This window comes from Macaca fascicularis, chromosome 14 (genome assembly GCF_037993035.2).
Source record: "Macaca fascicularis isolate 582-1 chromosome 14, T2T-MFA8v1.1".
Lineage (NCBI taxonomy): Eukaryota > Metazoa > Chordata > Mammalia > Primates > Cercopithecidae > Macaca > Macaca fascicularis.
The window spans coordinates 97,454,464-97,526,552 of NC_088388.1; positions in this window are offsets into that span (position 1 = coordinate 97,454,464).

The window sequence follows — 72,089 nt, forward strand, 5'->3', positions numbered from 1 at the left end:
TCAAAGGCCAAGTCAGGCAGATCACCTGAGGTCAGGAATTCGAGACCAGCCTGACCAACGTGGAGTACCCCATCTCTACTAAAAATACAAAATTAGCCAGGTGTGGTGACACATGCCTGTAATCCCACCTACTCGGGAGGCTGAAGCAGGAGAATTGCTTGAACCCATGAGGCAGAGTGTGAAGTTAGCCAAGATTGTGCCACTGCACTGCAGCCTGGGTGACAGAGCTAGACTCTGTCTCAGAAAAAAAGAAAATTCAACCTGGATTTTTATGGAAATAACATTGCATTGGCTGGTTAATTGCAGCAAAATTTACAATATAATAGTACTGAAAGATTAACAGAATTGAGTGGATCCATGGGCAAGCTGTAAATGTACCTGAGGAAATTTATTACGTCTTTCAGTATATTTTTACAACTTCTTCAAAGGGATTAAGTTAATTCATAGTTTCTTCAGGTTTTGGTTGTTATTGTAAATTGACTATTCTTTCCTATTATATATTTCTTGATTGTTTAAATTTTTTTAGCAGAAGCAAAGATTTCCCCCCAGCTTTATTGAGCTATAATTGAAAATTTTAAAATATACATAGTTTAGGTGTACATCTTACTGTCTTGATATACTTAAACATTGAAATATAATTACCACAATCAAGCTAAGAAACATATCCATTAACTTATTTAGTTACATTTTTTTGTTGTGAGTATGCTTAAGATTTGCTCTCAGGGCTGGGCACAGTGGCTCAATCCTATAATCCCAGCACTTTGGGAGGCCAAAGCAAGCAGATCACCTGAGGTCAGGAGTTTGAGACCATCCTGACCAACATGGAAAAACCCTGTCTCTACTAAAAAGACAAAATTAGCCAAATGTGGTGGCACATGCCTGTAATCCCAGCTACTCAGGCAGGAGGCTGAAGCAGGAGAATCGCTTGAACCCAGGAGGCAGAGTTTGCGGTGAGCCATGATTGCACCTCTGAACTCCAGCCTGGGCAACAAGAGTGAAACTCCATCTCAAAAGAAAACAAACAAACAAAAACAAAAACAAAGCAAAACAAAAACAACGATTTGCTCTCATCAAATTAAAAGTATAAAACACATTATTTTTAACTATAGTCACCATGCTATAAATTAGCTCTCCAGAACTTACTCATTTTAGAAATGGTAGTCTACAACTGTTTACCAACATCTGCTCATTTACCTCAACCCATGACTTCTGGTAAGCACCTTATACTCTCTGTTTCTGTGGGTTTGAGGTTTTCTTTTCTTTTCTTTTTTTTAGATTCCACATACAAGTGAGATAATGTAATATTTGTCTTTCCGTATCTTGCTAATTTCACTTAGCTTAACATTCTCCTGGCTTGTCTGTGTTGTTGCAACTGGCAGAATTTTCTCACCTTTTTGTAGCTGTATAATATGCTATGTATGCATGATACATATTTTTTACATTTTCTCTATTCATTTATCTGCCAGTGGACAAAAGTTGACTTCATATCTAGGCTATTATGAATAATACTGCAATAAAGAAGAGAATGAAGATTTCTCTTCGACATACTTATTTCATTTCCTTTTGATATGTACCCAGTAGTAGGAGCACTGGGTCATATGGTAGTTTTTAATTTTTTGAGGAAACTCTATATTGTTCTTCCATAATGGATGTACCAATAGCTACTCCCAATCCACAGTATAGGAGGATTTCCTTTTCTCCACATCCTTGACAACACTTGTTATCTTTTGACTTTCTGATAGTAACCATCATAACAGCTCCACAGTGATGTCTCATTGTGAGTTATGTTGTCATTTTCCTGATGATTAGTGATGTCGACCACCTGTTTATTGCCCTGTTGACTATTCATATGCTGTCTTTGAAAAAAGTCTCTTCACGTCCTTTGCACATTTTTAATTAGGTCATAGGGTTTTGTTTTGTTTTGTTTCTTTTTTTTTATCTATTGAGATTTTTGGCTATGTATTTTGGATATTAACTCCTTATCAGGTATATAATTTGCAAATATTTTCTCTATTCCATAGGTTGCCTTTTCATTTTTTAAAATTATTTGCTCTGCAAAATCATTTTAATTTCATATAGTACTACTGTTTATTGTAGCTTTTGCTGCCTATGCTTTTGATGTCATATTCAAAAAGTCACTGCCAAGAACAATTTTATGTAGTATTTCCTCTATGTTTCCTTCTAAGAGTTTGAAAGTTTCAGGTCTTGTTCTTATCTCATACCACTTACAAAAATTAACTCAAAATGGATTAAAGACTTAAGGGTAAGATTTGAAACTGTAAAATTACTAGAACAAAACATAGGGGCAAAGCTCCATCAGATAAATCTGGGAAAAATTTTTCATGTGAATCTCAAAGCACAGGGAACAAAAGTGAAAACAAACAAAGGGGTTACATCACACTAAAAGGTCTCTGCACAGCAAAGAAAACAATCACCAGAGTTAAGAAGCAAGTTACAGAATAGAAAAAAATGTTTGCAAGCCATACATGTGATGAAGAGTTAATATCCAAAATATATAAGAAACGCAGACAAGTCAATAATAAGAAAACAACCTAATTAAAAGAAATGGGCAAAGTACCTAATAGATATTTCTCTAAAGAAAACACAAAAGGCCAACTGGTATATGAAAAAATGCTCAACATCACTAATTATCAGGGAAATGCAAATGAAAACCACAATGAGATACACTTTGCACCTGCTGAAACTGCGATTATCAAACAGATAAAAGGTAACACGTGTTGTTGAGGATGTGGAGAAATGTAAATCCTTTCACACTGTTCTTGAGAATGAAAATTGATACAGCTATCATGGAAAATGGTATGAGGTTTTTGAAAAAAAAAATTAAAAATAACACCACCACAAGATCTGGAAATCCCACTAATATATTAACCTAGAAGAGCTTAAATTACTATGTTAGAGGGTTTTGCATTCTTATGTTCATTGCAGCCAAAAGTTAAGTAATCAACCCAAGTATTCATTAGTGAATAAATGAAGAAAATGTGGTACATATACACAATAGAAAAATTATAGCCTTAAAAAAGAAGGAAATTATGTCATTTACAATATGTATGAGCCTGTAGGACATTATTTTAATTGAAATGATTCAGGCACAGAAAGACAAATATGGTATGATCTCACTTACATGTGGAACCTAAAAACTTAAACTGGGAAACAGAGTATAATGATTGTTCCCAGGTGTAGACTGTGGTGTTAGGGAGATTAGTGAGAAAACCCAGAAAATTTTAGTTAGATAGGAGGAATAAATTTAAAAGATATGTAATGCTGTTACTATTTTTTAATCTTATCAATTTTATTTCAACATGGCAACTATATTTAATAACAATGTATTCTTGAAAGTCACAAATAGAGTATATTTTAAATGATCTTACTGAAACAATAAATATGTGAGGTGATATCTATGTTAATTAACTCAATCTAGCCATTCCACAATGTACACATATTTCAAAACATAATGTTGTCCACAATAAATATATAAATTTTTTACTAAATATAATTTTCAATTCTTATATTCAATTCTTCAATCCTTTTGTAGTTAATTTTTTATGGTGCAAGATAAGGATCTAATTATATATTTTTTGGCATTTGGATATCCAGTTTTCCTAAAACCATTTATTGAAGAAATTATTATTTCTCCATTATATATTTGTGGCAACTTTATCAAAGATTACTTTCCCAATATGGGTGGGCTTATTTCTTGGCTTTCTACTGTGTTCCGTTGGTCTATGTGTCCATTTTTATGCCAATACCATACTGATTTGATTATTATAGCTTTGTAATGTAGTTTGAAATCAGAAAGCAATATTTCTCCAACTTGGTTCTTCTTGATCAAGACTGCTTTAGTTATTTAGGTCTTCAGGTATTTAGTTATTCTGATTCCATAAAAATTTTAGGATTGATTTTTCTATTTTTTAGAAAACTATCATTGGAATTTTGATAGGAATTGCATTCAGTATGTAGATTGCTTTAGGTAATATGACTGCCTTGATAATATTAATTCTTTTAATCCATGAACACAGAATATATTTCCACTTATTTAAGCCATCTTCAATTTCTAAAATTAATGTTTTACAGTTTTCCGTTTATAAATCTTTCACCTCCTTGTATAAATATATTTTCAAATATTTTATTTTATTTTTTCATAGCTGTTGTAAATGGAATTGCTTACTTAGTTTCTTTTTTTTTATGGTTCATTAATAGCATATAGATATATAACTGATTTTTACGTGTTCATTTTGTGTTCTGTTCCCTTAATGAGTTAGTTAATTAGTTCCAAGATATTTTTTGGTGGAGTTTTTGGGATTTCAATATAGCAGATCATGTAATCTGCAAACAGAGACATTTTAAGTTTTCCTTTCAGATATGAATGCCTTTTATTTATTTATCTTGCCTAATTGCTCTAACTAGCACTACAAGTCATATGTCAAATAGAAGTGCCAAGAGTTGCCCTCCTTACCTTGTTCCCAATCACTGCTGAGTACTTTAGCTATAGGTTTGACTCATATAACTTTTATTGGGTTGGGATACATTTCTTTTATACGTAATTTTTTAAAGTTTTTTCTTTTATGAAAGAATGTTGATTTTTTCAAATGCTTTTTCTGATCTAAAGAGATGACTATATGATATTTCTTCTTCATTTTTGTTTGTTTTTTGAGACAGGGTCTCACTTTGTTGCCCAGGCTACAGTGCAGTGTCCTTCCACTTCAGTCTCCTGAGTAGCTGGGATTACAGATATAAGCCACTGTGCTCAGGCTATTATTTCTGTTTATGTGGTATAACACATTTATTGATTTATGTTGAACCATCCTTGCATTTCAGAGATAAATCACACTTAACTGTGGTAAATGATCCTTTTTCACATGCTTTGAATTTGGTTTGCTAGTATTTTGTTGGTGATTTTTGCCTTTATGTTGATCTGGGATATTGACTCATAGCACTTTTTTTTTTCTTATAGTGTCTTCATCTGGCTTTAGAATTAGGGTAATGCTGGCTTTATAAAATGAGTGTGAAAGTATTTTTTCCTCAAGTTTTTGGAAGACTTTCAAAAAGATTTGTGTTAATTTTTAAAATTTTCATTAGAAAAATAAAATTTTTATTTTTAAATGTTTGGTCTGAGCTCTTCTTTGTTGGGAGGGTTTTGATTAGTGGTTCAATATCCTTAATCATTATTTGTCTGTTCAGATGATCAATTTCTTCATATTTCAGTCTTGGTAAGTTGTTTGTTTCTAGAAGTTTATTTCTTTTAGGTTATACAATTTTTTGGTGTATAATTATTTATAATCATTTCTTATGATCCTTTGTAGTTCTGTGGTACTGTGGCAATATCTGCTCCTTCATTTCTGATTTTATTTATTTGAATCTTCTCTATTTTTTCTTAACTGATCCATTTGATTTCAAAAAATACTTAATTTTATCTCTTTTATTGTTTTCCTAGTCTCTACTTCATTTACTTCTGCTTTAACTTTTGTTGTTTCCTTTTTTCTGCTAACACTAAGCTTTTTTTTTTTTTCCTTTTCTAGTTCCTTGAGTTATGAATATAGGTTGTTTATTTCAGGGGTCCTGAACACCTGGGCCACGGACCAGCATTAGATTCTCATAGGAGGGCAAACTCTGTTGTGAACTGTGCATGCAAGGGATCTAGGTTGCATACTCCTATGAGAATCTAATGCCTGAAGTGGAACAGTTTCATCCCAAAACCATCCCCGCAGATTGTGGAAACACTGTCTTCCATGAAACTGGTCCCTGGTGCTAAAAGAGTTGGAGACTGCTGGTTTATTTGAGATCTTATTTTTCTTAATGTAGGTGTTTATTGCTATGAACTTTCCTCCTATAATTACTTTTGCTGCATCCCATAAGGTTAGGTATTATGTGTTTACATTTTCATTTGCCTCAGCATGTTCTGTAATTTCCCTTTTGATTTTCTTCTTGGCCTAATGATTGTTTAGAGATATGTTGCTTAATTTTCATATATTTATGATTTGTTTAACTTTCTTCCTGTTACTGATTTTTACTTTTATTTGTTGTGATTGGAAAAAATATCTGATATGTTTTCAATATTCTTAAATTTGCTGAGACTACTTTTGTGGCCTAACATAAAACCCATCCATGAGAATATTCCATGTGTGCTTGAGAAGAATCTATATTCTGCTGCTGTTGGGTGGATTGTTCTATGTATGTTTTTTAGGTCCATTTGATTTAAAGTGTTGTTTAAGCCCAATGTTTTCTTACTGACTTTTGTTTTTAATGAAACTACCAAATTAGCTAGTAGCTACTGTTCCCAGCAGCTGTCAGAGGCCTGGATAAAAGAGCATCACTTGAGAACCTACCTGCATGAGTCCCTTCAAATATTCTAAATTTAATTATATATTTACCTTTATCAGTGAGTTTTTTCTCACTTTATCAGCGAGTCTCTCTCTCTCTCTCTTTCTCTCTCTCTTTTTTGAGACAGAGTTTCACTCTTGTTGCTCAGGCTGGAGTGCAATGGCATGATCACAGCTCACTGCAACCTCTGCTTCCTGGGTTCAAGCAATTCTCCTGCCTCAGCCTCCTGAGTAGCTGGGATTACAAGTGTGTGCCACTATGCCTGGCTAAGTTTTGTATTTTTTGTGGAGACTGGGTTTTACCATGTTGGCCAGGCTAGTCTCAAACTCCTGATCTCAGGTGATCCACCCACCTTGGCTTCCCAAAGTGCTGGGATTACAGGCATGAGCCACCATGCCCGGCTTATCATATATCTTTATTTATAATCAGTGTCCTTTGGTTTCTACTTGAAGAATTGTCTTCCTTATTTCTTGTAAGGTAGATCTAGTAGTGATAAATTGCCTCATCTTTTGTTTGCCTTGGAATATTTTTTTCTTTCATTTCTGAAAAACAGCTCTGCTGGGTATAGTGTTCTTGTTTGACAGTTTTGTTTTTTGTATTCTTGGTTTTACAGAACTTTGAATGAAGCATTTCATTTTCTCCTGGCCTGCAAAGTTTTTGTTGCATGGGTTTACCTTTTTTTTTTTTTTTTTTTTTTTTTTTTTTTTGTGAGCGACAGAGTCTTGCTCTGTAGCCCAGGCTGGGGAACAGTGGAGTGCAGTGGCATGATCTCACTCACTGCTACATCAATCTCCCAGATCCCAGTTCAAGCAAATCTCCTGCCTCAGCCTCCTGAGTAGCTGGGATTACAGGCATGTACCACCATGCCCAGCTATTTTTTGTATTTTTAGTAAAGATGGAGTTTCACCATGTTGGCCAGGCTGGTGTTGAACTCCTGACCTCGTGATACACCCCTCGGCCTCCCGAAATGCTGGGATTACAGGCATGAGCCACCGCACCTGGCCACATGGGTTCACTTTTATATGATGATCACTGTTCAATTGCCGCTCTCAAAATTCTCTTTGACTTTGATAATTTGATTATAATGTGTCTTAGTGAAAGCCACTTTTAGTTTGACCATTTGAAACTTACAAGCTTTATGTAACTATATATTCATATCTTTTCTCATATTTGGAAAGTTTTCTGCCTTATATATTTCTTTACATAAGCGTTCTTGCCCTTTGACTGTCTCTGTTCCTTCTGAGATTCACATAATGCACATATGGGCTTGCTTGATGATATCTCATCATTCCTGCATGTTTGCTTCACTGTTTTTAGTCTCTTTTGGTTCCTCTCACTGGTTTATTTCACACAGTCTGTCTCTGATGTTTTACTTTTGCTTGGTCAAATCTAATGTTGAAGCTCTCTGTTAAATTTTCTGTTGAAACATTATATTCCTTATCTATAGAATAAATGTTTCATTTTTTCCTTATGGTTTCTATCTCTTCATTGAGCATCTCTTTTTATCTCCTTTTATTTCTGATATATTCAGTTGTCTATACGAGTTTCCTTAAGACTACTATTTTAAATTTGTGTTCAGGAAATTTGTAGACTCCCACCTATTTGAAACCAACCACTGGAGCTTTATCTTGTTTATTTGTGGGTGTAATATTTTCTTGATACTTCATGTTCCTTTTATTTCTGTCTTTGTATTTGAAAAAGCAGTCACATCCTCCATTTTTTACTGACTGGCTTTGAGAGAGAAAAGTCTTCACTAGTGATCCCAGCAAGAGATTCTTAAGGTCTTTTAGATATTTTCTATGGTTGCACCCACTCTACTCTTCTTGTTTTCTTCTAGGGTTCTAGGGGAAAGTTTTAGGATTGTGTGGCTCTCTAGAACACAAAATTAGGCCCAGTGCTGTCAGTCTTCCATTTATTTCTCCTGAGTCAGTGCCCTGAAATGTTTATGGTGGTGAATCTTCTCCTTTCTGCTCCTGATATTTATGTGTTATCTGTGGAACTTCATATAGGTTGGACATAGGAATATGTGGAGAACAGTCCACTGTAGGTGACACCTCTTGGTGTCTGTGACCCAGTTAGCAGAATCTGTGGCCTGCTGTTTACAACTGCACACTGCCTGCTGTGTACTCGCACCCATTCTGTCTCTTCCTAACCTCAGGAAATTGCCATCCCTTAGACATTCAACTTTGCTGATTCTCTCAGTGTTCCATGTGGGGACGAGACAGAAGTGGGCCTCCTGGACGGTTTCCCAAAAGACTGGGTGAGCTGGGTGCTCATTTTGCACTCACCTTTCCCTGTGGGAGAAATTGGAGGCCAAAGGAGTCTCTCTCAGTATCAAACTCTACCACATTGAGGGAGGAGTAATGTGAGTAAAATGAAACTGCTCTGTTAATTAGTACCTTTGTTATGTATTTACTCAGATTTTTGATTCCAATGTGGTGCTTAAAACCTCTAAGCTAGAACCCAGAGTCCACAAAGTTATTCTTCTCAATGGCTGGTTGTCAAAATTGATGTTTCCTTTGCAATATGAGGCTAAAACCTCCTATTCAACCATACTGCCCATTTCCCATAAACTGGACATTTTAGATAATCCATTAAAGCAACTCCATATTTTAAATTGTTTTTTCAGTTATTTTTATTTCTTAAGTAATTTGCCTGGACTTAAACTGCAAAATCTTCCTCCTCTCCAAAAAAAATAGCCCCTGCTATTTATTATTATTATTACTTTTTATTTTTATCTCTTAGGCCAACTTGTGAAGCAGCACCCAATATATCACATTACTTAGTTGTCAGCTAATGCTTTGAGCTGAAGTTTTGTTCAAGCTCATCAAAGCTGAGAGGCTTCTATCCAATGCTGATTGATATATATGTGGGTTGAGAAACATTCAAAATTCATCCAGTTCTTTAAAACTTATTTGACTTCAGTGTTCACTGTTCTCTTTAGTGTCTTCCTTTTGTAGCAGTATAGTTTTCAAAAAACCAAAGATGTCTTAGAGCTTATTTAATTCAGTATATATTAGTTTTTTAGGGCTACCATAGAGAAATAACACACCGAGTGGCTTAAAGATCAGACATTTATTTTCTCACAGTTCTGGGGGCTAGAAGTCCAAAGTCAAAGTATTGTTATGTTTGTTTGTTTATTGCCTCCTGAGGCCTTTCTCCTTGGCTTGCAGGTGGCTGCCTTCTTGCTGTGTGCTCACCTGGCCCTTTCTCTGTGTGAACACATCCTCTATGTCTCTCTCTCCTTTATATGGACATTAATCTTATTGGATCACAGCCCACCTATATGACCTTATTTTTTTTTTATTTTTATTTTTTTTTTTTTTTTGAGACGGAGTCTCGCTCTGTCGCCCAGGCTGGAGTGCAGTGGCCGGATCTCAGCTCACTGCAAGCTCCGCCTCCTGGGTTTACGCCATTCTCCTGCCTCAGCCTCCCGAATAGCTGGGACTACAGGCACCCGCCACCTCGCCCGGCTAGTTTTTTTGTATTTTTTTTAGTAGAGACGGGGTTTCACCGTGTTAGCCAGGATGGTCTCGATCTCCTGACCTCGTGATCCGCCCGCCTCGGCCTCCCAGAGTGCTGGGATTACAGGCTTGAGCCACCGCGCCCGGCCTATATGACCTTATTTAACAGTGATCATCTCTTTAAAGACTGTATATTCAAATACATCACATTCTGAGATGTATTAAAAGTCAGGACTTTAAAATATAAATTTTGGGAGGATACAATTCAATCTGATACACTATGGCTCTTTCTTTTTTCCAAGATCTCTGTCTATTCCGGGTTGTTCCACTATTTATCCTAATCAAGGTCATAACTCTGGATACTAGAAGCAAGGTGTTTTCCCCATATATTTTCTACCACTTTTAGTTGACTAAACCTTGGGCTTTTGCCTACAACCCTCATGCCAAATTGAATCTGCACACTCTGGCGGCACAGCTGCCTGCTTTTGCAGCCAAATCTGCTCTGGTAAAACTGTAGTTCTTCACAATTTGGTGTAAAGATCAAGAATAGTAACAAGCCCAAGCAATGAATGAGCTGATTCCCATTTTCTCTTACCCTAAGAATTACCAGTTTATTTAAAAATACTTCTAAGTTTATTGTATGCCTTTCATTAATTTCTAGAAACTTGAAATTGTTATCAGAAATTCTGTTCCATTTTACACTTCTGTTTTCTTTTGTGTGTATGTTTTTCTCTCCTTCCCCACCCCCTTTTTTGTGTGTGATAGGATTGCCGACTTCTTTATTCCTTCACATATGGAAATTTAACCTCTTCTGAGTTTTGCTTTTACTCTAACAAATTCCTTTTGGGTTTAATTTTGTCTTTACAAGAATACATTTTTTATTTATGATCTAGGAGGCTTCTGTTAACAAATTTTCTGAGTTCTTGTAGATCTTAAAATGTCTTCATTCAATAAATTTTGACTGGATACAGAATTTAAAACTAAACATTTTTCCTCTAGATACGAAAACTATTTTTAACAATATTTGTAGATAAAGACTCATTATATTTATTCCCACACCTAACTTTTAATTCACTAAAATATTTAGAAATTATACTTACTCAAAATTATTTAAGATACTGTCATATATGTGTGTATACAAATATAAATAAATAAATAAATAAATATATATATATATATATATATATATATATATATTATTTTTTGAGATGGAATTTTTCTCTTGTTGCCCAGCTGGAGCGTAATGGTGCAATCTTGGCTCACTGCAACCTCCACTTTCCAGGTTCAAGCTATTCTCCTGCCTCAGCCTCCCAAATAGCAGGGATTAAAGGCATGCGCCACCACACCCAGCTAATTTTGCACTTTTAGTAGAGATGGGGTTTCTCCATGTTTGACAGGCTGGTCTGTCAAACCAGCCTGTCAGGTGATCCGCCTGCCTCAGCCTCCCACAGCGCTGGGATTACAGGCATGAGCCACTGCTCCCGACTGTCCTATATATTTTTAAATATTTTTAAGTTTCGATAAAAAACATGTACGTATGTGCTATTTTTGATGCATACAAACCTAAAGGATATTTCACTCTTCCTGTAGAATCTCTTGACTGAGCCCAGTTATTTCCTATGAAGCACTTACACATAGCAGATATTCAGTGGAGAAAACTGCTCATGCTAATGATTTCTATTTTCCCTTTCTAGACCAAATTCTCCCAAGCCTGCAGAGACAAAAGACAGTGTCTGTAAGGAAAAGTGGCTTGCACTAAAAAGCTTATCTCAGAACAGTCATTTTTTTTCATTAAATTTACTTCTTTTCCTCATTTTTTTTCACAGCTCTCTAATGTCTTTAAAGATAATTTTTTTTTTTTTTTTTTTTTTTTTTAGATAGCCTGCTAGGATTTGCTGTATCTTTCTCAGAAATGGAACTTATCTACCACTTTTTATTTACTATTATTATTTGAGTATTAATGTTTTATTATACCTACATATATTAGCAATTATGTGATCATAGTATCATGAAAGATGACTTAATCAATGTTAAATATTTTTGCTCTATCTGTTTTCAAAAAGTTCTCTAAACTACCTATTCAACCCATTTTAGCCTTTCACATTACCATTTGTTGAAGTATTTTCCAACCAATAATGTTCTCTGAACCAAATAATAATCTGGTTATTTGGTTTTTTGGTTCTTTTTTTATGGGTACATAGTAGGCATATATATTTATGGGGTACATGAGATACTTTAATACAGGCATCAATATATAATAATTATATCAGGGTAAATGGTGTATCCATCACCTCAAGCAACTTTCATTTCTTTGTGTTATGAACATTTCAATTATACTTTTAATTATTTTTAACCCTGTAATAAATCATTGTTGACTGTGGTCACCTTGTTGTGCTATCAAGTACTAGATCTTATTCATTCTATCTAATTATATTCTTGTACACATTAATCATCACCACCTCCTGCTCCCTTCCCACTAGCCTTCTCACTATCCTTTTTTAATTCTCTATGGCCTTGAATTCAACTGTTTTAATTTTTAGTTCCTGCACATGACTGAGAACATGTAAAGTTTGTGTTTCAGTGCCTGACTTATTTCACTTAAGATAGGGTGCTCCATATCTATGTTGTAAATGACAGGATCTCCTTTTTATTTTTGGGGGGCTGCATAGAACTCTGCTGTGTATACATGCCATATTTTCGTAATATGTGCATCAGTTGATGGACACTTAGGTTTATTCCAAATATTGGCTTCCATGAATAGTTCTGCAATAAACATGGGAGTACAGCAAAGGATATACTGAATTTCTTTATTCTGGGTATATAACTAGCAGTGGGCTACTGGACTGTATCTTAGTTTTATTTTTAGTTTTTTGAGAAACTTCCACAATGTTCTCCATAGTGGCTGTAGTAATTTACATTCCCACCAATAGTGTATGAGGGTTCCCTTTTCTCCACACTCTTACCAATATTCATTATTGCCTATCTTAGGATAAGATCCATTTTAACTGGAGTGAGATGATATTTCATTGTAATTTTGATTTGCATTTCTCTGAGGATGAGTAATACTGGCCACCTTTTCGTATGTCTGGTTGCTGTTTTTATGTCTTCTTTTCAGAAATGCCTATTCAGGATGCTTATAAATTTGCTTTTTTTTTTTTTTCTTTTAGACAGAGTCTCTCTCTGTCACCAGGTTGGAGTCAGTGGCGTGATCTCGGCTCATTGCAACCTCTACCTCCCGAGTTCAAGTGATTCTCCTGCCTCAGTCTCCCGAGTAGCTGGGACTACAGGTGTGCACCACTATGCCCAGCTAATTTTTATACTTTTACTACAAACATGGTTTCACCATGTTGGCCAGGATGGTCTCGATCTCCTGACCTCATGATCTGCTCTCCTCGGCCTAACAAAATGCTGGGATTACAGGCATGAGCCACTGAGCCCAGCCTCATTTGCCTATTTTTTATTCAGATTATTAGATATTTCCCTATTGAGTTGAGTTCCTTATATATTATGCTTGTTAATCCCTTAGATAGATAGCTTGCAAATATTTTCTTCCATTCCGTGTATTGTCTCTTCACTTTGTTAATTGCTTCCTTTTCTGTGCAGAGCTTTTTAATTTTATGTGATCTCATTTGTCCATTTTCATTTGGTTGCCTCTGCTTTTGAGGTATTGCTCAAAAAATCTGATCCCAGACCAATACCCTGAAGAGTCCTTGATGTTTACTTGTAGTAGTTTCATAGTTTGAGGTCTTAGTCTTCAATCCATTTTGATTCGATTTGTGAATGTGGTGAGAGATAAGGGCCTAGTTTTATTCTTCCACATATGTATACCCAATTTCCCCAGCACCATTTATTGAAGAGACTGTTTGCCAATGTATACTTTTGGCACCTTTGTTGAAAATGAGTTCACTGTAGGTGCATGGATTTATTGCTGAGTTCACTATTCTATTGTATGTATCAGTTTCTATGCCAGGACAATGCTGTTTTGTTTACTATAGCTGTGTAATATAATTTAAAGGCAAGAAATGTAATTGTTCCAGTTTTGTTCATTTTGTTCAGAATAGCTTCAGCTATTCCAAGCCTTTTTCATTTCCATATAAATTTTAGGAGTTTTTTTTTCCTATTTCTTTGAAGAATGTCATTAGTATTTTTGAAGAGAGTGCATTGAATCTGTCAATTGCTTTCAGTAGTATGGGCATTTTAACAATATTGAGTTTTCCAATTCATGAACTTGAAATATTTTTCCACTTTTTGTATCTTTTTCAATTTTTTGAATTTATGTTTTTTAGTTTTTATTGTAGGGCTCTTTCACTTCATTGATTAAGTTTATTCCTTGGCCTTTTATTTTAACTGCAGCTATTGTAAATGGGATTACTTTCTTGATTTTTTTAAGATTGTTTGCTGTTGGCATATAGAAACACTACTGATTTTTGTATATTGATTTTTTATTCCACTTTACTAAATTTGTTTATCAGTTCTAATAGTTTTTTAGTGGAGTCATTAGATTTTTCCAAATTTAAAATTTTATTATCTGCAAATAGGATAATTTGGTTTCCTTTCCACTTTGGATGCTGTTTATTTATTTCTCTTGTCTCATTGCTTTACCTAGGACTTCCAGCGCTAAGTTGAATAATGGAAAAGTGGGCATCCTTTTTTGTTCTAGATCTTGGAAAAAAGGCTTTCATTAGTTTTTCCCCATTCAGTATGATACTAGTTCTGAGTCTGTCATATATGGCTTTTATTTTGTTGAGGTATGTTCCTTCTATACCCAGTTTTTTTTTTTTTTGAGGGTTTGTATTATGAAGGAATGTTTAATTTTATCAAATGCTTCTTCAGCATCAATCGAAATGATCATATAATTTTTGTCCTTCATTCTTTCGATATGATGTATCACATTGATTGATCTGCAGAAACATCCTTGCATCCCTGTGATGAATACTATTTAGTCATGATTAATGATTTTTTCAATGTGTTGATGAATTCAGTTTGCTAGTTTTTTGTTGAAAATTTTTACCACAATCTTCCTCAGAAATATTGGTCTGTAGTTTTGTTTTTTTGGTATGTCTTTTTCTGGTTTTGGTATCAGGGTAATACTGGCCTCATAGAATGATTTTGGAAATATTCCCTCCTCCTCTGTGTGTTGGAATAGTTTGAATAGGATGGATATATATTTCTGTTCGTGTTTGGTAGCCTGGAAGTCATCAAATTCTGGCTGTTTTTGTTGGGAGCCTTTTTATTATAATCTTCAATCGCTTTGCTTGGTCCATTCAGGTTTTAGATTTCTTAATGGTTCAATATTGGTAGGTTGTATATACCATGGAATTCATTCATTTCTTATAGGTTTTTCAATTTAGTGGCATATAATTGCTCATAGTAGTCTCTAATATTCCTTTGAATTTATGTAGTATCAATTGTCATGTATCTTTTTTCACTTCTGATTGTATGTATTTGGGTCTTCTTTCTTTTCTCAGTTAGCTAAAATTTTGTTCATTATATTTATCTTTTCAAATAAATGAACTTTTCATCTGTTGATCTTTTATACATATATTAATTTTATTTATTTTTCTCTGATCTTTATTACTTTCTTTTCTTCTACTAATTTTTTGTTTCATTTGCTCTTGCTTTTTTAGTTGTTAAAAATGCATAATTAAGTTGTTTATTTAAAGTTTTTCTACTTTGTTGTAAGTGCTTATTGCCATAAACTTTCCTCTTGGTACTGCTTTTGCTGTATCACTTAGGCTTTGGTATGCTGTGTTGCCATTTTTATATGTTTCAAAAAACGATTTCCTTTTCTTCTTATTTCCTTTATCCATTGCTGATTCCGGAGCAGATTGTTTAATTGCCATGAATCTGTATAGTTTTAAAATTCTTTGTTTTGAGTTCTAGCTATCTTACATTATGGTTAGAGGAGATATGTGACATGTTTTCAAATTTTTTGAATTTTTAAAAACTTTTATGTGGCATAACATAAGGTCTTTCCTTAAGAATAATCCATGTACTGAGGAGAAGGGTACACATTCAGCAGCCATTGGATAAGATCTTCTGTAAATAGCTTAGGTCCTTTTGATCTATATTGCAGATTAAGCTCAATATTTCTTTGTTAATTTTCTATCTGGATGATCTTTCCAATGCTGAAAATGTGGCATTGGAAACTCTGGCTATGATTGTATGCGAGTCTCTCTCTCTCTTTAGCTCTAATAATATTTGCTTTATGTATACATGGGTACTACATTGTTGGGTGCATATATATTTTCAATTGTTATATGCTCTTGTTGAATTGACTCCTTTATCATTATATAATGACCCTCCTTGTCTCTTTTTATAGTTTTCTTCTTGAAATCTATTTTATTTGATACACACACATACACACACACACACACACATACATACTCCTTCCTTTTGTAGTTTCCATTTGCATGGAACATATTTTCCATCCTTTTATGTTCAGTCTGTGTGTGTCTTTATTCGTGAAGTGTGCTTCTTGAAGGGAGCAGATGGGTCTTGCTTTTTTATTCATCCAGCCACTCTGTATATTTTGATTAAAGAGTTCAGCACATTTTCCTTCAATGATATTATTGATAATAAGGACTTACTCCTGCTGTTGTGTTACTTGTTTTCTGGTTGTTTTGTGATCTTTTCTTTCTTCCTTCTTTCCTATATTCCTTTTTAGGAAAGTGATTTTCTCTGATGGTATTATCGGATTTCTTGCTTTTTAGCTTTTGTGTATCTGTTGTAGGTTTTTATTTTTTTTAATTTGAAGTTACCACAAGGCTTGCAAATACCATTTATAATCCATTATTTTAAACTGATAACAAACTCTGATGCAAAAATTAACAAACAAACAAGAAGGAAAAACTAATAGAAACTACATTTTAACTTCATCTGCCTCCGCTTTTAAACTGTCTTTGTTTCTATTTAAATGTTATTATACTGTCTGTGTCTTAAAAGTTGTCATAGGTATTAATTTTGATAGGTTTCTCTTTTTGTTATCCTACTCAAGATATTAGTAGTTTACACACTACAATTACAGTGTTATAATATGCTGTATTTTTTGTGTGTGTCAAAATTTCACATTTCTACCACTTAATTTATGCTAAATAGTTTTTACCAGTTAATAGAAGTTAGTTGTATACATTATGTATTTGTGTGGGGCTAGGGGATGGGAAATATGAAAAATACTAATTCATATAGTGAGAAGAAAACATGACAAAACCTAGAGGTGGAGATGCACATGATCTAAACAAAACTAAGAAAACGAAAGTACAATGGTGTGAAGAATACAGACTAATGAGAAGCATGGCATGATATAAGGCCATGAAAGAAATTATAGATCACATTGAAACTGTGAAGCTGTTCTTGTAGACTATGGCATTTATTCTTAAAGAATGAGATTTTGTTTAATACATTGATTACCCATTACATATAATCTATGTATATAATAATACATCATATGTTGATCATGGGATTGACTTAGGTAATTTGTAATGGTAAAATTATTCCTGCCACAGTATATAGAATATAGTGGAATTAAGAATAATTTGTAAAGAAATTAGTGTTTTATTACTGGTGATTGCTGAAGACTATCAAATGTAAAAGTATAAATGGAGAAAAATGAATGGATTATAGAGATTTTGTGGCATAGTATGAACATAATATGGAGTTGATTAGCTGTGGACTCAAAGGTAAAAGATAAAGAGATTAATTATTACATTCGGATTTCTGGTGTAAGGAAATATATTGATTAAGGTAGTACACAGGATAAATGAAAAGAATCAGGTCTGTAGGGGGAATAAATGAATGTAGTTCTGTTCACATTAGTTTTAAAGGGCTTATAAGACAACTAAATGAGGATATAAAATAGGCTTAGGATTCTTTTTTTTTTTTTTTTTTTTTTTTGACAGTGTGAGGAAATGTCAGGGCTAGTGAAAATATAAAATAAAAGAGATTAACAACAAACCCATAAAAATGGTATGTAATCTGGGAAAGGATATTAGTTGTAGATAATAAAATAATCTAGGACGTATCTGGTGGAAATTAAACATTTAAGGAGTGGTGGGATAAGTAGCCGTTGGCAAAATGGCTGAAACAGAGCAGCTAGTGAAACAAAAAGAATGAGAAAAAAAAAAAAGCAAATGAACAAATAAAGGGGAACTTGTGTTATAACAAAAGCCAGTGAACAAAGTGATTTAAAGAAGGAACAAGTGATAAGCAGAGGTAATTACTATAAACTAGTGATTCCTGACTGATTTTTCTTTCACATTGTCTTTCACATCCACGTGTAAAATTTATCCCCCAACATGATTTCTCCTTGCATCGTCCATTGTTTCCCATCTTCTCTAATGTCTTGTCTGTACTATGTGATCATTTCTCAACTAGTTTCACTGCTTCCACTCTAGGCCCTTACAGCAAATTTTTCAAATAAGAACAATAATGATATTTCAAAAATGCAAGTTAAAAAATGTAAATCAAATCAGGTTAATCCCTACTCTCAACTTTCAACAATCTCCTGTAACACTTGTAATAAAATCTAAACTGATTACAAGAGACTTTACATCCTCTGGTATCCTCTCTGAACTATGCCTTAATACACTTTGATCACTGTGTTCTAGTCACAGTTATCTCATTGATAGTTTCTGGACATGTGAATTGTATTTTTGACTCAATAACTTTTCAGGTAGTTTTTTTTTTGTTTGTTTGTTTGTTTGTTTTTAAATAGTAGATTGATTATAAAAATAATGATAATTCTTAACTCCTATCTGTATCCACACCCTTTGTAAAATGATTCTGCCACTCATTCCAGCAAAACATAATCTCCTTCCTTCAGCCCATGCCTTTAGGCTGACATGATTTTCCTAGGCCAAAAGAATGTAACAAAAGTGATGGAGGATTAGTTAAAAATCTAGGCCTCAAGAACCTTTGAGTACCTTCCTCTCTTTCTTGAACCCCAATAATGAGCTAGCATGATAAAGAATGAGGGAGCTGGAGGTGGAGTAGAGCTGATATATTCTGGCCAAGGTAATCCTAGATTAGTCAACTCATATCTACCTGGCAGCTGAAACAGGTGTATAGCTGAGCCAACCTAGATAGTGTCATCCAAATTTGGCCTAGACTAAAGAATGATCCAAAGACCCATGAACTCATGAACTAAACAAATGCCAATTGTTTTGAGTCAATGAGTTCTGGGGTGGCTTTGTTATATAGCAACAGTTTAATGATACTGTTCTCTTTGCTTGGTATAATAGTCTATAAGACATTTTCATTATAGCATCCTCAATTTAAGTCGTTGTTTATATGCTACTGCTTCAGAAAATACTTCTCTGACCATCTTTTCTAAAATCACTGCTTTCTTATCCTACATTATTCCTTCATTGTGCAAATAAGCTAACAGTTCTATCAATTCATTAGGTATTTGTTTTTATTTAATCTTATCTTTGTTTTAGTGTTAAATGTACAATAAAAATATAGTACTTCAGTATACCTGGCACAATGGAAGAGATCTATAATATTGTGTTTTATTTCACAGTTTGCACAACATAAATCCACACTTTTCATCTCTTTGATGAATTTCTTTATCAAGTTTTACGGTAACTCAAGTAAATTGTCCCTCTGAATGTCCATTTCACATGGTTTATGACATATCAAAATTCTAGGGTGACTACAACTTAAGAAATCAAGCTGAGCCATCTCCTCTTTTGATGAAATACAGAGGATAATGTTCAATAGTCAATGTAAATATTACTTAAATATCTCATCGTAAAAAAAAATCCTTCTGATAAGTAAGTAGCTGAATTAGATGGAGCCACCAAGGACTATCTGAGTTTCAAACTGGTTGGAATTGCATTCTATTGAAGCTGTTCTCACTTAAGTATATTACAGATCCAGCAACTGAGCAATGTTTGATAATTACATGTCTTGAGGTAATCTTATTTGGGTTAAATCTGCTTGGATTTATATTAGTCAAGACTTCCCCTTTGGTTTTAATTTTTCACAAAGAGCCTGAAGTGTCTGAAGTGTTCAATGCAGACTCGAAAACCAATAATTCTTTATTGCATTTGTGGGGCAAGTGTTATATTAACACTCCAGCCCTCTCACTATAGAGGAAAATGCCTGTTAAAGTATTCAGTTTTACATGTGCTATTTACACGTGCTAAATATTTCTCATTCGTTGGTTCTTGAACAAGGTTTACTATTATCTTCCACAGTAATTACTACAAATTTTCTAAATAAAGTCAGTTATATCTACTTCCATACATCCTGGTAAGGAAATGATGGTTGGTGATAAATAGTCTGGAAAAAAATAAAGCTTGAGAACAACATAAAAAAGATGAAAAAACAGTATTTCATTTGGTTTCTTAAAAAATGAATGAACAGGCTACATTACTAGTATATGACTTTTCAGCATAATAGTGAAGCATGTCTTAAAAGTAACATGAGACTGAAACAAAAAGGCCGTTTGAATTTATGAACATATAAACCGGTAAAACTCCTAGACAAGAGAGTATAACTCTTGATGGTGGCAAGCTTTACCTTCTATACATAGTAAAATAAACGTTATTCATTGGAAAAACTGCTTCTGATAAAGAACTCGGAGGATTCTAGCATGACAGTGTGAGTACCTCTGCTGACTCACTCTCCAATTGAACTGGTGAAAATACACACACACACACACACACACACACACACACGCATGCACATATACATTTAAAGTCTCTAGAAATGGTCATTAAAGCAAATAACAAATGAAGAAACATCGATTCATAAAAATTTTTGAAAACGTGGTGTAAAAGGGATAAACTGGTATGTGAACCAAGACTACTGTCCCTACTCCACAACAATCCTGTGTTATGTTTCCTTAGGGCTTAGTTGGGAAGCCAGCTCTCCTTATAAGTAAAATTAAATCATGCTATTATGGCTTAGTTATACAATCCAAGTAAGGCTAACATTTTACAAGCATTTTAAAAACAAAAAGTAAGATATTATATTGGAACTAGGAATATTCCTATAACTTTAACAGAATAAAAGTTTTAAAGAACCCGGGCATTGAGGATTCCTACAAATGTACTGCTTAAAGTACATTCAATAATTCAAAGTAATTTAATTTTAGGATGAAATCTGAATAAGCCCAAATATATGAATCTTTCTATTTTGTCTAAGCTGTACTATACTGAACCAGGGGAATAAAAGCAAGAAAAAAAATCTGATTTCAGTAAATTTTCAAATTTCCTTTAAAGCAATATTAACTCTAAAGGACCTAGGAAAGACATTTATATTATGGTTAACTTTAGATAGATGGATAGTTGATAGCTTGATAGACCTTACCAACTCCGAATCAAGAGAGTTTTATTTTCATTTCTTATAGCTGACATCCTAAGAAACATTATCTTTTGAGGGCACAATCTTTCACTTGCATACTCTATGGTTATGCATCTAAATCTGGATCCAAGGCTTAAGACCTAGTATATTACTGGTGCTCAATTATCTGTTTCAGTGAATTGTTAACTCAAGTAGCTATCATAAAACAATTTTCTTGTTTTTTTTTTATGCCCAATAATTGACTCAATTATTTTAAATAGTAATGTAAAGAAATAAGGAACACACTACATTTGTCTGTGCTTGTTTGCTCCAGTGATCATCAACAGAGAAAATAAAACTTAAAATAATTTTGTAGAACTTGATTTTTTCTTGGTAGAAAAATATTCAATATATAACTGATAATTGAAATTAGAGACATTTGTTTGCTCCTCATATACTTTTAAGTATATTACAGCTGAAATGAACCCTATAATCTTTTACAAATATTTTAGTATTCATCAAAATGTGTTACATATACAGACAAAACTTTTTTCTCACTTGTAATTAATTCTCCTTGAATCCCAAAGCGCTGATTTCCATGCTGTTGAGTTATTGTAAGGAAATTGAGTAGGAATTTAATTTGCCTGATAAGTGATCCTTCTTGCTGAAACAGCATTGTATCACCAAGGATAAAATGAATCCTTAAAAGAAGGCAAAACCAAGCTGTAAAAAAATATCTGGTGGTTTTGAGATTAAAATACTCACTGTATTTTGCCAGTGTATTGGCATCCATCATAAGTACATAATTTCTGCCAGTTAGTAATTTTGTATAAAATGAATGACAGAACAGGTCTCTTCATTGAAATGTAGGTAGTGTTTCATTGGTTGCATCTCTGTGGTGTCAGATATTAGCTTTAGCTTGTAACATATGCTTTTATTGTAGAGTTTATTAGATTCTCCTAGGTAGAATTATAAGAGCAAATATAGCAGGCTTTGTTCTGATTTTCCTATATCCTTAAGGTCTATTATTTTGCAATATTTTGACATTTGAAAAAAAATTCCTCTGGCAAATACTTAAATTGAATTTCTTAAGAATTTTTTATTCAAAACGTTTTTTAATGTTGTGAGTGAAAAGCTTGGCTCTGTGTGTGTGTGCGTGTGAGTCTGTGCATGCATATATATGTGTGCTTGCATATGTATATTGAAGGGTATATGTAATATATGTACTGAATTAGCCAACATTTTCCAGAGAAACAGAGCCTATATATAGACAGATGATAGATGATAGATAGATGACATATATATATATATAGATACAGATATAGATATGTAGATTTAGGGATAGATATAGATATAGATAGATATGTAATCTGAAGACAGAGGAAAGCCAGTAGCATGATTCAGTCAGTCTGAACATATGAGAACCAGGAGCAGCAATGTGCAAGGATGGGCAAAAGAAGATGGATTTCTCAAGCACAAACAGGAAGCAAATTTGCCCTTTCTCCACCCTTTGTTCTATTCAGGCACTCAAGGAATTGGAAGATGCACACTTTGAGTGACTTTCTTCACTCAATCCACTCAAGTGCTAACCTTGTCCGATAACATCCTCATTGACACACCCCAAAATAATGTTTTACCAGCTATCTGGGCATCCATTAGCCCAGTCAGGATGACACATAAAATTAATCATGGTATGCATCCATGCACATATGTTGGTGTAGATGAGTGGTTAGGAAACAAAAGTGTTGAAAAATCTATATTGTGGATATTCTTTTACATTTAGCACTATTTTATCTAAAATTTTGGGATAATCAATTGACTAAAAAAGAAAAAATTGGGAAAAAAAAATAAATGAGTATATAAGAGATAACAATAATGAATAAATTATGTGTCAGTTTTTCTAATACCCCCAGAAACTATTTCAGATATCTCCCCTCATCTTTCATTTCCTTTTCAAATGAATAAATTAAAAGCTTCCAAAATAGCAGTCGAATAATTTTATGTGTAAATAAACTTGGAAGATTTCTGTAGTTCCATACAATTGTTTTACTGATATGTTAAAGGGTTCACAGTGAAATAATTAAGACTAAATAACAAGGATAAAATTTTACCTTAAAGAGCATATTTTTGGCACAAGTACGGTGGGCCACAGCTTTTTACAAATTAGAATTTAAGAGTTAAAGTGCTAAATTTTGTTGGTGCAATTTATTAGGTACTAAAGGAAATATTATGCTTATGTAAAAATAATGAATTAAGATTGTAATTTACAGGCACTTAAAAGTATAGCTGTTTGACGATGTATTCTTGGACATATATAAATACACAAATGCATGTATAACAAAAATTGTGATAAGGATAAAAACATTGCTTAATTTTCACTGGGGATTAGGGGAGATTCCTCTGAGTGACAATATTTAAATTTTGATGAGAAACAAATGTAGGAATTAGCTAAGTGAAGAGTAAGAGAGAGTGTCTCAGAGAGAAACAATAGTATGCACTCAGGACTCAAAGCAGAAGGCAATATGTTGTTCTTGTCTTTTCCAGAATGTTGTAGAGTTGGAACAGTATATAGGGTTTCTAAATTGTCCTCTTTTACTTAGTAATATGCATTTAAGTTTCTACCCTGTCTTTCCTTGTCATAATAGCACATTTTTGTAGCACTGAATAATATTTTGTTGTCTAGATGTAGCACATTTTATTTATTCATTCACCTATGGAAGGACATCTTGGTTGCAGGTATTAGCAATTATGAAAAAGAGGCTATTAGTATCTGTGTATTGGTTTTATATGGACATATGAACTCAACTCCTTTGAGTAAATATCAAGGAACATGAATACTGGATCATATGGTTAGAGTGTGTTTTGTTCCGTATGAAACTGCCAAACTTTTTTTTTTTTTTTAAATTTTGCATTCCAGCCAGCAATAAATGAGAGTTTCTGCTGCTCCACATGCTCATCAGCAATTGTAATTGTCAGTATTCTGGAGTTTAGCCATTCTACTGTCTCATCATTTTACTTCTACTTTTTGTATATGGTTTTAATGCTGTCTCTAAGAAATACAATATCATACCTAATATTTTCACAGTCTTCTAAATATTAATATTGCATCACTTGTCATAAAATGTAGAAAACTTCCATTTAAGTCTTTCTTCATCATCTTTCATTTTATCACTGTCAGATGAATTGTATTTGTGTACATCTAAACCCTACATGCCTGTGTTATGATTTTTGTTTTAAATAGTGATTTAAGTTTTTGCTTTAAGCAACTGTGACTATTTGATCTTGAATCTTTTCTACTTATACTTATTATTTTCAATATTTTTCTTGATATATTTCTCTGAAAAACTTTTCCCAGATATCCAATATTTCTGATATTTTTCTGTTGCCAACTCAAGTGTTGATGTCCACAATCTTCCATTTTTCCTTCCTTCCTTCCTTCCTTCCTTCCTTCCTTCCTTCCTTCCTTCCTTCCTTCCTTCCTTCCTTCCTTTCTCCCTCCCTCCCTCCATCCCTCCCTCCCTTTTCTTTCTCTCTCTTTTTCTCTCCCTCTCTTTCTCTATCTCTCTCTGTATCTCTTTCTTTCCGGAGTCTCTTGCTCTGTCACCCAGGCTGGAATGCAGTGGCACGATCTCTGCTCACTGCATCCTCCACCTCCCGGCCTCCCAAAGTGCTGCATTACAGGCGTGAGCCATCAAGCCCAGCCTTTCCTTTCCTTTCTTCCCTAGAGGTTTTAGTTGTAATCAGCAAAGGAGAATGACTTTATTTTATTTACACTGCCATTCCCAAACTCAATTTCCACCTCACAAAGTTTTGATATATTTTCAGTATTATGTTGTTTCAACTATTTTCCCCAAGAGTTCTTCTTTGACATGTGAATTATTTAGGAATGTGTAACCTAATTAGCAAATTTGGGATGATATGAGAGTTTTATTTTGTTGTTATTTTCTAGTTTAATTCTATTGTACTCAGAGATACTAGTCTGTGAAATTTCAATTATTTTACATTTTTAAGACACATTTTATGAGCAGATTTGTAGTCACTTTTGATAATTCTCTGTTCACTTGAAAAAAATATAAAATCTTGACTTGTTTAGTGGGACATTATATCATTTTATAGAAACACATAGATACATGTATTAAAAAGTCAATTAGGTCAAATTTGTTAATTTTGTTTTCTAAATCTACTTTATTCTTAATGAATTACTTTCTTTTGTTCTATCATCTACTCAAAGATGTAAGTTAAAAATATACAACCATGAATGTAGATGATTTCTCTTTCAAATGCTCAATCTGTTGAATTTTGCTATATATATCTTGATTTGTATTGCTAGGGTTACCCTGTGAAATAGGAACAGTTCCCTTTTTCCCCTAGCAGGGTGTGCGATGGGGGTGTGACTCGCTTCTTCAGTGCCCTGACGCTCAGACCTCTAAGGGAGCATACAGATGGGCAGGCTATGGGTCTCTGACCCCAAGGCAGTGTCTTGGGGTGAATGTTTACAGCTGAAACTCCAGTGGGCATGTGTCTTGTGTTAATCAGCTCAATTAGACCCCTGCCTAAAGGACAGAGGGCTTTCTGTATCCCTGGGTTCTTGCCTTGGTGTACCGAAAGAATTGGATCACATATGGGCTTGGAAAATGAGTGCAAGGTTTTATTGAATGGAAGCAGTTCTCAGTAGATGGGGGAGCCAGAAGGAAGATGGTTTTCCCCTGGAGTTGGGCTGCTTGGCAGCCTGGGTTCCCTTCCAACTTCCCTGGTCGAACTCTGTATCTTTCTGCCGGTCAGTGGCCTGCCGCATGCTGGTGCCTATTGATGCATTCCCCTCAAAGTCCAGCTTCGGGTAGGTTCCTCTGCTGATGTGGTCCTCTTGGCGTCCGGATGCCTGTGTGTCTGCCTGCTAGGGTCTTGGGGTTTTTAAAGGCACAGGATGGGGGTGTGGCAGGCCAGGGTGGTCTTGGGAAATGCAACACTTGGGTGGTAAACAAAAATTCCTGTCCTCACCTAGGTCCATGGTTACAGGCCCCGAGACAGGCAGAGTGGGGAGAGCCCTAGCCAGGGACCATGCCCTTCTCCCCTTCCGCATCATTTAAAGGGACCATGCCCTTCCCTTCCCAGCACTTCCCTTCCTCCCTTCCATATCATTTTCCCCCTCTGAAGAACATGTAACTGTCTTTAAAATATGAATGACGACTGGTCTTAGCTGCTTCCTGCTGACAGGGGGTATTGTTTTGTGGAAAACAGTGGTCAGATTCCTTCTAGAGGTCTATCTAAGGATTCCATGCAAAGAGGACCCAATGGCTTCTAGGCGTGAGAGAAAAAACAAACAAACAAACAAACAAACAAAAAAACAAGTTTTACAAGGTTAAGTATGCATGGGTTAAACATGTGTATTATACAAAGCAAGAACGTAGTGGCAACGATTACAGAGAAAAAAAGTGAAATATACTAATAACAACATTCTACCCCAAGCTGTTTCACCCTGGTGAAAGAAATTAAACCTTGTATGGGAGTGGATAAACTTTAGAAGAGAGAGAACACTTCTTGCCATATTTTAGCAGTTAACAGGTGTACCTCGGGAACTCTGGGTTTTGTGGGCTTGCATGGTGACCATTAAAGCTTTTGCTTCTTTCCTGTATCTCCTCTTTCTTTCCTGGGCCTCCCTGTCTTTATTATAAAAGACCAAAGTACCACTCTCAGGAGGGTCCTCTCATGTACTATCTGGTCCCAGGGCCCATTTCTGCAACTTCCTCCTGATATCAGGAGCAGCCTGAGTAATAAACTTTAGGATTAGCTGTTCCTTGACTGAATCAGGAGATAGAGAGTTGTATTTTACCAAGGCCTCTCTTAGTCTTTTTACAAAGGCAGTGGGATTTTCATCAAATACCTGGTCAGTCATCGACAGCTTAGTATAATTGATAGACTTGGTTTTAGTCCTACATAAACCCTCCATTATGCACACCTGAAAGTGTCTCCTCTTCCAGGTTTCTATCTCATCACTGGGATCCAATTTGGAGTCATTTCCTGGTACTGCTTCTCTTCTAGTTGGATAATATTCACCCCCTTTCCTCACGCTATATGTGATACAAAGTTCATCCCCAAATCTCTCTGCTGCTTGCAGAGTGAACTGATTCTTAGTGTCTGTCAGGGTCTGATTCAAAAGTAACATAGTGTGTCTCCAGGAGAGTTCAAATATTTGGGTGAAATTCTGGAAAACCTCTATATATCTATCAGGGTCATCTGAAAACTTGCCAAGATCCCCCTAAATTTGCTTTAAGTCCTGTACGGAGAAGGGGACCTGAACCTTACTGGGCCCAAATTCAATGGGCATCTGATGGAGGGGCAAGAGTGAAACTGGGACTTGTTTGGAGCGAGGATTTCTAGGAGCAGGCAAGTGAGAGGCTGAAGCTGTATAGGGAGGTTGTGGTAGACCTGGAGGAGTAGGGCTTGAGGGAGCTGGCTCCCCTGCTGGGAGTACTTCTGGGATTCCTATTTTTAATTCCCTGGGCTTGCCCCTTGCAGCCTTCCCTGAGATGGCAAACAGGAGGGCTGGATCAATCCTACATTGTTAGGAAAGATCTGGATTGCCGAGCCCCGGCAACCTTGACAAGTGTTGGCTATAGGTACCAATGTAGTATGTAACCATGAAACCAGGAAAACCTGGAGAATAGGAATTAACTACCCTCACCTATGCCTCCCTTTCTCCTTGCTGTTAGCAAATTTTGAGTACCCTGGGCCTGTTTATGCCATGAAGCATGGCCTTTTTCCATTGGGTGAGGTTCAGTCAGCAGGAATTGGTCCTTCCCGTTTACACTGTGCCTGTTGCCTGGCTTTGGATCCTTCAGGACTGGTCTTTTTATCTAGGGTCTCAGCCTGAAGACTGGAATCGAGTTTGAGACTGAAAAGGTATTACAGAGGCTTTTTGTTATCCATTTAGTGTCCCAAATAAGCCCTGCTGAATTTGCAGTTATCAGCCAGCAGGAGTCTCTCCTTGGTTAACTTTTCTATCAGAAACAGAGCTGAGGGGGTGCCTTCTCACTTAGAAAAGGAAAAAAAAAGAGAAAATCAGTTTATGGGGCAAAAGGGGAGAGATTCTGTGGGAAGAACCCCTTGCTTAGTGCAAATGGGCCCCTCTAGTCCTTATAACTTTCCCATCCTTCCCCTGGTTGAGACCAGGTTGAATTCCTTGACCAGAGGAGGAAAGGTTCTGTTGGTGTGACCAGCAAGAAGCAGCCTGTAGGGTCCCAGCTGCCGCAGGTTTTCTCCTGTCCCTCTCGTGGCTGTTGGGCTCAGCCTTTTGCCTGCTGTGGGCACACCTAGGCACCTGATCTGGGAGGGGAAAGGATAAGGAGAGGTGCCCTGAGCTGTGTGTGCCGGTGGCTGTCCAGGAGGAGGCATAAGTGACACCTCCGGGAACAGTTGGTCTAATTTGCAACTTTGGCAGCTGAGCCAAATGCTTATTTTACTTAGTAACATTGCTGCAGCCTATAGCAAAACTCATAACATTATAAAGGAAAAGTTAAGAGCCATTTCAAACCATGAAAGAGAGAGAAAAAAGATGAAAGGAAAACAGAGCCTCTTACTTGCCGGAAAGAGAGCGAGGTGGCAGGGTTTTGGAAGATAGGCAGACCCAACAGTTTTGCATTGGCTCACATTCAACCTCCAAGATCCCACGTGAGCCCCCAGTTGAATGGGAGAAACTCCTGTGTCCCCCTAGCAGGGCGTGCAATGAGGGTGTGACTCACTTCTTCAGTGCCCCACTGCTCAGACCTCTAGGGGAGCATACAGACCAGCAGGCCATGGGGTTCCAAGCCCACGGCAGTGTCTAGGGGTGAATGTTTAAAACTGAAGCCCAAGTGGGCGTGTGTTACAGGGTGCCGTTTTAGTTTAACCATCCACAGGTGACTTGTGTTAGTCAGCTCAATTAGACCCCTGTCTTATTGCAAGGACAGAGGGCTTTCTGTATGGTGGGATTCTTGCCTTGGTATACTGAAAGAATCAGATCACACATGGGCTGGGAGAACCAGTGCAAGGTTTTATTGAGTGGAAGTAGCTCTCAGCCGATGGAGGAGGCAGAATGGAGATAGTTTTCCCCTGGAGTTGGGCTGCTCAGTGGCCCAGGCTCTCCTCTGACTGTCTCAGCCAAACTCCATGTTGTTCTGCCAGTTGGTGGCCTGCCAACATGCCAGTGCCTGATGATGTGCTCCTATCGACATCCAGCTGCCGGTATGTACCTCTGCTGATGTGCTCCTCTCCAAGTCCAGCCGCCTGTGTGTCTGCCTGTTAAGGTCTAGGGGGTTTTATAGGCACAGGATGGGGGCATAGCAGACCAGGGTGGTCTTGGGAAATGCAACATTTGGGCAGAAAAACAAAAATGCCTGTACTCACCTAGGTTCATGGGCGCAGGTCCGGGGGTGGAGCCCTAGCCAGGGATCATGCCCTTCCCCACTTCTGTATCATTTAAAGGAACCACGCCCTTTCCTTCCCAGCACTTCCCTTCTCCATTTTTGTGTCACTTGTACTTCTATAGAATTTTGGCGCAAGATTGTGATAGAGATTTTTTTTTGTTTATCACATGCTCTTATCGTTAAGATTCTTTTTTTCTCTGTTCTATACATATATATATATAATATATATAGAGAGAGGCTGGTATTAATATAGCTATGTTAGCTTTTTGTTGTTTGCCATTTGTATGGGATATATTTTTCTATCTTTTAAACATTTACTATTCTCATATTAAAAAGTTGCCTCCTGTGTATAGCAGAAAATTTTGCTTTATTTAACTGTTCTGATAACCTTTGCATATTACTTGGAAACCTTACACTGTATAAATTTAATGAATTCACTAACATTAATTCAGTTTAAATCACAATCTTTTTTGCTTTCCATTTTTGTTCATTTGTTTATAATTTTTATCCTTCTTTCTTGTCTTCTTTCAGTTTACCATAATTTTATTTTTTTCTTATATCTCCTAAATTTGTTTTGTAAAATTTTATTCTTATAAGCATTTACCTAAAAAGTATATGCATTGCAATTTATTAAATTTTATGTTAAATCATGTTTTCAACATTTTCTGAAAAAAAAGTAAATGACAATTTACCACATTTAATGAATCTCTAACCTGCACTGAGCTACGCTGTTTTCAAAAACTCAGATTGAATATTGGATATTTTGATGTTTTCATCAGTGGGATCTGAGTCTTAATGAAGTTGTTTAAAGAGTGTTGGACTTGTTCTGGCTCACACTTAGGTTAATTGCAATTAGTTGGCTAAAATTGAGACTTGCTTGCTTAGGGTAGATCTAGAGCAGCATTTATTACATATTTAATTTAGCTCCATACTATGGTGTGACCTTTCTGAGGAATGTGCTCATTGTCTATGTATGATGAAGTCTCTTCAGTCTGGCTAGATGTGAATATAAAATACTTCCAGCTATGCATCAGTGACTAGAATTATTATTATTTTTTATTATTATTATTATACTTTAAGTTCTAGGGTACATGTGCATAACGTGCAGGTTTGTTACATATGTATACTTGTGCCATGTTGGTGAGCTGCACCCATCAACTCATCAGCACCCATCAACTCATCATTTACATCAGGTATAACTCCCAATGCAATCCCTCCCCCCTCCCCCCTTCCCCTTCCCCCCTTCCCCCTCCCCCCTCCCCATGATAGGCCCCGGTGTGTGATGTTCCCCTTCCCGAGTCCAAGTGATCTCATTGTTCAGTTCCCACGTATGAATGAGAACATGCGGTGTTTGGTTTTCTGTGCTTGTGATAGTTTGCTAAGAATGATGGTTTCCAGCTGCATCCATGTCCCTACAAAGGACACAAACTCATCCTTTTTGATGGCTGCATAGTATTCCATGGTGTATATGTGCCACATTTTCTTAATCCAGTCTGTCACTGATGCACATTTGGGTTGATTCCAAGTCTTTGCTATTGTGAATAGTGCTGCAATAAACATACGTGTGCATGTGTGTTTATAGCAGCATGATTTATAATCCTTTGGGTATATACCCAGTAATGGGATGGCTGGGTCATATGGTACATCAAGTTCTAGATCCTTGAGGAATCGCCATACTGTTTTCCATAATGGTTGAACTAGTTTACAATCCCACCAACAGTGTAAAAGTGTTCCTATTTCTCCACATCCTCTCCAGCACCTGTTGTTTCCTGACTTTTTAATGATTGCCATTCTAACTGGTGTGAGATGGTATCTCATTGTGGTTTTGATTTGCATTTCTCTGATGGCCAGTGATGATGAGCATTTTTTCATGTGTCTGTTGGCTGTATGAATGTCTTCTTTTGAGAAATGTCTGTTCATATCCTTTGCCGACTTTTTGATGGGGTTGTTTGTTTTTTTCTTGTAAATTTGTTTGAGTTCCTTGGAGGTTCTGGATATTAGCCGTTTGTCAGATGAGTAGATTGCAAAAATTTTCTCCCATTCTGTAGGTTGCCTGTAGTGACTAGAATTATTTAGTCTATTGCTTTCTGGTAGTTCTCTCCCAATACGATGTAGTTTTTTCTTACACATGAGCAGATCAGTACGTAAACAAAGCCTTGAAGGAAATATCACTCCCTCACCCTCCATGAAGATCTTTAGAGCTCTCTCTGTGCAGTTCTCTCTTCTGCAGTACTGTCATAAAAATGTAGCTTCTTGGGCTCCTTAGGAAACAGTAGGTTCCTAAGGAGACTCAGTGAGACTTTTAGACTCTTTAGGGCTTTCCTTCTTGCCTTGTGGCTTGCAAATGGCGTCCAGACAATGAGCTTGGATAATCATAGTTTTTACTGTTTGTTTATTTTCCCTCAGTGACTACATCCCTATGTTGCGTATTGTGATGTCCAATATATTAAAACAGTAGATTGTAGTTTTCTGGTTGTTTATAATGGGAGAGCAATTCCTGGACAATCATGGTTAAGGCAGAAGTCCCTCAATTTCATTTTGAAAAGAGATAGAATAGAAAGACGTGAACAAAGACATTTCTATGAAACTAAGTGATACGGTTTGGATTTGTGTCTCCACCCAAATCTAATGTTGAATTGTAATCCCCAGTCTTGGAGGAGGGGCCTGGTGTAAGGCGACTGGATCATGGTGGCAGATATGTCCCTTGCTGTTCGTATAGGGAGTGAGTTATCACAAGACCTGATTATTTAAAAGTGTGCAGCACTTCCTCTTCTCTCTCTTTTCCTCCATCTACTGCCATGTAAGACATGACTGCATCCATTTCCCCTTCCACTACATTTGTAAGTTTCCTGAGGCCTTGCCAGCCATGCTTCTTGTACAGACTACAGAACCGTGAGTCAATTAAACCTCTTTTTAAATATAAATTACCTAGTCTCAGGTAGTTTTTTGTTGTTGTTGTTGTTGTACTGAGAAAGAGTTTCAGTCTTGTGCCCCAGACTAGAGTGCAATGGCTCAATCTCAGCTCACTGCAGCCTCCACCTCCTGGGTTCAAACGATTCTCCTGCCTCAGCCTTCTGAGTAGTTGGGATTATAAGTATGTGCCACCATGCCTGGCTAATTTTTTGTATTTAGTAGAGATGTGGTTTCACCATGTTGTTCAGGCTGTAGTCAAACTCCTGATCTCAGGTGATCCACCTGCCTTGACCTTCCAAAGTGCTGGGATTACAGGTGTGAGCCACCTCACTCAGGTAGTTCTTTATAGCAGTGTGAGAACAGACTAATACGTGGACACAAGTGTTGTATACCACTCACAGTCCTGGCTTCTAAAATCTTTGGGGTTATACTCTGCACTCTCTATCTATTCTTATTGGCCAATTAGATGCAGATAATCTGGTGGAAAATCTAAAACCTAATAATGCAGCCACTACATGGAAAATCCCTGCTTCTCTGATTGCTACAGAACCTTGTTTTTGCCTCCCAACCTTATTTGTCCTTTGGCATATTCACATAATAAATTATAGGATGAATGAAAAATAAATACTCATTTTGTTAAATCACATTGTGGCTTATGTGGGTGCATGTTATCCTCTTTGATGCATGTGGTGCTGGCATCAGCCTTAATATTCATATTGGTTCACTTAACAGAATTCATTGAACAATCGCTATTAGAGATAACATATAGTAGGTCACTCTGTGATAAATGAGGTATTGTTAATTCTTTCAAAGAACTCACACTTAGAAAGGTAGACATGATAAAATGAAATGTAGAATGATAAGTATGATAATGAATATCTTTGCAAGCTCTGGTAAAAAGCTGGTTAAAAAATATTCTCTAGGCATCATGATGAAAATAAATTTTCAGGTGAAGGAAATCTAAAATAATTTATCACTTACATATGAATTTAAAGAAAATGCTAAAATATTTTTACGCTGAAGGAAAATTAAAAGATAAAGATCTTCATGAATGACATGAATTTTTAAAAATGTAAAACAAATGATAACTGAATAAATATAAAACTTTACCTTTTGCTTTAAGTTCTTAAAAATACAAATATGACTGTTGAAAATTTTATAATTATATCTATTAAAGTTGTTAAAGTCTAAATAGCTAATGAGTACTTGAAATATATCTTATTTCCAGTGAGACTGAGGGATTACTTTTTAATTTTGTTTAACTATATTACCTTAAATTTAAATAGCCACATTTAGTTAATAAGCTAGTATATTGTACATCCTAGATCTATGCACTCCAATAAAACAGAGATTGATGAGTGGTTACAAAAGAAAGATTCTACTATGCCTCCTTCTAGAGATACCTTTAAATATAGAGACACAAGGAAAAAGTAAAAGTCTTTATACCATGCTAGCAGTAAATACAAAAAGGCTAGAGTGAGATGTTTTCAACATTTTTAATATCAGAATAATTTCAGACAAACATACAATTTACAAAAATAGTGGTGAGTTCTTATATACCCCACACCATTTCTGTTATTAACTTATTAACATCTTATATTGGTATCACATATTTGTTATAATTAATTAACCAAAATAAATTTCTTTCTTTCTCTTTCTTTCTTTCTTTCTTTCTCTTTCTTTCTTTCTTTCTTTCTTTCTTTCTTTCTTTCTTTCTTTCTTCCTTTCTTTCTCTCTCTTCTTTCTTTCTCTCTCTTTCTTTTTCTTTTCTTTCTCTTTCTTTCTCTATCTCTCTCTCTCTTTCTCTCTCTTTCTCTCTCTCTCTTTTTTTGGAGCTACAGTCTCAATCCATTGCCCAGGCTGAAGTGGAGTGGTGCGATCTCAGCTCACTGCAACCTCCACCCCTCCACCTCCCAGGTTCAAGTGATTCTCCTGCCTCAGCCTCCCAAGTAGCTTCCAAGATACCAACTAAGAGTATCACTTTACATTTAATCATGTCTCTTTGGGATCTCTTTGCTGTGAAAATTTCTGAAACTTTCCTCATTCTTGATGATCTTGACTATTTTGAGTACTTTTGAGAAGTACTGGTCAGGTGTTTTGTAGAATATCTCTCATTTATAATTTGTTTGATGTCTTTCTCATGATACGGCTATGGTTTCCATTTCTCTCAAAAATTTATGTGTTGAAACTTAATTGCCAATGTGACAGTATTAAGAGGTGGGGTCTTTAGGAGATGATTAAGTCATGAGGGCATTGCCTTCATGGATGGGATGAGAGCCCTTAAAAATAATGTGAAGGAGTAGGTTCACTTCCTTCTGCACTTCTGCTATGTGGATACAAAGAGTTTGCCTCTTTTTTTACCTTTTTACTCTTTCCACTTTGTGGTATGCAATAAGAAGATCCTCACTAGAAACCAATGTCATTGCCTTAATCTGGGATTTATTCTGTCCTCCAGAATCATAAAAAATAAATTTCTGTTTTTTTATAAATTATGTAGGATCAGGTATTTTGTTGTAGTGGTGTAAATGGACTAAGACAGATATTGATACCAAGGAGTGGGAATGTTGCTACAACATCCCTGAAAATGTAGAAGCATCGTTAGTACTACATAATGGGTAGAGGCTGGAATAGTTTTGAAGTGAATGCTGGGAAAACATGTATTACCCTGAACAGATCAGTAAAGGTGATTCTGATGAGGGGTCCAAGGAAGATGAGAACTGTAGAGAAACCTCAGTCTTAGAGATTGTTGAAGTGATCATGGACAAAATGTTAGTAGAAATATAGAGAGTAGAGGTCATTCCAGTGAAGTCCTATGTGGAAGTGAGGAATATCTTACTGGAAACTGGAGAGGAGGCCATTCTTGCTACGAAGTTGCAAAGAACTTGGCTAAATTGTGTCCATGCCCAAAGGATTTGTAAAGGCAGAATTTAAGAGCAATGAACTAGAATATATGTTGTTAACAAATCTCTAAGCAAAATGTTCGGTTGCCGCGTGGTTTCTCTTTACTGCTTAAAAAAATATGAGAAGAGAGAAATAATATAGAGATGAAACTTACAATGAAAAGAAAAGAAGAATAAAAAGATTTTGAAAAATTATCAACCTGGTCATATAAAGAATAAAAAGTGTGTTTAGGACAGAAAACCAAGAGTGGGGTCAAGCAAGCATATGATAAGGAAATTATGATGTGTAGAAGGAAGCCAGAAGCTATTCATCAAGACAATGGGAGAATGACTGAAACACATTTTGGAGATCTACCCTTCTATGTCCATCACAGCCTCAGATATCCAGGGTCTTAAGCAGAATGGTTTCCAGGAAGCATCCCAGAGTACCAGCAGCCAGTGCATCCCTGGGACTTCAGAGCTTACTACCCAGTACCACTTTACATCTCTGCTCCCTGCACTCTGATGCAGTGTTCCTTGGCCACTCCAGCTATGGCTCAAGAGGACTCAGCTGGAGCTCAGGCCACCCCACAATGGGCACATATGGCAAGCTCCAGCAACATCCACATGGCATTAACTCTGCAGGCATGCAGCATACAAGAGCTGTAGAGACCTAGCTTCCTCTAACTAGATTTCAAGGAATTTCTTTGTGAGTATTGGGGCTGAGGCAGAGACAGTGCTACAGGGACACCTGCTGCATGGGGCAGTGATATTTTCTAGATCCCTAAGGCAATGCCCAGCAGAGCTGTGGGATCAGAGTCACTGCACAGAGGCCCCTCTAACACAGTGCTTAATGGAGCCATAGGGGCAGGGCTATCGCTAAGACCCCAGACCTATAGAGCCACCAGCATACAACACCAGCTTAGCAGAGCTGCAGGCACTGGACTTTAACCCGTGAATGCTGTTGCTTGGACTGTACCCACTGAAGCCAGGGAGGCAGGACTGCTGAGGGACTTAGGGGTTCAACACCCACTCCAGTGTGTCTAGAAGGCAGAATATGGAGTCAAAGAAGATTATTCTGAAACCTTAAGGCTTAATGTTTCTTGCCCTGTTGAAGTTTTGTTTTTGTTTTTGTTTTTTTTAATTTTTAAAATTATACTTTAAGTTCTAGGGTACATGTGCACTACATGTAGGCTTGTTAGATAGGTATTTATAATCCTTTGAGTACATACCCAGTAATGGGATCACTGGGTCAAATGGTATTTCTAGTTCTAGATCCTTGAGGAATTGCCATAGTATCTTCCACAATGGTTGAACTAGTTTACAGTCCCACCAACAGTGTAAAAGTGTTCCTATTTCTCCACATCCTCTCCAGCACCTGTTGTTTCCTGACTTTTTAATGATCACCATTCTAACTGGTGTGAGATGGTATCTCATTGTGGTTTTGATTTGCATTTCTCTGATGGCCAGCGATCATGAGCATTTTTTCATGTGTCTGGTGGCTGCATAAATGTCTTCTTTTGAGAAGTGTCTGTTCCTATCCTTTGCCCACTTTTTGATGGGGTTGTTTGATTTTTTCTTGTAAATTTGTTTAAGTTCTTTGTAGATTCTGGATATTAGCCCTTTGTCAGGTGAGTAGATTGCAAAAATTTTCTCCCATGAAAAGTGAATAGGTTGCCTATTCACTCTGATGGTAATTTTTTTTTTTGCTGTGCGGGAGCTCTTTAGTTTAATTAGATCCCATTTGTCAATTTTGGCTTTTGTTGCCACTGCTGTTGGTGTTTTAGTCATGAAGTCCTTGCCCATGCCTATGTCCTGAATGGTATTGCCTAGGTTTTCTTCTAGGGTTTTTATGGTTTTCGGTCTAACATTTAAGTCTTTAATCCATGTTGAATTAATTTTTGTAAAAGGTGTAAGGAAGGGATCCAGTTTCATCTTTCTACATATGGCTAGCCAGTTTTCCCAGCACCACTTATTAAATAGGGAACCCTTTCCCTATTTCTTGTTTTTGTCAGGTTTGTCAAAGATCAGATGGTTGTAGATGTGTGGTGTTATTTCTGAGGGCTCTGTTCTGTTCCATTGGTCTATATCTCTGTTTTGGTACCAGTGCCATGCTGTTTTGGTTACTGTAGCCTTGTAGTATAGTTTGAAGTCAGGTAGCATGATGCCTCCAGCTTTGTTCTTTTTGCTTAGGATTGTCTTTGCAATGTGTGCTCTTTTTTGGGTCCATAGGAAATTTAAAGTAGTTTTTTTCCAATTCTGTGAAGAAAGTCATTGGTAGCTTGATGGGGATGACATTGAATCTATAAATTACCTTGGGCAGTATGGTCTTTTTCATGATATTGATTCTTCCTATCCATGAGCATGGAATGTTCTTCCATTTGTTTGTGTCTTCTTTTATTTCACTGAGCAGTGGTTTGTAGTTCTCCTTGAAGAGGTCCTTCACATCCCTTGTAAGTTGGATTCCTAGGTATTTTATTCTCTTTGTAGCAATTGTGAATGGGAGTTCAGTCATTATTTGGCTCTCTATTTGTCTGTTATTGGTGTATAAGAATGCTTGTGATTTTTGCACATTGATTTTGTGTCCTGAGACTTTGCGGAAGTTGCTTATCAGCTTTACGAGATTTTGGGCTGAGACATATACAAACATGTCATCTGCAAACAGAGACACTTTGACTTCCTCTTTTCCTAATTAAATATGCTTTGTTTCTTTCTCTTGCCTCATTGCCCTGGCCAGAGCTTCCAACACTTTGTTGAATAGGAGTGGTGAGAGAGGGCATCCCTGTCTTGTGCCCATTTTCAAAGGGAATTTTTCCGGTTTTTGCCCATTCAGTATGATATTCGCTGTGGGTTTGTCATAAATAGCTACTGTTATGACATACATTCCATCAATACCTAGTTTATTGAGAGTTTTTAGCATGAAGGACTGTTGAATTTTGTTGAAGGCCTTTTCTACATCTATTGAGATAATTATGTGGTTTTTGTCTTTCGTTTTGTTTATGTGATGGATTACGTTTATTGATTTGCATATTTTGAACCACCCTTGCATCCCAGGGATGAAACCAACTTGATCATGGTGGATAAGCTTTTTGATGTGCTGCTGGATTCAGTTTGCCAGTATTTTGTTGAGGATTTCTGCATCGATGTTCATCAGGGATATTGGTCTAAAATTCTCTGTTTTTGTTGTGTCTCTGTCAGGCTTTGGTATTAGGATGATGCTGGCCTCATAAAATGAATTAGGGAGGATTCCTTCTTTTTCTATTGATTGGAATTGTTTCAAAAGGAATGGTACCAGCTGCTCCTTGTACCTCCGGTAGAATTTGGCTGTGAATCTGTCTGGTCCTGGACTTTTTTTTGGTTGGTAGGCTATTAGTTCTTGCCTCAATTTCAGAGCCTGCTATTGGTCTATTCAGGGATTCAACTTCTTCCTGGTTTAGTCTTGGGAGGGTATATATGTCCAGGAATTCATCAATTTCTTCTAAATTTTCTAGTTTATTTGCATAGAGGTGCTTATAGTATTCTCCGATGGTAGTTTGTATTTCTGTGGGATTTTTGGTGATATCCCCTTTATCATTTTTTATTGTGTCTATTTGATTCTTCTCTCTGTTCTTCTTTATTAGTCTTGCTAGGGGTCTATCTATTTTGTTAATCTTTTCAAAAAACCAGCTCCTGGATTCATTGATTTTTTGAAGGGTTTTTCTATGTCTCTGTCTCCTTCAGTTCTTCTCTGATCTTAGTTATTTCTTGTCTTCTACTAGCTTTTGAATGTGTTTGCTCTTGCTTCTCTAGATCCTTTAATTGTGATGTTAAGGTGTCAATTTTAGATCTTCCCTGCTTTCTCTTGTGGGCATTTAGTGCTATAAATTTCCCTCTACAAACTGCTTTAAATGTGTCCCAGAGATTCTGTTACGTTGTGTCTTTGTTCTCATTGGTTTCAAAGAGCATGTTTTTTTCTGCCTTCATTTCATTATGTACCCAGTAGTCATTCAGGAGCAGGTTGTTCAGTTTCCATGTAGTTGTGCAGTTTTGAGTGAGTTTCTTCTTAATCCTGAGTTCTAATTTGATTGCACTGTGGTGTGAGAAACAGTTTGTTGTGATTTCTGTTCTTTTACATTGGTTGACGGGTGCTTTACTTCCAACTATGTGGTCAATTTTGGAATAAGTGTGATGTGATGCTGAGAAGAATGTATATTCTGTTGATTTGGGGTGGACAGTTTTGTAGATGTCTATTAGGTCTGCTTGTTGCAGGGCTGAGTTCAATTCCTGGATATCCTTGTTAACCATCTGTCTTGTTAATCTGTCTAATATTGACAGTGGTTTGTTACAATCTCCCATTATTATTGTGTGAGAGTCTAAGTCTCTTTGTAAGTCTCTAAGGACTTGCTTTATGAATCTGGGTGCTCCTGTATTGGGTGGATGTATATTTAGGATAGTTAGCTCTTCTTGTTGAATTGATCCCTTTACTATTATGTAATGGCCTTATTTGTCTCTTTTGATCTTTGTTGGTTTAAAATCTGTTTTATCAGAGGCTAGGATTGCAACCCCTCCTTTTTTTTTTTTTTTTTTTTTTGCTTTTTTCATTTGCTTGGTAGATCTTCCTCCATTCCTTTATTTTGAGCCTATGTATGTCTCTACACATGAGATGGGTCTCCTGAATACAGCACACTGATGAGTGTTGACCCTTTGTCCAATTTGCCAGTCTGTGTCTTTTAATTGGGCCATTTAGCCCATTTACATTTAAGGTTAATATTGTTATGTGTGAATTTGATCCTGTCATTATGATGTTAGCTGGTTATTTTGCTCGTTAGTTGATGCAGTTTCTTTCTAGCATCGATGGTCTTTACAATTTGGCCTGTTTTTGCAGTGGCTGGTACCTGTCATTCCTTTCCATGTTTAGTGCTCCCTCAGCAGCTTGTAGGGCAGGCCTGGTGGTGACAAAATCTCTCAGCATTTGCTTGTCTGTAAAGGATTTTATTTATCCTTCGCTTATGAAGCTTAGTTTGGCTGGATATGAAATTCTGGGTTGAAAATTCTTTTCTTTAGGGATGTTGAATATTGGCCCCCACTCTCTTCTGGCTTGTAAGGTTTCTGCCAAGAGATCTGCTCTTAGTCTGATGGACTTACCCTTGTGCATAACCCGACATTTCTTTCTGACTGCCCTTTACATTTTTTCCTTCATTTCAACCTTGGTGGATCTGAAAATTATGTGTCTTGGGGTTGTTCTTCTCAAAGAGTATCTTTGTGGTGTTCTCTGTATTTCCTGTATTTCAATGTTGGCCTGCCTTGCTAGGTTGGGAAAGTTCTCCTGAATAATATCCTGAAGAGTCTTTTCCAGCTTGGTTCCATTCTCCCCGTCACTTTCAGGTACACCAATCAAATGTAGGTGTGGTCTTTTCACATAGTCCCATATTTCTTGGAGGCTTTGTTCGTTTCTTTTTATCTTTTTACTCTAAACTTCTCCTCTTGCTTCATTTCATTAATTTAATCTTCATTTCATTAATTTAATCTTCAATCACTGATACCCTTCCTTCCACTTGATCAAATTGGCTACTGAAGCTTGTGCAAGGATCATGTAATTCTCGCTCCATCAGGTTATTTAAAGTGTTCTCTACACCATCTATTCTAGTTAGACATTTGTCTAATCGTTTTTCAAGGTTTTTGGCTTCCTTGCAATGTGTTCGAACATCCTCCTTTAGCTCAGAGAAGTTTCTTATTACTGACCTTCTGAAGGCTACTTTTGTCAAATCGTCAAAGTCATTCTCCATCCAACTTTGTTGCATTACTGGCGAGGAGCTCCAATTCTTTGGAGGGGAAGAGGTGCTCTCGTTTTTATAATTTTCAGCTTTTCTGCTCTGTTTTCTCCCCATCTTTGTGGTTTTATCTACCTTTGGTCTTTGATGTTGGTGACCTACAGATGGGGTTTTGGTGTGGATGTCCTTTTTGTTGATGTTGATGCTATTGCTTTCTGTTTGTTAGTTTTCCTTCTAAGAGTCAGCTCCCTCAGCTGCAGGTCTGTTGGAGTTTGCTGGAGGTCCATTCCAGACGCTGTTTGCCTGAGTATCACCAGTGGAGGCTGCAGAACAGCAAATACTGCAGAACAGCAAATATTGCTGCCTGATCCTTCCACTGGAAACTTCATCTCAGAGGGGCACCTGGCTGTATGAGGTGTCATTCTGCCCCTACTGGGAGCTGTCTCCCAGTTAGGCTACCTGGGGGTCAGGGACCCACTTAAGGCAGTCTGTCCATTGTGAGAGCTCAAACACCATGCTGGGAGAACCACTGCTCTTTTCAGAACTGTCTGACAGTGACATTTATGTCTGCAGAAATTTCTGCTGCCTTCTGTTCAGCTATGTTCTGCCCCCAGAGGTGGAGTCTGTAGAGGCAGGCAGGCCTCCTTGAGTTGTGGTGGGCTCCACCCAGTTCAAGCTTCCTGGCCGCTTTGTTTACCTACTCAAGCCTTAGCAATGGTGGAAGCCCCTCCTCCAGCCAGGCTGAAGCCTCGCAGATCGATCTTGGACTGCTGCGCTAGCAGTGAGCAAGGCTCTGTGGGCATGGGACCTGCTGAGCCACGTGCGGGATATAATCTCCTGGTGTGCCATGTGCTAAGACCATTGGAAAAGCACAGTATTTAGGTAGCAGTGTCCCTATTTTCCCAGTACAGTCTGTCACAGCTTCCCTTGGCTAGGAAAGGAAAATCCTCCAACTCCTTGTGCTTCCTGGGTGAGGCGATGCCCCACCCTACTTCGGCTTGCCCTCCATGGGCTGCACCCACTGTCCAACCAGTCCCATTGAAATGAACCAGGTACCTCAGCTGGAAATGCAGAAATCACCCTTCTTCTGTGTCGATCACAGTGGGAGCTGCAGACCAGAGCTCTTCCTATTTGGCCGTCTTTGCCCTGTTGAGTTTTGATCTTACTTGCTACCTGTTACTTCTTTCTTCTTGTCTACCTCTCCCTTTTGGAATGGGAATGTTTATCCTATGGTTGATCCACCATTGCATTTTGAAAGTGTCTATGTTATTTGATTTAACTTGTTCACATCTGAAGAGCAATTTATCTCAGATAAATCATGCCTTCAGTCTCACCCATATCCGAATATTTTTTTTGTTTTTTCCAGAGATGGTTTTCACTATGTTGCCAAGGCTGGCCTTGAACAAGTGATTCTCCTGTCTTGGTCTCCATAAAAGCTAGGATTACAGATGTGAGCCACTATGCCTGGCCCATGTCTGATTTAGATGAGACTCTGGACATCAGACTTTCAAGTTAATACTAGAACAAGTTAAGACTTTCAGGGCTATTGGGATAGAATTAATGTACATCATACCAGAATGACATAAATTGAGGAATGATCGGTGGAATGCTATGGTCTGAATGTCCTTTAAAATTCATGTGCCTTGTTCTCACTCATAAGTGAGAGTTGAACAATGAGAACACATGGACACAGGGAGGGGACCATCAAACACCAGGGGGGATGGAGGGCAGGGGAGGGAGAGCATTAGGCCAACACCTAATGTATGCAGGACTTAAAACCTAGATGACAGGTTGATGGGTGCAGCAAACCCACCATGGCACATGTATACCTATGTAACAAACCTGTAAATTCTGCACATATATCCCAGAACTTAAAGTAAAATTTAAAAAAAAGTTTTTGAAATAATGTGCTTTCAGTTAATTTCCAGTGTGATAGTGTTCAGAGGTGAGGTCTTTAGTATGTGATTAAATCATAAATGTGGAGCCCTCATGGATAGGATAAAAGCCCTTATGGAAGAGCTGGAAGGAGTGGGATCAGTCTCTTCTGTTCTCCTATTATGTGAGGAAACAGAGTTCATCCCTTTTGCCCTTTTCATCTTTTCTGCCATGTGATGACATAACTTGAAGGCCCTCATCACACATCAAAATACCAGCACCTTGATCATGGATTTCCCAACTCTAAAACTGTCAGAAATACACTTCTGTTCTTTATAAATTACCACATCTCTGAAATTTTGTTATAGCAGCACAAATGAGCGAAGACAAATTGATTTAAAAACAATGTTTTAAGAAAAATACCATGGAGGTAAAGTGGTAAGTATTATTAACATTACTTATCTCTGTTTATATTTACCTTAATTATTTGGCTGAGGTAAGATTGTTGGTTGGTTTTATCCACTCTGAAGTCATTCTTAATCCCCCACTCTCCATACTGTGCATATTCAGAGAAAGTCACTATGTGCATTTGAGGAGTGAGAGATTGTAGTCCAACTTCTTATGGAAGGCATATGTGTATAAATTAAATTTTGCTGCATAGGAAATTTGTTTTCTTTCAACTATTTACTTATTGATATAATTTACTTATATCAGTATAGACTAAAATATACTAATGTTAGTCTAAGCTATCATCTAATACCATTGTACTTATTTTGTTGCCCAAATTATTACAGGTATGGTCATTGGGAATTCTTTACATTGGATCCTGTGTCCCTTTGACATACACTTATCAGTGGTGATTTTGTCATTGTTTCTGTTATTGTTTGACACAACTTTCTAGTACCATAAAATGCTTCTGCATATATCCGGCCTCAGTCTTAGAATCAGCCATTTCTCCATGGATCTCTGGTTTCTTTTATTGGACAGTAGTATTAGAAAACACAATCTGACTGCTAGCTGTACTGGTTGTTACTGGATTCCATTGCTTCTAGCTGACAGATCTAGACACTCAGTTGGCAAAGTAAGGAAATGTATATGTGAATACCAACCCATATTTATGTATGTGTATGTTATGTAAATATAAATGCACACATATCTATAAGTATTTCTATACGTAATAGGTATCTTTATTAAAGTAAAGAGGAGTTTATTTCCATCTCTAATTCGTTACCACCTGGATCAGCCCAGCTCTTATGTTATTTGCATATTTTGACTTTCTGTGGTTTTAATTGGGCATTTTATATGATTACATTTTATCTCTTAGGAAATTGACTGTTGTTAAAATGTTTCATTAATTGTCATAGTGTTTTTAATATGCATTCTAAACTAATCTTAGGTAAAATAAAAAACCATAAAATTTCATGTGTAGTGTGGGTAGGTTATAACAACTTACACCTAATTCATCTCTCTAATCCGTTATAATTTATTGTTATTCATTCCATTTAACCATATGCTACCATCACCCAATACATTATTATTATTACATCTTTTGCATCAATAACAAAAATATTTTTTAAACTTGAACCTCATGTATACATTCTCCTATATTTCTCCTTCTTTACGTAGATCTGGGTTGCCAATTTGTATTATTTTTCTTATCCATGAAAGACTTTTTAAAACTTTTTGCATAGTGGGTCTGTTGATAATAATTGAATGCCATAACTTTTTGTTTATCTGAGAATGTATTTGTTTCTCCTTCATTTTTGAAAGACAGTTTTATTGGATACATAATATTAGCCTGGTAGGTTTTCCTTTCAACACTTTAAATATTTTATTTGTATTTTTTTTCTTGCTTATATGGTTTCTGATAAGTCCACTGTAATTTTTACCTTTCAACTGTATGAGTTAGATGTTTTCACTTCTGAGTTCTGACAAGACGTTCTCTTTATTATTGGTTTTCTGAAGTTTGCAAGTCCATTGTAATTTTTACCTTTCAACTGTATGAGTTAGATGTTTTCACTTCTGAGTTCTGACAAGACATTCTCTTTATTATTGGTTTTCTGAAGTTTAAATTTGATATTCCTAAGTGAAGACATTTTAGTGTTTATCCTGGTTGCTGTACTCTAAGCTTCCTTCATTTGTGGTTTGGTGTCTTAGATATAATTTTCAAACAACCTTAGATAATATTACTTCAAATTTTACTTCTATTCCATTATCCTTTTCTTTCTTTCATGAGTTCTAATTGTACATATTATACACCTTTTAAAATTGTTTCCCAGTTCTCAAATATATTGTTCTTTTCTGTTCATTTTTTTTTTCTCTTTCCATTTCTGTTTGGGAAGTTTCTTTGCATCTATCTTTTGTTTTTTGAGATAGAGTCTCACTCTGCTACCCACGCTGGAGTGCAGTGGCACTATCGCGGCTCACAGGAAGCTCCAACTGCTGGGTTCAAGCAATTCTCCTCCCTCAGCCTCCCTAGTAGCTGGGACTATAGGCGCCTGCCACCACGCCCAGCTAATTTTTTGTATGTTTAGTAGAGACAGGGTTTCACCGTGTTAGCCAGGATGGTCTCAATCTCCTGACCTTGTGATCTGTCTGCCTCAGCCTCCCGAACTGCTGGGATTACAAGCCCTTTTATCTATCTTTAAGTTCACTTATTGTTTCCACAGCTGTGTTAAGTCCAATGATGATCCCATCAAAAGTGTTTTTCATTTCTGCTACAGAGTTTTTAATTTTTATTATTTTATTTTGATTCTTAGGACTTCCACCTCTGCTTTCATTACCCATATTTTCTTGCATGACTTTTTCTTTTCCATTAAATCTCTTAACATATTAATAATAGTTATGTTAAATTTTCTGTTTGATAATGACAGATGCAGAAGGCAGATTAGGGGGAGTGTCCCTGGGGAATCTGTGACTAGCCTGGGAAGTGGGAGAACCGGGAGAAGCCACAGGAAGTTCTTGCCTTTGCCAGGAGGAGAAGCCTGGTTTCTTCAGTTCCTGTTTGGTGGCCTGGAATCATTCTGTGAGATGGGAGCCCCCTAGCAGGAACCCCTCTAGCTTTGCTAACAGTTTTGTGGGTTTCCCCACTTTTTCCAATAAATTCTGCTCCCCTCACCCTTCAATGTGTCTGTGTGCCTAAGTTATTCTGGTTGTGACACAAGAACCCGGATTTAGCATACTAAGGAGCAGAAATTCTGCAACAATAATTCCAACATCTGTGTCACCTGAGTCTTGTTCTTATGCTTGTTTTAGCTTTTCATACTTTTTTATTGTCTTTTAACATGACTCATATTTTGTTGAAAGCCCAAATGATGTAGTAGGTAATGGAAACAGAGGTAATACGCTTTTATTGTGTGGTTTCATGTTCACTTGTCTAAGAGTTGGCCCATTTCTACTATTTGCTATAGATTTACATGCCTTTGGATTTTAATTTCTATAATGTCTTTTTTAAAAACGTTATTTTTGTTTTATTTAATTTTATTTTATTGTGATTTTTTGGTCTACCTTGTTGACTTCAGGCCTCCTTAAGCACTCCTCGTGAGAGAGTATGTGTGTTTTGTAGCTTATTCAGCTGCAAGCCACTGTTGTTGTGCTGAAGCTTTCTTTGTGCAGTGGAGAGATGTGGGAAAGGGAAACCATTCTATTATCTCATTATTAAATCTCAGACTTTTGGTAGAACTGTCCCCTGGCATATGATCCTCACAACTTTCTTAAGTTTCTGTTTACTCCCTTGGTTGAGGCAGGAAAAGCAGAACAAGCTGGAGTGGGAAAATTGTTCCACCTTCAGGTAGAATAAGACTGTAGTAAAGTGTGTTTCCTTGGTGGATAGATGTTTGCTTTGGAGAACGCTCTGGGCATGGTTTACAGTGGTTACTTTTCAACTTGCAGACCCAGGAGAAAATACTTCTTAGCTCTTTACTGTGAGATCCTGATAAGATTACTGAAGATAAAACTCATGAAAATGTAGGGTCCCCTCAGATTACATCTCCCAGGAGTTTCTCACTCTCATGTTAGTCCACATGTGGCCTCCAGCTATTCCTCAAAATTACCTTTTTACATGTTACTGCAAGCTTATATTTCTAGTCATTTGAGCTCCAGATAAGTTCTGACTCTGGATTTGCTTGTCTCTCCAGATTTCTGGCAGGCAGTTTGTCATAAACCTAAGTTCTATAACTGGTTCAAAAAAAGTCACTGATTTACAATTTGTTTAATTTTAGTTTTTGTTTTTTGTATTAAAGATATATTGACTTCCCAGCACTTTATTTTATTTATTTATTTATTTTAGTTTTCATAATACATTTTATTTAACCCAATATATCTAAAATATCATTTCAACATACAATATTACAAAAAATTACTAATGATACATTTCATATTCATTTTTTCATACCATGTCTTAGAAATCCAGTCCATACAACATACCTCAGTTTGAACTAGCCACATTTTAAGTGCTCACTAGCCACATGTGGCAGGTGGCCACTGTATTGGACATCACAGACTGAAACTAAACATGATTACCCCAGCTGTTTTCAAAGTGTGTTTGCAATACCAGTGTAAGATTTTGCAGTATTCAGAAATAATCAAGGCTATAGAAGCCTTATATTATTTTATGTGAACACTTTCAGCATGTCAAGGCACAAAATAAGTATGTATAAATTTGCTTGCCAGCAGGATTTCTTCTTTTTATTTTTTTTAATATTTGGCAATGCTTTATTGGATATGACACCAGTGGCCAAAGCACTAAAGCTAAAATTAGACAAATTAAATTTCATGAAAAAATTATTTATTTATTTATTTATTTATTTATTTATTTATTATTATACTTTAAGTTCTAGGGTACATGTGCATAACGTGCAGGTTTGTTACATATGTATACTTGTGCCATGTTGGTGTGCTGCACCCATCAACTCATCAGCACCCATCAACTCGTCATTTACATCAGGTATAACTCCCAATGCAATCCCTCCCCCCTCCCCCCTCCCGATGATAGGCCCTGGTGTGTGATGTTCCCCTTCCCTAGTCCAAGTGATCTCATTGTTCAGTTCCCACCTATGAGTGAGAACATGCGGTGTTTGGTTTTCTGTTCTTGTGATAGTTTGCTAAGAATGATGGTTTCCAGCTGCATCCATGTCCCTACAAAGGACACAAACTCATCCTTTTTGATGGCTGCATAGTATTCCATGGTGTATATGTGCCACATTTTCTTAATCCAGTCTGTCACTGATGGACATTTGGGTTGATTCCAAGTCTTTGCTATTGTGAATAGTGCCGCAATAAACATACGTGTGCATGTGTTTTTATAGCAGCATGATTTATAATCCTTTGGGTATATACCCAGTAATGGGATGGCTGGGTCATATGGTACTTCTAGTTCTAGATCCTTGAGGAATCGCCATACTGTTTTCCATAATGGTTGAACTAGTTTACAATCCCACCAACAGTGTAAAAGTGTTCCTATTTCTCCACATCCTCTCCAGCACCTGTTGTTTCCTGACTTTTTAATGATCGCCATTCTAACTGGTGTGAGATGGTATCTCATTGTGGTTTTGATTTGCATTTCTCTGATGGCCAGTGATGATGAGCATTTTTTCATGTGTCTGTTGGCTGTATGAATGTCTTCTTTTGAGAAATGTCTGTTCATATCCTTTGCCCACTTTTTGATGGGGTTGTTTGTTTTTTTCTTGTAAATTTGTTTGAGTTCTTTGTAGGTTCTGGATATTAGCCCTTTGTCAGATGAGTAGATTGCAAAAATTTTCTCCCATTCTGTAGGTTGCCTGTTCACTCTAATGGTAGTTTCTTTTGTTATGCAGAAGCTCTTTAGTTTAATGAGATCCCATTTGTCAATTTTGGCTTTTGCTGCCGTTGCCTTTGGTGTTTTAGACATGAAGTCCGCGCCATGCCTATGTCATGAATGGTATTACCTAGGTTTTCTTCTAGGGTTTTTATGGTATTAGGTCTAACATTTAAGTCTCTAATCCATCTTGAATTAATTTTCGTATAAGGAGTAAGGAAAGGATCCAGTTTCAGCTTTCTACTTATGGCTAGCCAATTTTCCCAGCACCATTTATTAAATAGGGAATCCTTTCCTCATAAAGAAGAAAAGAGAGAAGAATCAAATAGATGCAATAAAAAATGATAAAGGGGATATCACCACAGACCCCACAGAAATACAAACTACCATCAGAGAATACTATAAACACCTCTACGCAAATAAACTAGAAAATCTAGAAGAAATGGATAATTTCCTGGACACTTACACTCTCCCAAGACTAAACCCGGAAGAAGTTGAATCCCTGAATAGACCAATAGCAGGCTCTGAAATTGAGGCAATAATTAATAGCCTATCAACCAAAAAAAGTCCAGGACCAGACGGATTCACAGCTGAATTCTACCAGAAGTACAAGGAGGAGCTGGTACCATTCCTTCTGAAACTATTCCAATCAATAGAAAAAGAGGGAATCCTCCCTAACTCCTTTTATGAGGCCAACATCATCCTGATACCAAAGCCTGGCAGAGACACAACAAAAAGAGAGTATTTTAGACCAATATCCCTGATGAACATCCATGCAAAAATCCTCAGTAAAATACTGGCAAACCGGATTCAGCAGCACATCAAAAAGCTTATCCACCATGATCAAGTGGGCTTCATCCCTGGGATGCAAGGCTGGTTCAACATTCGCAAACCAATAAACATAATCCAGCATATAAACAGAACCAAAGACAAGAACCACATGATTATCTCAATAGATGCAGAAAAGGCTTTTGACAAAATTCAACAGCCCTTCATGCTAAAAACACTCAATAAATTCGGTATTGATGGAACGTACCTCAAAATCATAAGAGCTATTTATGACAAACGCACAACCAGTATCATACTGAATGGGTAAAAACTGGAAAAATTCCCTTTGAAAACTGGCACAAGACAGGGATGCCCTCTCTCACCACTCCTATTCAACATAGGGTTGGAAGTTCTGGCTAGGGCAATCAGGCAAGAGAAAGAAATCAAGGGTATTCAGTTAGGAAAAGAAGAAGTCAAATTGTCCCTCTTTGCAGATGACATGATTTTATATTTAGAAAGCTCCATTGTCTCAGCCCAAAATCTCCTTAAGCTGATAAGCAACTTCAGCAAAGTCTCAGGATACCAAAAGCAACGGCAACAAAACCAAAATTGACAAATGGGATCTCATTAAACTAAAGAGCTTCTGCACAGCAAAAGAAAGTACCATCAGAGTGAATAGGCAACCTACAGAATGGGAGAAAATTTTTGCAATCTACTCATCTGACAAAGGGCTAATATCCAGAACCTACAAAGAACTCCAACAAATTTACAAGAAAAAAACAAACAACCCCATCAAAAAGTGGGCAAAGGATATGAACAGACATTTCTCAAAAGAAGACATTCATACAGCCAACAGGCACATGAAAAAATGCTCATCATCACTGGCCATCAGAGAAATGCAAATCAAAACCACAATGAGATACCATCTCACACCAGTTAGAATGACGATCATTAAAAAGTCAGGAAACAACAGGTGCTGGAGAGGATGTGGAGAAATAGGAACACTTTTACACTGTTGGTGGGATTGTAAACTAGTTCAACCATTATGGAAAACAGTATGGCGATTCCTCAAGGATCTAGAACTAGATGTACCATATGACCCAGCCATCCCATTACTGGGTATATACCCAAAGGATTATAAATCATGCTGCTATAAAAACACATGCACACGTATGTTTATTGCGGCACTATTCACAATAGCAAAGACTTGGAATCAACCCAAATGTGCATCAGTGACAGACTGGATTAAGAAAATGTGGCACATATACACCATGGAATACTATGCAGCCATCAAAAAGGATGAGTTTGTGTCCTTTGTAGGGACATGGATGCAGCTGGAAACCATCATTCTCAGCAAAGTATCGCAAGAACAGAAAACCAAACACCGCGTGTTCTCACTCATAGGTGGGAACTGAACAATGAGATCACTTGGACTAGGGAAGGGGAACATCACACACCAGGGCCTATCATCGGGAGGGGGGAGGGGGGAGGGATTGCATTGGGAGTTATACCTGATGTAAATGACGAGCTGATGGGTGCTGACGAGTTGATGGGTGCAGCACACCAACATGGCACAAGTATACATATGTAACAAACCTGCACGTTATGCACATGTACCCTAGAACTTAAAGTATAATAATAATAATAATAATAATAATAATTACCCAAAGCTAGAGGGACACTTTACAATAAAAACATAAACACACGTGAAAAAGACATACAGCTATAATTGAAAAAGTATATGTACTAACAACTAAGATTTGAATTATACATGAAGCAAAAAATTAATTAAAGGGAGAAATAAATAGTTCTACATGTGTGGTAGAAGTCATTAATACCTTCTCTCAGTAATTGATAGAAAAACTACACGAAATTCGTGGAGACAGAATATATGTGAACACTGCTGCTATGGACTGAATTTTTGCGTCCCTCCAGATTTATATATTGATGCCTAAATTCCCAATGTGACGGCATTTGGAGCTGGGGCCTTTGGGAGGTCATTAGGTCATACAGGTGGAGCCCTCATGAATGAGATTCTTTTCCTGCTGGAAGAAACATGGGAAGATGTTCTCTACTCTCCACCACATGAAGATCCAGTTATAGCATGGTTATCTGCAAAACAGGAATTGTCTGCTTTTACCAGAACCCACCATGTTGGCACTCATGTGTCAGATTTCCCAGCCTCCAAACCAGTGAGAAATAAATTTCTGTTATTTAAGCCACCCAGCCTATACCAAGTTATAGCAGGCCAACCCTGCTAAGACAAATACCATCAGCCACCTTGATCCAATAATATTCATAGAAAACTACATATAACTGTGACAGAATACCCACTTCTTTCAAGTGTACATTCATTGAGGAATTGCGTTGCTAGACTACGAAAAAGGTCAATATATATGAAATTATCTACATCAAGCCCAAATGAAATTAAATTATAAATAATAAGAAAATATCTAGGAAAACACTAAATTACAGAAGATACTTTAAATAACTCGTGAAGGTAAAAACATAAAGGAATTTTTAAAAATTAACTAAATGGCAAAAACAGTTGTGAAATTTGTAAGATATAATTAATGTTGTTCTAGGAGTGGGAATTATAGCTCTAAATACTTATGTTAGGAACTAAAACAAAAATCTAAACCAAAAATGTTAGGTTCAACCTTATTAAGCTAGAAAAGTAAATTCAAAATAAACCCAAGTACGGAAAGCAATCAAATTAAAATAAGAGCTGAAATTTAATGACAATTAAAATAATAATACAGTAGAAAAAGTTAGTAAAGCCAGAAGTGTGTATTTTGATAGATCCACAAAATCAGGAAAATCCAGCTCTGCTGATCACATAGCAAAGAAAATAAACATAAATCACCCATTCAGCATTGGGAGAGTTATCACCAATAATTCTGAAGAAAGTAACTATGAAATAATAAAAGTTCTAAACAATTTTATGCCAACAAATTTGAGGTCTTCAATAAAATTTACATTTTTCTTGAAATATATTATGTATACAAATTAATGTAGAAAAACATAAAATATCTGAACATCACCTTAATTATTAAGGAAATTAATGTGTTGCTGGCCTGGCCAATTAGTACATGTAAAAAGGATCGAGCTCACAAAAAATTTAAAACTATAGCCTCTAGAATGACTAAAATTTCTTCATTTACAAAATATGTTGGTTGAGGGAGATAATCTCTAAAATTCTTGCTCACTTTACATTTTAAGAAAACAATATTGTAGACAAAATTAAATGTTTATAGGGATGATGCTAGAATAATGAACATAGCTTTTTAAATATTGAAATTTAATTAATGCTTTATGTCTCAAAGTCTATCTTGATTCTTCCTCTTAAAGGTCAACAGTTTTGGAAAATAACAAGCATAGTTTAATTCAAAATGTATACTAAGCACTAAAGGAATATTTACTATAAATTAATGTATTCTGAGAAGCATGAGATTGGATTATATTTTAATTTGACAAGCATGACTAAAATGGCTGTTATTTTTCATTGTACTATAATTATTATATTAACAGCAGTTATTGTGTACTTCTTAGAAGACTACATTTCATGCTTAATATTACATGGCGTAAATATCATGTGAATGTGTATATGTTTGATCTGTAGTAATTCTTCGGGCTATTATTTTTATTAAGAATCCTATACATTAAAATTATCTTAAAACCTTTGGGAAAATACTAGTAATTCATAAACAGAAAAGTTTTAAGTGTCTGAATTTTTTCTTTGAATCATGACCATGAAAAATTACAAACTTATAATTAAGACTCTGGTGTTCTCACATGGCTATAAAGAACTACCTGAGACTAGGTAATTTATAAAGAAAAGAGGTTTAATTGGTTGATGGTTCTGCGAGTTCTATAGGATACATGGCTGAGGAGGCCTCAGGAAACTTATGATCATGATGGAACGTGAAGGGGAAGCAAGCATGTCTTACATGGTTGGAGATGGAGGAAGAGAGAAGGGGGCAGTGGGCAGTGCTACACACTTTTGAACAACTAGATCTCATGAGAACTCACTGAGTATCATGAGAACAGCAAGGGCCATGTCTGCTCCCCTGATCCAGTCACCTTCCATCAGGCCTTTTCTCCAACACTGGGGATTACAATTCAATATGAGATTTGGGTGGGGACACAAATCCAAACCATATCATCTGGAGCTTATTTAGCTAAGTATGACTATTTTATATCTTGATTTTTTTTTTCATCTAATACCTCCAAATGAAACATTCCAGTTCAAATGTTCTTAGTTTTCTCTAGCGTAATAAAAGCTTGTAGATCCTAGAAATCTGGGAAATGGCAGGAAAACCTTGCTTGGAATCTGCTTTGATTTGAACAAGTAATGGAAGATTTTTCTCTCATCAAGGCAGAATTAAACTTATAAGAAAGTTACAAATTATAAATTAGTGGGAAAAATAACTTATGACATATTTAGAAGAAAATAATCTCTTGAAACTTAAGAGCCATTTTACTACAACCTCTTACTGAAATATTGATTTTTAAAGAAACAGCAGACTAAACTGCTAATATCATCTCTAAAGGACAGGAAAACTCTTTTATACTCTCTCTCTCTATATATATATATTTATATATATATAAAATTAATTCCATTTCAGATACTAAAAGGCAATTAGAAATAAAGTAAGAATGCAGAAGAGATAAATGAAGATAAAGTAGAAACCAAATGAATTAGAAAACCAACAATAAATCTATCAATAAATGCCAAAGTTTTTTTTACTAATATCAAAATAAAATATATAATTTTAAGCTAGCATAAATACAAAGGAAGAGAATAAGTAAATGTATGCAAAATAATAAACTTTTTATTGAATTATAACATATATACAAAAAGCATAAAAACATGACTATACAGTCATCTTTATGACAAAGTTTAGTCAATCACCCTCTCCTGAAGAGGAAAAACACTGTAGTTATTGTCAACACGGAAGATTCATTTTTCATAAATTATATCTAAATATTTTGATCCACTTTTTGATACTCTTTTTTTCACACAACAGTTTTCTGTTTGTTGTTGTATATTGTTCCATTGCAAGAATGTACGGCAATCTAACCATTCACTTTCTTCCTGTTGGTCATTTAGGTTTCTTCAGTGTTGGTTTGCTATTAAAAGTGCTACTATGAGCATTCTTGTGTATAAATTTTATCATACTTTTGCACAGTTGTTTTGTCAATACCTCTAGAAAAAAATTTGATGTGCTATAGGGTACACACATGCATATATATGAATTCTTGACCCTGGTAGCTTTCAGTAATTTCATAAAATTGTTGGTCATTATCTCTTCAAATGTATCTCCTAGTCCATTTTCTCTGACTTCTGGAACTCGAATAGAACACATGTTAAATTGTTAAAAATTATTCAACAACTCTTGGAGGCTTCTTTCAAATCTGTGATCAGTTGAGAAATATAACAGCGAAAAAAGAACAACTTTATTGCTTATACAGATGATTGGAGAATTTGAATCTTGAAAGATATGCTAATCTTCTTTAGACTGGCCCACAGAGAATAGTCAGGTCTGAATTAATATACATAGGTTTAGCCCACAGGAGAAGGGCCTGCTGACAAAAATGTCTAATTACTAAGAAAACAAACCAGCCTGCACCATCTCGTGACAGGCAGTCACAAAATCAGCACTGATGTGGTGTTACTGGTGGCAAATATCCAAGTCAGACAGCACCAAGCATGTTACTGGTGGAAGGTATCCGAGTTAACAGTGGTGAATCTGTATGAGTCTGCAGCAACCTCAATGCTTGCCCCCTCAGAAGAAATAATTCAACTGAGGGGCATAAGGCAGAAAAAGAGGACAAGGCAAGTTTCAGAACAGGAGTGAAAGTTTATTTTAAGAGGCTTTAGAACAGGAAAGAAATACAAGTATGCTTGGAAGAGACCCAAGAAGGCACGTGAAGGTCACATGCGGTGTTTACCCTTGATCCTAGGACTTTAGGACTTTATAGGCTGACCCTTTCCCGTGATTCTTCCCTAAGGTGGGCTGCCCACATGCTCAGTGTCCTCCTTCTCCTTGGAAGGTGAGCACGTGCAGTGTGTTTAGGAAGTTGTATGCTTGCCCATCTGAGACTTTCTTTTCTTTTCCTGTGGTGTGCCCCCATGTGGTCATCCTTGACCATTTTGTCTTTTAATGCACATACCCAGGAAATTGCTTCTTCCTGGCATCTGCATTCAATTAACACTTTAGTATAACAGGTATAGACCATCAGGAAATGGCCTCTCCCTGGCATCAGCTGCCAAAATCATAAAACAAAAATAAATAAATGAGACCTAATTAAAATAAAAAACTTCTGTATAGCAAAATAATCAGCAGAGTAAACAGATAACCCATGGAATGGGAGAAAATATTCTCAAACTATGCATTTTACCAAGATCAGTATCTAGTATATGTAAGAAACTCAAATGAATCAGCAAGAAGAAGAAAACAAATAATACCATTAAAAAGTGAGCTAAGGACATGAATAGATATCTCTCAAAAGATATGCAAATGGCCAATAAACATATGAAAAAAATGCTCATTATTGCTAGTTATCAGAGGAATAAAAATTAAAACCACAGTGAGATACTACTTTAGTCCTGCAATAATAGTCATTGTTAAGAAGTCTATAAACAATAGATTTTGGCGTGGATGTTGGGGAAAAGGGAATGCTTATACACTGCTGGTGGGAATGTAAATTATTATAATACAAACTATATGGAAAACAGTATGGGGATTCCTTAAAGAGCTATCAGTGGACTTTCTTTTTTTCTTTTTTTCTTTTTTCTGAGACAGAGTCTCACTCTGTCACCCAGGCTGGAGTGCAGTGGTGCGATCTCAGCTCACTGCAACCTCCGCCTCCTGGGTTCAAGCAATTCTTCTGCCTCAGCCTCCTGAGTAGCTGGGACTACAGGCATGCACTACCAGGCCTGGCTAATTTTTGTATTTTTAGTAGACACAGGGTTTCACCGTGTTGGCCAGGATGGTCTCAAACTCCTGACCTCGTGATCCGCCCACCTTGGCCTCCCAAAGTGTCCAAGACGTGCATTACAGACGTGAGCCACTGCGCCCGGCCATGAACTTTCTTTTTCTTTGGGTAGATACCCAGTAGTGGGACTGCTAGATTGAATTGCTAGATTTTTAACAATTTAACATGTGTTTTATTCGAGTTCCAGAGGTCAGAGGAAATGGACTAGAAGATTCAATCTAGCAATCCCACTACTGGGTATCTACCCAAAGGAAACAAAATCATTATATGAAAAAAGACACTTGCACATGTATGTTTATAGCAGCACAATTCACAATTGCAAAAATGTAGAATCAACCAAAATGCCCATTGATTAATGAGTGGATAAAGAAAATATGGTATATACACCATGGAATACTACTTGGCCATTAAAAGAATTGAAATAACGTAAAAGGATCAAAATGTCTTTTGCAGCAACTTGGATGGAGATGGAGGCCATTATTCTAAGTGAAATAACACAGGAGTGAAAAATCAAAAACGATATATTCTCACTTATAAGTGAAAGCTAAGCTATGAGTATGCAAAGGAATACAGAGGGATATAATGGACTTTAGAGATTCATAAGGGGTAGGATGGGAGGGGGCTAGGGATAAAAACTACATTAGATACAATGTACACTACTTGGGTGACAGGTACACTAAAATCTCAGAATACACCACTGTATAATTCATCCATGTAACATAAAAACACCCGTAGCCCAAAAGCTGTTGAAATAATAATTAATTACTTAAATAAAAATAAGCATTTGCCAGTATGAATTTACCTCTAACCATTGCTAACAGATGCATACCATTAATTTTAGTGTGTTGTATCTTCAGTTTCATTCATCTCAGAGTATATTTTAATTGTTCTTTTGATTTCTTATTTGACCCAGTGGTATTCAGGACTGTGTTGTTTAATTTGCACATATTTGTCAGTTTTCCAAATTTATTTTTGTTATTGATTTCTAATTTTATTCCTCTGTAATCAGAGAACATATTGTATTGTTTCTTTTTAAATTTATTGAGGTTTGTTTTTTGTTCTAGCATATGGTCTGTACTGAAAAATGTTTCATTTGCCCTTGAAAAGTGTGCATGTTCTGCTGTTGATGGGTGTAGTGTTAGGTCTAGTTGGTTTATAGAGATATTCAACTCTTCAATTTCTTGTTGACTTTTGCCTTTTTTATTAATTTTTGGAAGTGTGACTTTTAAATCTCTCACTCTTATTGTGGAATTGTCCATTTTCTGTCCATTTCTGTCAGTTTTTGTCTCATCTATTTTGATAGGTTCATATATCTTTGCAATTATTTTACCTGTTTGGTAGATTGCTCGTTTTATCATCATAAATGTCCTTCATCTCTAATCATTTTTTGTCTTAAATTCGGTATTGTCTGATATTAATATAGCCACTTCAGCCTATTACTGTTTGCAAGATATATCCTTTTTATTTGTCTATCCTTTTACTTTGAATCTATTTATATCTTTGAAGCGAAAGTGTGTCTCCTTTAGACATCATGCAGTTGGGTCTTGTTTCTTTATCCAGTCTTAGAATCTCTGCCTCTGAATTGGATTGTATATTTATCATTAGCCATGCAAAATTATGACCCTGGGTGGTAAAATTTCACAGGACCTTCTAAGTGGGCAATGTTGAAATAGTCTCTCCAAAGTGGGAAAAAAAAAAAAAAAAAGAACATTTCCTCACCAAATACTTAGAGAGAGATATATCACATAATAGGCCTCTTTGCAGGGGTTATGTACTACATTTTACCTTGAGGTCTAACTCAGGGGTCAATCATTTGGTTTTTTGTTAGCCAGAGAGAAAATATTTTAAACTTGTTGGCATACAGTTTCTGTCAGCACTACTGAACTCTGCCATTGTAGTATGTAAGCAGTCATAAACAATACATAAACAAACGGGCATGGATATATTACAATAAAACTTTATTAACAAGAACAGATGGCCAGCTCACGGGTCATGGTTTCCTGACTCTGTTATAACTTATTTACTGTGTTATCTTTAAAACTGTCCAACATAAAAACAAATAAATACATAAAAATTTGGAGCTAGTCCAGAGTTCCCCTTTTTAGTGGTGCATAAATTTTCTCTGCAGATAGGAATTCTGTATAAAGCCTTTGACATTCCTCAATAATAGAAGTAGGTATAAAAACCAAGAGAGCTTTTACTGAAATCACAGTCTTCTACAGATCACTTTTATTATTTGGCATAATAGCTTCTTACTTAAACATAAGACACCAAAGAATCATATAGCCCCCAACTCTTCATCCCAAACTGCATATTATATAACCACAAAATAACTAAACTGACTGTATGTATCATAATCATAATGAACACCTCTTAAGAGGTAATTGGAGATATATATCTATATAGATGTCTCCAATTTATATATAGAATGATATATTGAGTGATAACTGCAATAATACATCTTGAATGATATATAGTATATATTATTAACTTATAGCTAGTAATATATTATCTAATATATATTATATATAATATTATATTATGTATATCTTATATATGTTAGATATAAACCAATTTTATTCTCTCTACTCTTCACTATTCTAAGTAATTTTAGTACTTGTTAATAAATATAGCTGGGATTAGAAGTAAACAAGAAAAAATAATTAACATTATTAGCCAGAAATAGAGTGGTTGAGCTTTGTGTTTCTATTTTGGGGAAAGATGTTGAGAAAAATTTTATGTTTTTAATTAGCTATGATAAAGTATAATTTACATGCAATAAAATTTACCAAGTTTAGATGTACAATTTGATGAGTTTTCTCAAATGCGTACATTTGTATAACCACTACCCTAATCAACATAGGAAACATTTTTATCACTCCAAACGTTCTTTCCTGCCCTTGATCAAGTAAACTGTCCAATTGTTTGCGACAATTGTGACAAACATATTTTTGCTTTCCCTCACTATAATTTGCAATTTTCTTGCCCTTTTAGAAATTTTTTACCCTATTGCAAAGTGCAGGAAATTCAGAACACATTGAAGGTAAACAAGAGAATGACTGTTTTTGCCTTTTTCCTGATTATATGGGGAAAGTATTTGCAGTCAGTAACTATCAAGTGTGATGTTAGTGTTTGTGTTTCCCTCCATAACCTGTAAGATATTCTTTATAAAAGTAAAACAGTTCTCTTTTATTTCCTGTTTACTGATTGATGCTTTTTGTTTTGGGTTTGGTTTTTGTTTTTATAAATCATGAGTGTATGTTGAACTTTTTCTAATAGTTTTGCTGCAGATATTTGGCAGTATCTATAAGCCAATCAAAGACGAGGAAATTTACATCTGTATTGAAATGGCTCATGGTTGATTGATCACACACACAATTTCATAAAGTTTTTAAGTGCATAATAATGGATATCAAGTTAATAACTTTACTAATTATACTACTTCAGACTAGAAAGAAAAATATAGAAGTAAAATTGATCAGTGCTTGGAAACAACTGTTAGACACATACATTTTGCGACATATTATAACATATATATGTTGTATTACAAAAATTTAAAAATGTGTTACAGATAAAATTCTTGTATCAATTATATAATATTTTAGCTAATATATTGAAAACAATTTGTTGTTGTTAGTGATAAATATACATGTGTATACATTTATATTACTTACTATATTGGTTAGAACCTCCAAGTGAATGTCCTTTCCTCCATCCTGACCTTAGCAGGAAAAAATTCAGTTTTTTTTTTTTTTTTTTTGCCATTAAATGTGGTGTGTGTATATATGTGTGTGTGTGTGTGTGTGTGTGTGTGTGTGTGTATATAGATATATATATATATATATATTTTTTTTTTAAACAGAGTGTTGCTCTGACACACAGGCTGGAATGCAGTGGCATGATCTCGCCTCACTGCAACCTCTGCCTCCCAGGTTCAAGCGATTCTCCTGCCCCAGCCTCCAGAGTAACTGGGATTACAGGCACCTGCCACCACACCTTGCTATTTTTTATTTATTTTTTTTCTATTTTATTTTATTTATTTATTTTTTTGAGATGGAGTCTCGCTCTGTTACCAGGCAGGAGTGCAGTCGTACGATCTCAGCTCACTGTACTCTCCGTCTCCTGGGTTCAAGCGATTCTCCTTCCTCAGCCTCCCGAGGAGCTGGGATAACAGGCGCCCACCACCACACCCAGGTAATTTTTTGTATTTTTAGTAGAGACGGGGTTTAACTGTGTTAGCCAAGATGTTCTTGATCTCCTGACCTCGTGATCTGCCTGCCTCAGCCTCCCAAAATACTGGGATTACAGGAGTGAGACACCACACCCAGCCTATCTTTAGTTTTGAAGGAGTTACTGAATGTTTGTGAAGTCATAGAAAACACATATAATTTTATTTAAAAATCTTTCATTAAGTATTTTTTTCTCAAGGCCCTTCTAGTTCCTGTCTTTGGGTCTTTCTATTTCTTCCTCCAAGTGATCTTTGGATCCACTTCTCCTGTTCTCTGAATTATTTAGCAGGATAGCTTTGATATGCTTTCTAGAACTTCAAGGTAGACCTGCTCAAGGGGCCCTGGAGGCTCCTTAAAACTTGCTGAGAGTTAAAGCATGTACTAAACAAACCATATACAATAAAAAATAATGGGCATCTCAGCTGCTAAGAAAATAAAAATACACCACATATTAATTATATTTAGAAAATTTGACTACCACCTCTGTTGATTTGGAAATTCATGATGGAACTACTTAATTGTCTTAATGAACATCTCTACTGATCGTCACCTTCTGAGTGCTTTTGAGTATCAGCAAGGGGCATTTCTGACATTACTTCTAATTAAAGTACATGTGTTATATTAGCTATCTATTGTTGTGTAGCAATCTTATCACAAACTTAGCAGTTTAAATCAATACACATTTATCAACTCAGTTTCTGTGGGTCAGGAATTTGAACATAGCTTAGCTCTTTCCTTTTCTGAGGTTTGTATAAACCTATAATCTAGGTCCTGGTTGGGGCTGTGGTCATGTCTGATATGTAATGTAATTACATATATTCAATCACCTTTATCGTATTGTATTTTTTGTAAGGAAGCTACAGGTCTCACTTCAATCAAAAGGTAAGGATCATACAAGGACATGAATACCAAAAATTTGGGACGTGGGAACCATCAAATGTCTGCCATGCTTAGGCTACAGACACGAATCTTAGAAGTAAGTGCTTCTATGAAGCAAATGTTTTCCAATAGAGATTTGATCGATGCTATTTCTGACAGACCCAATTAGCCCAAAATATTATAAATATAATAAATAAAGAAATATCTGTGGAAAGCATGAAGTATTTTAGAAAAATGAAAAAAATTAAACAATATCCAGAAATCAAGCAAAAACGGGCAGTTATAAATGAAAATGGGCTGGGTGTGGTGACTCATGCATGTAATCCCAACATTTTTGGAGACTGAGGCAGGAGGATCGCTTGAGCCTAAGAGTTCAAGACCTGCCAGGACAATGTAGTGAGGCCCCAACTCTAAAATTTAAAAAAAAAAAAAAAAAAATCTGGGTGCGGGGGCATGCACCTCTAGTCCCAGCTATTCAGGAGGCTGAGGTGGGAAGATTGTTTCAGCCCAAAAGGCTGAGGCTACAGTGAGCCATGACCACACCACTGTACTCCAGGCTGGGCAACAGAGCAAGACCCCGTGATATGACTTGGCTCTGTCCCCAACCCAAATCTCATCTTAAACTGTAATTCCATGTGTCGACGGAGGGACCTAGTGCTAGGTGATTGGATAATGGGGGCACTTTCCCCTAGGCTGTTCTCATGATAGTGAGTTCTCACGAGATCTGATGGTTTCATAAGGGGCTCTTCTCCCTTTTGCTTGCTTTCTTTTTCCTGCCATCCTGTGAAGAACATACTTGTTCCTCCTCACTGTCTGCCATGATTGTATTTTATAGTAGTGTGAAATGGACTAATACACCCTATCTCAAAAAAAATAAATAAATGAATAAATAAATAAATAAATAAAATGTAAACAGAAGCCCCTATTATTCTACCAAATTCTGACTTCATAAATATTTGCATCATGGATGCAGAAAAGGAAATAAATAAATGTATTTATTTTCTATTATTGCCATACCAAATGACCACAAATTCAGCAGTTTAAACTAACATCCATTATTGTCTCACATTTTGTAGGTCAGAAGTCTGGGCACAGCATAACTTTTCTCATTCTCTGCTCTAGGTTTCACAAAGCAGAAATTAAGGTGTCACTATGGCTGTGCTTCTCTTTGGATGCTCTGGGGATGAATCCCTTTCAAATTTATTTAGGTGGTTGGCAGACTTCAGTTTATGTTATTGTAAGAATAAAGTTTCCATTTGCTGGCTGTTGGCAAAGGGAGGACTCAAAGCTTTTAGATGCTACCCACATTCCATGGCTTATGTTTACCTTCCTCCATCATCAAAGCCAGCAGCATGGGTCAAGTCCTTCACATGATTCATATCTCTCTGATCTTCCTTCTAACTCCCTGCTTCTCTGGTTTGAGTTAAAAAAAAAAAATTAAAAAAAAAAAAAAAAAAAAAGCTCTTGGATTTTTAAGGGCTCCTAGTATTAGATTGCATCCACCAGGATAATTTCCCTACACCTAGTGCACAACCTTAACCCATGCCTGAGGTTGCAATTTTTTTGAATTTTTGCATGAGTGAAAAATCCGACCTTGGCGACGGCCTTGAGCAGTAGAATATAAATAACTCCCATATGCTTAACACTCCAATAATGGAACACTAGGCATATGAAATGCATCCACAAATTTCCTTTGGTAGTGTAACCTACTCAAAGGTTGTGAGGATTAGGGAATGGACATCTTTGTTGGGACATTCTTCTGCCTGTCATAGTAAGCTACAAAATGACAATAAGACATGATGAGATTTATTTTTCTGTAAAAAAATAAATAACGTTGTGTTATGTGTTTTCCTAAAGGAAAGTATAAATTGATAATCCAAATACATGAAACACATTGCAGAGATTTAAGAGCTTTTAGTTGTAATCTTTTATCTGGCAAGAAACAACTTCTCCTGAATCCCATTTCATTGTTACTAATCTCAGTAACAGCATTATTTTTAGGAGAGTGAAATCAAAGCTGATTACAAAGTATTTTGGCATCTACTATACAATCTTTGAGCAGTTCTTAGATTTAGAAGAAATGCTAAGGAGGCACAAAATTTTTATGCAAAATTATCTATTGGGTTGGCAACAGTATAATTGTCTGTATTTTACAAAACCAGTGCCAAAACATTGGCTTAAAGGAATTGAGAGTTGTTTATTTTCAGTAGTTTTTTTTTTTTTTTTTTTTTTTTTTTTTTTTTTTTTTTTTTTTGAATCCTTAAGGGCATCAAGTGGTCCTAAAGAAGCTGGTATATTTTATGTGTTTGTATTTGATGAACTCTTAAGTGTGCTCAGCAACTTTATGCTCCTTCAGGATATGCTTCATGGAATAAAGGTAAGCATTAGTTGATCTTAAGAAGGATGATAAACATCAATAATCATGGTACGTTATTTAAATAATTCCTGTAGAAAATACTGTGCTAAACATTTTTTTAAAACACCACACTTGGCCGGGCGCGGTGGCTCAAGCCTGTAATCCCAGCACTTTGGGAGGCCGAGACGGGCGGATCACTAGGTCAGGAGATGGAGACCATCCTGGCTAACACGGCGAAACCCCGTCTCTACTAAAAACACAAAAATTAGCCGGGCGAGGTGGCGGCGCCTGTGGTCCCAGCTACTCGGGAGGCTGAGGCAGGAGAATGGCGGGAACCCGGGAGGCGGAGCTTGCAGTGAGCTGAGATCTGGCCACTGCACTCCAGCCTGGGTGACAGAGCGAGACTCCGTCTCAAAAAAAAAAAAAAAAAAAAAAAAAAAAAAAAAAAAAAAAAAAAAAAAAAAACACCACACTTAATTCTGATTGAAAAGCAGGCACTATTGTTGTCTCAAGTTCAAATATGACATAACTGAGGCTAACATGTTACTATTTATACCACTAATACCTAATAACGGTGCATGTAAAGCCATGAATGTCTATTGTTAACACATAGGAATTTTTGTTTTCCATCCTCTACACACACACGTACACATATGCACACACAAACACATATATGTCCAAAATCTAAAAACATCCACACAACTGGTATGCATTTTTAAGGCTTCAGTGTTCCATGCCTAGCTCAGACCCTGGTGTTAACTGCTGATGCTGAAGATCAACAATATGCCAGAACCATTAAATATGATTGGATTTGTAAATTGTGTATCTTTATTTTATTTTATGAGACCGTATTAGTCCATTCTCCTGTTATGAACAAAGACATACCAAGACTGGGTAATTTATAAAGAAAAAGAGGTTTAAGGGACTCACAGTTCCACATGGCTGGGGAGGCCTCACAATCATGGTTGAAGGTGAAGGAGGAGTAAAGGTATGTCTTACATGGCAGCAGGCAAGAGAGTGTATGCAGGGGAATTGCCCTTTATAAAATCATCAGATCTTGTGAGACTTATTCACTGTCATGAGAACAGCATGGGAAAAATCAACCCCCATGATTCAATTACTTCTCATCAGGTCCTTCCCACAACACATGGGGATTATGGGAGCTGCAACTCAAGATGAGATTTGGGTGGGGACACAGCCAAATCATATTAGAGACAGTCACGTTCATGATTTTCATTTCATTGTATTCTAGTTTTAAAGTTGTACTGCTACTTTAGGCAGGACCTCTGATTATACCAATTTAGCTGAAAGTGAAGCCATAATTAAGATATGTTGATAAGGCAAAACACAGTAAATTACAAATTAAGTTATATCACCAGTTCTATAAATTCTAGGTGCCATAAGGGGTATTTTGTTAAAAGACACGTTAAATGAGTTCCTGAAGGTTTGAAATATTTGGAACAAAACACACTGGCTGAACTCCAAAATACCAGATAATTGAACTTAGATCCTTTAGTGGAAATAATTAGGCATCATTTGCATAGGTAAGGTCATTTGAACAACTTTCTGGTGGAAAATAACGCTAATCAAGATTAATGATTCTTAAATATATTGCTTCTCTACTTAGCATATCAAGGCAGTATTTTCTGGAGAATAGAAAATGCTTTATTAATTCTACTAGGAAAATAGGAGTTATAAGCTTTTTATTTTCACTAATTTTATCACAATGCATTTTTATACATGACTATAATATGTTAAAATATATGTTATATATTTATATATGTGCATACATATATCTACATATTATATAATGTATATGTGTGTATATTATCTATTTCATATAATTATATATAACATTAAATTACAACATATCATGTGTGTTAAATTATTTTACAAAACAATTTTAAAATAGATATTCAGAGAAATGAAGTTACTTGTTAAAGACTATACAATTTATAAATAATCAAATCAGGATCAGACACCAAGTCTCTTCAACCCCCAAACCATTTCAAAGCCTAAAGAGAAATAAGTAGAAAAGGATATATATAATTTAATAAATATATAAACATACAACAATACAAATATACAACAATACAATTTTTCTTCTTGGATTGTGTTCTTCTCACGTGTTTTCTACCAAGTAAACACAGGACATAGAAAGGATGTATTTATTTTAAATAACTATGTATAGACATATGAAACTACAAACAAATTAGCATCTCAAAAATACTGCATCAGCATCTTGATTTTGTCAAAATCTCCAGTAACAGTTGTTTAAAAAGAGAGAGTAATATATTTGCTCTAGCTCTAATGCTTGAGTAAGTATGTGTTTTGAACAAACTTGGTTCTCTACAAATGTTGTTAATTAATATGACTTATTCATCATACTGTAAAGATAATTGAGAAGTAAGGCTAAGTCTGGATCTGAACTAAGACTACAAATTGCCCTCTTTCATAGAACAGATATAGGGAAGCATATGAACTAAATGGCTCAGTACGGCCTAATGATTAAAAACAAAAAGAAACCTGAACATTTGTCTACTATCTTCTTATTGGCTCCAGTGTGCCCCCTCAAAATTCATATGTTGAAACCCTAACCTTCAGTACCTCAAAATGTGACTGTATTTGTAAATAGGGCCTTTACAGAGGTAATTAAAATACACTGAGGTTGTTAGAGTGGGCCTGAATCCAATATGATGAGTGTCTTCATAAGCAGAGATCAAGACACTGAGAGAGAGACATCAGATATCTGCACACTCAGGGAAGCTGAGTCAGGGGAATCATTTGAATCCAGGAGGCAGAGGCTGCAATGAGCTGAGATCGAACCACTGCACTCCAGCCTGGGCAACAGAGCGAGACTCCGTCTCAAAAAAAGAAAAAAAAAAGGAAGATGACCAAATAGGAATAGCTCCATCTCCAGCCTCCATCTCCCAGCATGAGTGACACAGAAGATGTGTGATTTTTGCAATTCCAACTGAGGTACCAGGTTCCTCTCACTATGGCATGTTGGACAGTGGGTGCAGTACAGTGGGTGCAGCCCACTGAGCAAGAGCCGAAGCAGGGTGAGGCATCACCTCACCCAGGAAGTATAAGGGGGAAGGGAATTTCCTTTCCTAGCCAAGGAAACCGTGACACACAACACCTGGAAGCAAATGGCACACCAGGAGATTATATCCGGCACCTGGCTCAGAGGGACCCACACCTACAGAGCCTCCCTCATTGCTAGCACAGCAGTCTGAGATTTAACTGCAAGGCAGCAGCGAGGCTAGGGGAGGGGTGCCCACCGTTACTGAGGCTGGAATAGGTAAACAAAGTGGCTGGGAAGCTCAAACTGGGTGGAGCCCACTGCAGCTCAAGGAGGCCTGAGTACTTCTGTAGACTCCACTTCGGGGGACAGAGCATAGCCAAACAAAAGGTAGCACAAACCTCTGCAGATTTAAATGTCGCTGTCTGACAGCTTTGAAGAGAGTAGTGGTTCTCCTAGCATGAAGTTTGAGATCTGAGAATGGACAGACTGCCTGCTTGAGTGCATCCCTGAGCCCCGAGTACCTAACTGGGAGACACCCCCCACTAGGGGCAGACTGACACCTGACACCTCACACGGCCAGGTACCCCTCTGAGATAAGATTCCAAAGGAATGATTAGGCAGCAACATTTGCTGTTCAGCAATATTCACTATTCTGCAACCTGCATTGCTGAGACCCAGGCAAACAGGGTCTGGAGTGGACCTCCAGCAAACTCCAACAGACCTGCAGCTGAGGGTCCTGACTGTTAGAAGGAAAACTAACAAACAGAAAGGACATCCACACCAAAACCCCATCTGTACGTCATCATCATCAAAGACCAAAGGTAGATAAAACCAAAAAGATGGGGAAAAAACAGAGCAGAAAAGCTGAAAATTATAAAAATCAGAGCACCTCTCCTCCTCCAAAGGAACACAGCTCCTCGCCAGCAACAGAACAAAGCTGGATGGAGAATGACTATGATGAATTGAGAGAAGAAGGCTTCATATGATCAAATTTCTCCGAGCTAAAGGAGGAAGTTCAAACCCATCGCAAAGAAGCTAAAAACCTTGAAAAAAGATTTGACGAATGACTAACTAGAATAACCAATGTAGAGAAGTCCTTCAATGACCTGACAGAGCTGAAAACCATGGCACGAGAACTACGTGACAAATATACAAGCTTCAGTAACCAATTTGATCAACTGGAAGAAAGGGTATCAGTGATTGAAGATCAAATGAATGAATTGAAGTGAGAAGAGAAGTTGAGAGAAAAGAGAGTAAAAAGAAACGAAAAAAGCCTCCAAGAAATATGGGACCATGTGAAAGACCAAATCTATGTCTGATTGGTGTACCTGAAAGTGATGGGGAGAATGGAACCAAGTTGGAAAACACTCTTCAGGATATTTTCCAGGAGAACTTCCCCAACCTAGCAAGGCAGGCCAACACTGAACTGCAGGAAATACAGAGAACACCACAAAGATACTCCTCAAGAAGAGCAACTCCAAGACACATAATTGTCAGATTCACCAAGGTTAAAATGAAGGAAAAAATATTAAGGGCAGCCAGAGAGAAAGGTCAGGTTATGCACAAAGGGAAGCCCATCAGATCTAACAGCAGATCTCTCAGCAGAAACTCTACAAGCCAGAAGAGAGTGGGTGCCAATATTCAACATTCTTAAAGAAAAGAATTTTCAACCCAGAATTTCATATTCAGCCAAACTAAGCTTTAAGTGAAGGAGAAATAAAATCCGTTACAGACAAGCAAATGCTGAGAGATTTTATCACCACCAGGCCTGCCCTACAAGAGACCCTGAAGGAAGCACTAAACATGGAAAGAAACAACCAGTACCAGAAACTGCAAAAACATGCCAAAATGTAAAGACCATCGGTGCTAGGAAGAAACTGCATCAACTAATGAGCAAAATAACCAGCTAACATCATAATGACAGGATCAAGTTTACATATAACAATATTAACCTTAAATGTAAAGGGCCTAAATCCTCCAATTAAAAGACACAGCCTGGCAAATTGGATAAAAAGTCAAGACCCATCAGTTTGCTGTATTCAGGAGACCCATCTCACATGCAGAGACACATATAGGGTCAAAATAAAGTGATGGAGTAAGATCTACCAAGCAAATGGAAAACAAAAAAAGGCAGGAGTGGCAATCCTAGTCTTTAATAAAACAGATTTTAAACCAAAAAAGATCAAAAGAGACAAAGAAGGCCATTACATAATGGTAAAGGGATCAATTCAACAAGAAGAGCTAACTATCCTAAATATATATGCACCCAATACAGAGCACCCAGATTCATAAAGCAAGTCCTTAGAGGCTTACAAAGAGACTTAGACTCCCACACAATAATAATGGGAGATTTTAACAAACCACTGTCAATATTACACAGATAAACAAGACAGAAGCTTAACAAGGATATCTAGGAATTGAACTCAGCTCTGCACCAAGCAGACCTAATAGACATCTACAGAACTCTCCACCCCAAATCAACAGAATTCTTCTTAGCACCACATCACACTTATTCCAAAATTGACCACATAGTTGGGAGTAAAGCACTTTTCAGCAAATGTAAAAGAACAGAAATTATAACAAACTGTGTCTCAGATCACAGTGCAATCAAATTAGAACTCAGGACTAAGAAACTCAACCAAAACTGCTCAACTACATGGAAACTGAACAACCTGCTCCTGAATGACTACTGGGTACATAATGAAAAAAAAAAAAAAGCAGAAATAAAGATGTTTTTTGAAACCAATGAAAACAAATATACAACAGACCAGAATCTCTGGGACACATTTAAAGCAGTATGTAGAGGGAAATTTATAGCACTAAATGCCCACAAGAGAAAGCAGGAAAGATCTAAAATTGACACCCTAAAATCACAATTAAAAGAACTAGAGAAGCAAGAGCAAACACATTCAAAAGCTAGCAGAAGGCAAGAAATAACTAAGATCAGAGCAGAACTCCTGAAGGGGATAGAGACACAAAAAAATCCTTCAAAAAATCAATGAATCCAGGAGCTGGTTTGTTGAAAAGATCAACAAAATTGATAGACCACTAGCAAGATGAATAAAGAAGAAAAGAGAGAAGAATCAAATAGACACAATAAAAAAAAAAATAAATAAAGGGGATATCACCACTGACCCCACAGAAATACAAACTACCATCAGAGAATACTATAAACACCTCGACGCAAATAAACTAAAAAATCTAGAAGAAATGGATAAATTCCTGGACACATACACCCTCCCAAGACTAAACCAGGAAGAAGTTGAATCCCTGAATAGACCAATAACAGGCTCTGAAATTAAGGCAATAATTAATAGCCTACCAACCAAAAAAAGTCCAGGAACAGACGGATTCACAGCCGAATTCACCAGAGGTACAAGGAGGAGTTGGTACCATTCCTTCTGAAACTATTCCAATCAATAGAAAAGGAGGGAATTCTCCCTAACTCATTTTATGAGGCCAACATCAACCTGATACTAAAGCCTGTTAAAGACACAGCAAAAACAGAGAATTTTAGACCAATATCCCTGATGAACATTGATGCAAATCCTCAATAAAATCCTGGCAAACCAAATCCAGCAGCACATCAAAAAGCTTATCCACCATGATCAAGTGGGCTTCATCCCTGGGATGCAAGGCTGGTTCAGTATATGCAAATCAATAAACGTAATCCAGCATATAAACAGAACCAAAGACAAAAACCACATGATTATCTCAATAGATGCAGAAAAGGCCTTTGACAAAATTCAACAGCCCTGCATACTAAAAACTCTCAATAAATTCGGTATTGATGGAACATATCTCAAAATAATAAGAGCTATTTATGACAAACCCACAGTGAACATCATACTGAATGGGCAAAAACTGGAAGCATTCCCTTTGAAAACTGGCACATGACAGGGAAGACCTCTCTCACCACTCCTGTTTAACATAGTTTTGGAAGTTCTGGCCAGGGCAATAAGGCAGGAGAAAGAAATAAAGGGTATTCAATTAGGAAAAGAGGAAGTCAAGTTGTCCCTGTTTGCAGATGACATGATTGTATGTTTAGAACACCCAATCATCTCAGCCCTAAATCTCCTTAAGCTGATAAGCAACTTCAGCAAAGTCTCAGGACAGAAAATCAATGTGCAAAAATCACAAGCATTCTTATACACCAATAACAGACAAACAGAGGGCCAAATCATGAGTGAACTCCCATTCACAATTGCTTCATATAGAATAAAATACCTAGGAATCCAACTTACAAGGGATGTGAAGGACCTCTTCAAGGAGAACTACAAACCGCTGCTCAATGAAATAAAAGAGGACACAAACAAATGGAAGAACGTACCATGCTCATGGATAGGAGGAATCAATATCATGAAAAATGACCATGCTGCACAAGGTAATTTATAGATTCAATACTATCCTCATTAAGCTACCAATGACTTTCTTCACAGAATTGGAAAAAAAACTACTCTAAAGTTTCTATAGACCCAAAAAAGAGCCTGCATTGCCAAGACAATCCTAAGCCAAAAGAACAAAGCTGGAGGCATCACGCTACCTGACTTCAAACTATACTACAAGGCTACGGTAACCAAAACAGCATGGTACTGATACCAAAACAGAGATATAGGCCAATGGAACAGAATAGAGCCCTCAGAAATAATACCACACATCTACAGCCATCTGATCTTTGACAAACCTGACAAAAACAAGAAATGGGGAAAGGATTCCTTATTTAATAAATGGTGCTGGGAAAACTGGCTAGCTATAAGTAAAGCTGAAACTGGATTCCTTCCTTACACCTTATATAAAAACTAATTCAAGATGGTTTAGAGACTTAAATGTTAGACCTAAAACCATAAAAACCCTAGAAGAAAACCTAGTCAATAACATTCAGGACATAGGCATGGGCAAGGACTTCATGTCTAAAACATCAAAAGCAATGGCAACGAAAGCCAAAATTGACAAACGTGATCTAGTTAAACTAAAGAACGTCTGCACAGTAAAAGAAACTACCATCAGAGTGAACAGGCAACCTACAGAATGGGAGAAAATTTTTGCAATCTACTCATCTGGCAAAGGGATAATATCCGGAACCTACAAAGAACTCAAATTTACAAGAAAAAAACAACCCCAT